This window comes from Carassius auratus, chromosome 21 (genome assembly GCF_003368295.1).
Source record: "Carassius auratus strain Wakin chromosome 21, ASM336829v1, whole genome shotgun sequence".
In the NCBI taxonomy this organism is placed as follows: domain Eukaryota; kingdom Metazoa; phylum Chordata; class Actinopteri; order Cypriniformes; family Cyprinidae; genus Carassius; species Carassius auratus.
Window position 1 is genome coordinate 22,819,213 of NC_039263.1, and position 70,958 is coordinate 22,890,170.

Sequence of the window (70,958 nt, forward strand, 5' to 3'; positions counted from 1 at the left end):
TTGTTTTAGCATAAAATGTGTCAGAACAACCTCATATGTGTGTATATGTCCATGCATGTGGACTTTAAGACCAGTCTCAAAAAGATTCACATTCAGAATTTTCAGAAGTTTTATTGTGAATCCTGATGCCAAACTCGGTGTGATTCTTTCCTCCAAGCAGCCAATATTTTACCCTGAACATCAGGCATAAATGACTGAACAATAGGTCACAGGTCCTCGTCCCAGCACTTCAGTCGCTCTTAAGTGTCTTTGTTAGAGCACAACAGATGCATTTGTAAACGCTTGTGGCAGTTTTAACCGCACAATTAATCAAGAGAGCTGCTTTCCTTTGTGTTTTTATTGTTTCTTGTTTTCTTTTGTTACAATATCTGCTGTCACGGAGCACATAGTTTATTTCAGCAGCTGAAATCCCCCAGGCCCATGTTAACAGACGCAAGGCTTTTACCGCCAGCTTTTCCAGCTCTTCTACTGAACTCCAGTCACTCCAGTTCAGTTTAATAACGCTGTGCTGTAAACTACTGGATGCCATTTACAAGACTAAGATGCATTAGGTTTTTTGACTTTACATGGTGTTGCACATAAAATTAAATATTCGACTTTTTTCTAAAAGTGATAGTTCACCCAAAAATTACAATTTTGTAATCTTTTACTTACCCTCATGTTACCCTCACACACACACAAAAATGCACTTTAAAGAACGCTTTCTCAAATGTCTTATTTTTAATAACTGAATAATGCATTAGAATCCTTACGTACTGTTTAAACTAATTCACCTAAAATGTTATTATTGTTATACTAAACATGTCGTGTCAAACCCAAATGACTTATTTTATTACGTCAAACACAAAAGGAGATATTTTGTAGAATGTTCATGCTGCCCTTTGTCAGGGTTATTATTAACTATAACCATAAAAAAGCAACATTTCGCCCCGTTTAGTTATTCTTAAACCACTCCAATAACTACAAATAAATAAAATAAAACTTAATTCATACAAATGAATAAAAACTATAGAGACATTTAAAAACAAAATAATTAACACACACAAACACACACAACAAAATTACAAAAAAACCTACAATTTAAATAGAAAATGTATGAAAAAAAATCAAAATATATAATAATTCACAAAACTATAATAGTATATTAATGACGCTAAAATAACACTGTACTGTCATTAAACCTAAAATTGTTTCCAGTTTTGAAAAGCATCATAAAAGTGCTTTATTTGCTATATTTTAACAATAAAACAATTTTATATGCTATATTATGTCTTATAATCATTATATCATATTGTATACATTTTAAAGCCAGGTACAGTTTTCTGAGTATAATAATATTAACAATAATAAAGAATAATAATAATTTTGAAATATGTATTACAAGGCCTGTAATGGATTATATATTCAGCTTTCTCACTCAAACAGTCAAGCAGTATTCATGTAGAAACGCATGACATCAGTCTGTGCTCGTATAACCTCACGGACGTGCAGAATGCTTTCAGTAAAGCCTGATAGGAATGAAGTGTAAAAATGTAGATGATAAAACAAGTGCAGGAATGGAGAGATGAAGCAGAGGGGAGAAGAGAAGAGAAAACGGCAGTTTTATCAGAGCATGTCAGCACATGTGTGTGTGTTTGTGACACTGTCAGCAGATCGGAGACACGCTTGATAAGATTCTGTCTAATAGGAGCTGCTCCCCACGGTCGGGTCAGACAGCCGCTTCCACACACACACACACACACACACACTCTGACAGACAGCATGAAAAGCTCAGATTAAGAAGCCCATCATGTTGCCCAGAGCTGCCCACCGAGAGACCATGAAATCAAGCTGTCAGAACAACAGAGAGAGAGACAAAGAGAGAACCACGAGTTTGTTCAAGTGTCTGAGTGAAAGTGTGGATGCTTTACATTGCATGCTCTCAGGAAAACGCTTGTCTCTGCAGTACAACTGTACAATGTTTTCATGGTAATAAAGAAGGCTGCAATTAAAAGTCAACTGAGAGAAAGTCATAATCAGTGTGTGACTGTGACTGTGTGTGTGTTCACACCTGTTGTCCTCTTTATTCAGAGCTTACCCATACTATGATAATCAGCTTCTTCCTAAATATAATTACTGATATTGTAAAAGCATTCTACATTAATAAGAGTTCTTTTAAAACAGTTCTTTCAAAATCTTTCTCAATTTATTATGACATTTTTAATGAGTTGCCACCAAAAAATTTTATTTTCACTCAGAAATTGCAAGTAAATTTCACATTTAACCCTTTGCAAAAACCCAGTACCCCTTTGTTACGGTCGCTATGTCCGATAGGCCACGTTGCTTTCAGTCCACAAATCATGTTCTCACATTTTTAACCCAAAAGTTGGGTTAGTCCATATTTGACCCAGCCTTGGTTTGAAACAACCCAGCATTTTGAATCACAAACATTGTTTAAAGTGCTGTTGACTTTGAATTTCCTGAGAACGGGAAATTTTTACTCACTGAGGGGAGTTTTTACCCATTGTTACCACAGCAACACACGTAAAAGCACGCCACCCGAGCAATCTGCAACATCTCCAGGTTTAATTGAAAGCGCAGTGTTTACATTGCCCTAATTGGAGTCGAATCACGTCGCAATGGAGTTTAAAAATAATTACAGAAGCACCAGACGAATGCCTTTAAATCCTCAGATCTGATCCATTTCTAACCTCAATAAATCTAGTTTAATTGAGGGAAAACGCGGCGTGCCATGCGTTTTGTGAGAATGCTGTGATGAACTCCGCATTTTGAACTAAAATTACAGCACTGTGTCAAAGTCCTGCTGTTCAACAGCTAACAGTAATCTGAGTGAAGCGCTTCCCATCTCACACACACTTGGCTTTATTCGAACAGCTTTAATTGTCTTTAATAATGGAGTTGCATGTTGCTGATGGACTGTAATTCTCTTGATTTTAATAACTAAACAGAGCAGGACTGCTGTTTACAGCACCGTTACACTCACAACACACTTATTCAAAACTACGATGCCCCAAATTACTTGATTTTGGATATCTGAAACATTATCATAAAAAGGTTCCAGTCCCGGCTGCTGATTGGTCAATGCACAATTACGGTACATAAAAAACAACAAAGCCAATTATTAGTAGGTAAATTAATTCAGTATGTCTGATACAAGTACTACTTTTTATGTTTTTATTTAATTTTAAGATTTCCTGTAACAGGATGGAATGTTGTGAGAGACAAACTGACTAATATCACAAAACATCACAGAATTCATCAAATCTTTTGCTAAATACACTGACAGCAAATATGATGTCTCTTCCTGGTGATGCCATATATATATATATATATATATATATAGAAAAAAGAAATGAGTCATAAATAATTGATCAAATTATTTATATACATTTAAAAGAAAGTAAGTCCTTGGGAATCAGGTTTAAGTAAATTTAAAACTAAAACAATAAAAACAGTAATAATTCATTACTTGAAATAAAACTTTATAATTTATTTTAATTATATATATAAAAAATTTAATTACATTTGTTTCCCCTGCTGTACTAAAATAACTGAAACTGATATAAAAATATAAATGTATATATTTTTTATTTTTATTAAAACAAATAAGACAAGAACACCCCCCAAAAATAAAAAGAAATAAAAAGAAAATGTAAAATACAGAAATTATATATATATAAAACACAAAACCAGTGTTAAGTCACTGGGGTATGTTTTTAGCAATAGCCAAAAAAACATTGTATGGGTCAAAATGATTGATTTTTAATTTATTGCAAATCAATAGGATATTAAGTAAAGATCATATTCCATGAAGACATTTTGTACATTTCCTACCATAAATATATCTAAACTTAGTTTTTGGTTAGTAATATTCATTACTAAGAACTTCATTTGGACGAATTTGAAGGCGATTTTCTCAGTTTTTCTTTTGCACCCTTAGATTCCAGATTTTCAAATTGTTGTATCTCTGCTCAATATTGTCCTATCCTAATAAACAACAATCAAGAGAAAGCTTATTTATTCAGCTTTGGGTTACTTTCACTTACACACACACACACACACACACACCCCCTAATGTGCTGAAGTGGCTGTATATACACAGTTTTCATCAACACCCTTTACCTATAATTACTTTTACAATACAGTGCAGCATCTTGTACCTTACTGGGTAATTATTACTTCATAGCTTAGTGATCATGATGCATTATATCGACAGCGTAATGATTATGCCATCATCATGATAATGCCAGAGATAAAAGCAGGCGGAGATGAAGCAGTTAAGCGCAGGCGAGGTGAGTGTATGATGAGTGTTTTCTCTTAACAGCCTCCAGTGATGGAAGGAGATGCCGCTGAATTCTCTCTCCCATAAAACTGTCTGTGTGCACATCATATCAGCTCTGTGTGATAAACAACAAGATCCATAATGCTCCATAAACATGTGGCTGGCTGCCTGACAGAGAAAAGCCTCATACTGGCCATAAACTACAATTTCTCTCTTAATGGGCAAATGTACTGCAAATCTCTCAAACACCCATACACACACATCAGCAAATATGATGCAAATGAGACAATCAAACTACTACTCAGATTCCACATATATATATATATATATATTTTTTTTTTAATCACTGTAATTTTAAGCAAATGTAACTTCTGTAAGGTACAATCATTTTAAGAAAGGCACTTCACATAGGATTGAAAGCAGCACATATCAGCATCATGGGGAGTGTATCAAAATCATAACCACAAATAAAAACTGTCAGCGTTGTGCTTGAAAAGCCTTTCTGAATACATTTAAATCTCACGGATTAGCAGAGAACATTGATGATCCGGTAACGAAAGCGGAGACTTATTTTTGGGGATAAAGGAGAACAGATATGAAGCCATCTTTCCGTCATCTTCTTAAAACGATACACATCCTCCCAAGTGTCAGTATAACCCAGAGCGAGCTCTATCTGAATACAGCATTTGTCCGTGCCTGAACATGTGAACAGGTGACAGTGGGATTGATGTCTTTCTAGGGGTCGCTGTTGGTCAGGGCTGTTTTCAGCTGTCGCAGGAGCATAGAGCCCATCACGGTTCTCTCAGTGTTGATGGTGATCACCGCGTCAGGATCCTTCAGGGCCACCGACACCAGGACCAGACATCCAGAACTCACCGTCTTACCTGCAAACCTGGAAATACACACACAAAGGGATTGCTTGGTTGGCTTTTTGACTCCATGTCAGCTATTTTCATCGTTCAAATAGTATAAAAGAGCTAGTTTAAAACATACAGTAAGGTTTTAAAGTTTGCTTCAGATAGAAGAAATATAGACATTAAAACAACACAATTATTTCAAAATGGACACAATTTACTTAACCAATACCCTTAATCTTATTGTGCGCAATTCATCAGTGTGTATTCTCCTGAAAAAGGCTCTTCAAAAGACAAAAAAAATGTAACCAATGATTTTGAATTTACGTACATTACATAAACTTTGAATGAGATTTTTATAAACTTAATTTGAGAATGAATGAATGAATGAATGAATATATTACCACAGTTAGTGGTAATATATTAAAGATTTACAGAATATCCTAGTATTTATCATTTTTTAATTATTGTCAAATAAAAAAACTGATGAGACATTGATGAAAGCAAACATTGATGAGACAGATTTTTGAAAAAAAAATACATACATAATAAAACACAGAGAGAGAGAGAGAGAGAGAGAGAGAGAGACTTAAATTGTGTAGATCAATTCCACTCCTTATGGAATAACTCATTTAATATAATATAGCAGAATGCATGCATAGGCTTACATTTTTCTGTAAAAAAATATAGGTTCATAAACATATACTGTACAATAATTCATAATTATTTGCGAAAATCCTATCCAAAACAAATACTGGGTTTCCAACTGTTAATAACAATGAATAAGCATGTAAAAAAAGTATGTGAATAATTATGTAAATAAATACATTAATAAATATATTTAATAAAGTGCATAATTATGTGCCATACCAATATGTGAGCACTGGAGAGTGAAGGGGGAGGTGTGTGTGTGTGTGTGTGTGGTGAACAGGCATGGCAGTCTATTATTTGGTCTGATTAAGAAGCCATTAGGGGCCAAGGGACACCCTCCTGTCACTCACAGACTCGACCTGGTAGCCTCTCACAGACAGAGAGCAAGGTGGGGGGTGTGCACTAAATAGAGTGCAGAGGACTAGACTTTTTACATGTGGTCATTATGGGGACATGTTTTCCAAAAAGACTATTTGCAGTACACAAGTTGCAACTGTAAGCTACAGTAGTACACAAGCAATGCAAACTTTCATTGGGATCTGAAAATGTAGCATACCTGAAAGCGAAAAAACCCACAATGCATTTCATGTACTTTCAACAATAAGCTAGAGATGTTGTGCTATATTTAAAATAAAAAGATGTTAGGGCACAATGGAGTTGCTATATGAGCAATAAAACACAAGCCTCTTCTGCTAGCAGATAAAGCCAATTATATTTTTAGTAGAAGTTGAGTGCTTAATGCAAATCAGATATTATCATTGCAAGAACAAGGTTAAATAAATCAATGAAAAAATCCCAAACTATATAAATTAAAACTAATAAAAAATAAAACAAAATCAAAAACTATAAACAAACAAACAAATAAAATGATAATTAAATTAAACCAAATAAATAATCTTTATGGTAAAATTAACCAAAATTAAACCAAACAAAAGGAAATACAAAACAAAATCTAAAATGAAAAAATAAAAATGAAAACAAATGAAATAAGAAACTAAAGAAAAAACACAAAAAAAGAAAGTAAATGAATGCTAATTAAACCAAACAAATATCAAAATCTTTAAAGTAAAAAAATAAAATAAATAAATAAATAAATAAAAGATAGAATAATAATAATAATAATAATAATAATAATAATTATATCAACCAAACAAATCCTCTTTAAAAAAACTTTTTTCTAAATGGCTTGCTAATGACACGTTCTCCAAACAACTATCCAAATAAAACTGTCCATGAGCGTTTCTAATGGAATGAAAAGTAGAACAGTTCTCAGTGATATGTGAACTAAGGATAATAGTTGACCTCTATGGGTGATGTGCAACAGGATGAGCAGGTTTATTTTCACACGACTGTAACACTTCTTGACCAAACATCTCGGAAAGGAACCGTTGATTTTAAAATGCAAAATAAACCCCAGTGCTAAAATGTAAATAGATGTATTACAACGGTATGATGCAAGTAAACCAGAGTGAGCTAGAGTTATAATAGAGATGAACTGCACTAATGAACCGTTCTATAGCGCTGTGGGAGGATTCCTGGTGTCCAGTAACCGAGGAAACGTCACAGACACGACCCTGTCCGACCTCTGCGCCCTTGTACCTCCTTCCTGTCTGTCTCTCGTTCCCTCTCTCACTGAGGAGGACCCACGTGCCTGATACACTGCCATCTGCCTCCCATTTACACAGCCTATTATACAACAATCAACCGTTTAGCACACACCCTCACACACGGGGACCCCATTTAGCACCGAGAAGCACACATACCCCCTGTCCCACCAGGAGGCCCCTCTTTTACTCCCAAACTCTGTCGCTCACACACAATGGCCACCATTTAGCCATGACAGCATCAGACTCAAGAGCCATCAGGGCCACTGCTAACCAACTGGAGTCACATCTGACACACACACACACACACACACACACACGTTACATTACACACAGAAAGATAGAACAACAGACAGAAAGATAGAACGACAGATAGAAAGATAAAACGATAGATAGAATGACAGAAAGATAAAACGACAGATAAGATAGATAGATAGAAGAAATAGAACGATAGATGATAGAACGACAGAACGATAGATAGATAGATAGAACAACAGGACGATAAATAGATAGAACGACAGAATGATAGACATACAGACAGACAGACAGACAGATAGAAAAAGAAATAGAACGATAGATGATAGATAGAACGATAAAACAACAGAACGATAGATAGAACGACAGAATGATAGATAGATAGATAGATAGATAGATAGATAGATAGATAGATAGATAGATAGAGAACGACAGAATGATAAATAGATATATAGATAGTACAAGTAAAAGAAGGATAGATGATAGACAGAACGATAGATAGAACGATAGATAGAACGATAGATAGAACGACAGAATGATAGAACGATAGATAGATAGAACGAACGAACGATAGATAGAAAGAACAATAGATAGATAAATAGAATGAACGATAGATAGATAGAACGATAGATAGTTAAATAGAAAGAACGATAAACAGATCAATAGAACGATAGACAGATATATAGATTGATAGATAGATAGAACGATAGATAGAACGATAGAAAGAACGAAAGATAGAACGAAAGATAGAACGATAGACAGACAGATGGATAGAACGATAGATAGATAGACAGACAGATATAACGATGGATAGATAGAACGATGGATAGATAGAACGATAGATAGATAGAATGATAGATAGATAGAACGATAGATAGATAGATAGATAGATAGATAGATAGATAGATAGATAGATAGATAGATAGATAGATAGATAGATAGATAGATAGAACGATAGACAGACAGACAGATAGACAGATGGATAGAACGATAGATAGATAGACAGACATATATAACGATGGATAGATAGAACGATAGATAGATAGAACGATAGAACGATAGATAGATAGATAGATAGATAGATAGATAGATAGATAGATAGATAGACAGACAGACAGACAGAAGCACAGACGGGCCGATATATGAACAGACATACAGTATATAGATAGTTCTATAGACAGACAGATATTATATATATATATATATACACACACAGAGAGATATATATCAGATCTAGTGTATTATATCTGTGCTGTCAGTGTGCTGCTGACACTCAGATCTCTCAGTCCCTGCGGCTCTACTAATGGAGTCAGTTTATAAAAGTCTTATTTACACACGCACTTAACACGGCCCTGAGGCACAACGGGTGTGTGTGTGTGTGTGTGATTTAACCCAAAGCCACTACATTCACATGATTTCAGTGGTCTCTAACATACATACACAAATACAGACAAACACACAGTACAATTACAGCTCCAGGTCCTGATACTGGACAGTTATTCGGTTTAACTCTTTCTATCTGTCGCTCATTCTCACATAAAACAAACACACACACACACACACACACACACACACAGAGAGCAGCTTTACTCAGTGTGTGTGTGTGTTGTAAACGGTGCAGTTCGGGCTCTAAATGGGTCATTGGTATTCTGGTCAGTCACCATTGGGCCTCTGAACTGGATTAATTGAGGCTGTGGGAAGAAAAGCAAAGCAGAAGCCCGGCGATGGCGAGCCGGACCGCTATCGATCCACACACACACACACACACACACACACACACTTGCTCCTAATCAGAGAGAGACAGAGAGAGAGACTAAATGACTGTCGCCTCTTTATTCAACCTTAAAGACTGGAGTAGTAAGATTCCGGTTCACATGCAACAGTTCTCATTCAGTCCACAGACAGACCTAAGAAACAGTTCTCAGACCAGTTTACTGGAGGATATTTGATTAATAACAGGCTCGATTAGTAGATTCACAAACGTGTTAATGTAAATCACAAAATAAACAACATAAACACAAAAAAAATTTAAATGTACATTTATAAAACATTTAAATATTAATTTTTTTTTTGAAAAAGTGACATTTCCGTATGTATGGACCATGGTAGTACCTACTGTATTACTTTAATAAAAATAATAAAAAATGACAGAAATTGTTTTGGTACACGCAGAAATGAAAATGTATACTAACACACACACACACACACACACACACACACACAATTATATAATAAATTGGCACTGAATAAGTATAAGAAAATATTACTTTTAAATATAAAACATTTCTAACATATACATTAATAAAAATAGCAATGTTTTATATATATATATATCTATCTAATGGTCCTAAAATGGACTTCATATTCTTTATGTAGAATATTTCATTTCTATTTTGGGGTGACATATTTCCTTCAGATTTAGAAGCAACTTAGTCCTATAAGATTGGTACTGATCATCACTGACCCATACTGGTTAACCACTATCACTAAATGTCCTCTTCACGTATCTGCAGAAGCCAGCATTCAGAAGTTAGTCATGAAAGCAAATGTTTCGCACTGGATGCACCATATGGTAAAGCCTTATTCTGCTATCTTGTTCCTCTGTGTCCTCAAATCTACAGAGAGGGCTTTAGTCATCAATTGCCAAATGTCTGTGCCAAGCATGTTTGTGTGTGAGCATGTGTGTCTGTTTTAAGAGTCCTCTGTACTAATAGAGGTTAATGTGAGTGACCAGATGACCAGCTGTCCCTCTCCAAAATGAAGGACAAGCTTCTCTCCTCTTCCCTGAAACAAATTCCACTCACACAGCTGCGAACTAACTAACAGACAGAGGAGAAAAGTGCACCTAAACTAAAAAAGCATGCATGAAACAGTGTAGGAGAGCGGAGAACTAGAGACGGATATCACAAGACACCTCAGAAGTTAAAGTGATGACTCAGTAAAGAACATAAACAACCCTTGAGGATTTTTAAAAGGAGGACAGATGTTGATGTTGTCCTGCTTTATATAGTTTGGCCCAAAAAAAATAAAAATAAAAAAAAATTAAAAGCAAGTTACAGTCACACAGTTACATACCTCTTATATGTTATTAATCAGCCACCAATAATTTTCTACTACTATCATGTTTAGATTTTTACATGTAAGATTATAAAATATATTTGTGAATATATATATATATATATATATATATATATATATATATATATATATATATATATATATATATATATAGGACCAGCAGTCCTTTTAAAGCAGCAATATTCCCATTCTCATAATCCTTACATCACTGTTTTTTTGTTAGCACTATAATGCTTCTGTGCAATAAAAAGCCAGATTAGATGACTAGTTGTTCAGTCAACTCACCAACTAACACAACACACACACACACACACACACACTCAAAAAGCTTCTTATATGTGTAATGTCCACTACTATAACTATTTATGACTGCTGTGGTTTGGCTTGCTAAAAAACAACAACAGTGAGAATAGCTGTGATTCATTCGGTCTCTGTTTAGTAACAGAGAGAACAGAATGCTTTCCTTCTGTGATCTAGAGAAGGACAAGAACAGAGGCTCTGTTTTTCAAGCTCATTTAGGAGCGGCTCCCCTGGATTCCTGGCATTCTCAGACAGAAGCAGTGCTGCCCCCTGCTGCCAAACAGAAGACCCCACAAACACCCAGATCCACTAAAGACCCGGGCCAATCAGCTCTACCGGACCAGCAGATAGTCTTAAATACTGAAAGTGCATGACTTTGTGCATAAATAGCTAATAATGGCTAGGAGAAGGCCTCTACAACAAAATAATACTACTAAAAGTTCTCCAACTTGGAAATAGAAACTATACATATTGAATCGTTGTCAGAGTTGCACATGAATGGAGTAATGAAGGGAAATACAGCCCTAAAAAGAGATTTCTGAGTACAAAGGACACCAGTTTGCACTGTGGGATCTGTGTTTTACAGTCCAACACTGAGAAGCCACTCAAATGAAATATGTACCTAATTATATTGATGTGTTATTTCCTGATCAAGACTACAAGAGGCAGTTAACATCTAAACGGCCTTACAAAAATTGTTATTTACCATAACAACTCACATAGGACATCTCAGTCATTTGTTTATGCGTGTACAAGTGCCTCAGGGTTTGTAGAGGAAGGATAAAGGAGAGTTTTTTCGGGACGTCTGTTAAGAAACAGCCGCGTGATTGATGACATGCTCTCATTTGCCCGATTGCGTATTCTAAATGAAATATAGGCCTTTTCCACAGACCTGCGGGCATTGATTTCCACTCAGCCCGTGTACGCCGTGTGTCCTTGTGAGGAAGATTTTAATGCTTCTCAAGGTGCTTTCATATTCGCTCATATTTTATAATTAAATTAGCCTGCATCAGACTGCCCCAAAGTCCAGACCAAACGTCACCTTGTTTGTGTGCATATATGAGACTGAAAGGTGTGTGTGTGTGTGCACGTATGAAAGTGTTGGCTGTTATAGTCCTTTACAAAGTCAAAAGTTGTCCTATTGTAATTTCTCCACATAATATATCTTTATAAATGTTCGAAGGATTCATACAAGCACATGCATCCCAAATGCCTAATTATACTCTATGCAAATAGCATTTTATGAATAAGAATTATGTTTTTTAATTTACTTAAGAACAATTTGTCATTTTGATGACATTCCAAAAAGTAGGTTTTGTTAGATTTCAGCACCTTGCAAGGACACCCTTTTTTTTAGGAACACAGACCCCAAAATTTACTAAAGAGGATAAACCTATGTTTCAAAAAGGTTTCAAATTAGGTGGAAAACAAAATACAAAAACTGAAAATGTAAACGTCCAAATTATTTCTAAGAAACAGGTCATTTTCTTTTACCTGTGTATGTTCTCCTGACTGGACGGGATCACACCTAGGTTGGCGACAGACACCACCTTTCTGTTCACTGATTGGCTGGAGACGTTCTCTGGCGTCATGGTAATTGTTGCCGATGACTCGTTCATGCCCAACAGTTTACCTGAACACAGAGATAAACATTAGCTTTACACTCGTAATAACCTAGCCTCTCCAGAGCTATTCAGGAAACTGTTCAAAAATCAGCAATTTGCACAATTTGTGTTTTGTCTCATTATTATTTTATGTAAATTGTTCGGGGAGCTCAAGTTGGATGCAAACTTAGGAGAGCCATTGGTAAGTTTTGAGCTTATACGGTTTCTGTTGTATAAAGCAGCAGGTGCTTTTTTATGAACTTGAAAGATGAAAAATGTTCAAAAGTGTAGATTTTTAAAGTTTCCAAAAGTCTTCTGCGCAGCAAAAACATTCTATTACTTACAGTGCACATTATTTTCAGTATTTACTCCAGTCACATGATTCTTCAGAAATCATTCTAACATGCTGGTTTGCTGCTCTAGAAACATTTATTATTAGCAATGTTTTTAAAAAGCTGCTTAATGTTTTTTAATTCAGAATTATTTAATGAAAAGAAAGTTCAAAAGAACAGCATCTAAAATATAAATATTTTGTAAAATTATAAATGTCTTTAATGTAATGTATCCTTATGGAATAAATTTATTAATTTCTACTGAGTCCCAAACTTTTGAATGACGATATGTATATAATAAAAAATGTCATGCTAGAAATAATGCCAAAAAAGTTAATTAAAAAAAAAGCAATATTTACGTAAAACGATTTGAGAGGTACTAAGGAGGGACCAAAATTTCTGTATGTCTTTTCAAATGATTTTTCAAAGTATCTTATGTGCTCCACTGGATGACTGAATTTTCATTTCTAAATGAATTATCTCTTTTACCTTAAAACCTTAAAACGTGAATAGATGTACTTAAACTAAAGGAAACACTGTTCTGCATAAACGGCTTAAAAATGAAAGTGTACCTCTGATTCGTAGCAAGACAAACCTAGCATGTATACGTGTGCATTCTTTCATATGTAACATCTGACGCGCACAGAACGAAAGATACTGAAGGTCAAAACAATCTCGGCCTTCGGTAAGAGCATGTGTTATTTGTGAGCTGTGTTGGACCACTAGACTTGATTAAGACTAAAACTAGCGGAGAAACGCTACGGCCGTGGAGGACATTAGCTGGAGACGTGAATAAGCCTCGTCGAACGGTAACAAGCACATAAAAGCAGCACGCCGCTGCTCCTTAACAAGCTTCTTCAGAGAAACACGCGCAGACAATATGGCTTAATGCGTCCAAACTGGACTAAATGAAAATGTTGTGTTGCACGGACTGGGTGCTTTTCTTTCTGAAAGGCACAACTGCGACCCACTTCAGCTTGGCTTTCAAACGGTGCGAATGAGAGAGTGCACAGTGATACGTGCAAACACACACACACACACACACACACATGCAAACGCTCTCTCGTTTAGGGGGCAAGGTTTCGAGAGTGCTCATTTAAAGTCTTAAATCTGTCCATTAGGCTCTATTGTAGAGAAAAAGTGGAGTAAATGAATATAGCGTGGCTTATGCTAAAAGCCTTTGCCACAGCAACCAATTAAGAATAAATGATTGGCTATAAAAAGAGCCTTACTTCCTGTTCCTCGTCTGTAAATAGTGAGGCGGGAAGCACTCTCTTCACTCATTAAAATGTGCGCGTACGCGTGTCGTCCCGAGTGAAAGTATAGGCGGCTCTCTAAAAAGACAAGGCAGGAATCCATTGAGCGTAAATGAAAAATCAAACCCGCCGTTTCTTTCGAAGAGCGTCTGCTTCATTATGTTGGCCTAATGTTGGGCCGTAAAGTGGAGAAAGGTATTCGAACGGGCCAGTTTGTGTGTGTGTGTGTGTGTATTCCCAAAAGGTATCCGAACAAGTCAGATGAACGCTAAACCAAGCCTTTTACTTCTTGGTTTCCATTTATTTGGTTTTCTCGTGCTTGTTTTTGCTTTTATCAGCTGAAACGGTTTGTTGCTTAAAAGGAAGAGGGAACGAATTTGACCAAAAAAAGTTTAAAGGTGAAGTGTGTATTTCTGCATTACTAACGTTGACATGAAAATGAACAAATGACTGTTTTCAAACAGGTTTCCATACCCAGTCTGTCACTGGTCAGAAAAATTGACAGCCCTACTCCAAATTGATAAAACATCGGCTGCATATATCAAAATCTGAAACACCCTAATACAAACACACATTTTTAATACATTTAATCTTTTTTGGTGTATTTAAGAATTCTCACTCAAAAACGGCATACTCCAATAACAAGAGGAAAGCATGGCTTTTTTTTATATGAAATATTTGTTATATTTTAATAAATGACTGTCATTGGTCAAACAAACAGATAGTCCACATGGGATTTCATTCAAAATACACTCTCAGGAAAAAAAAAGGTACAAAAGATCTCACTGGGGTGGTACCTTTTCAAAAAGGTACACTTTTGTACCTTATAGGTACTAATTTGTACATTTTAGTTTCTTTTCAGTCGGTCACTCTTGACGACCGATGAAATAATGATATCCCAATTTTGTCGGTATCCCAATTTTGTGAAATCTCCATTCCCTCCTTCAGGGAACGAGGGTTACCATACATAACCAAGACGGTACTTATATGTATCTTTAAGGTACCAATATGGACTCTTTAGGTACAAAGTTGTGCCTTTTGAAAAGGTAACACCCTTTTGTAACTACGTTTTATTTTGATATTTTCCATTTTTACTTTAATTTTAAAGTTGTAGTAATTTTGTTGTATACTTTTGTCATTTTTATAATTTTTTAATCGTCTAATAATTTTTTTTATAACATTTTATTCCAGTAAAAATTGTTATTGCAGTTTATCTAGTTACAATTTATTTAGTACATTATGGTAAATTATTTCAACATTCATTTATTTTCTTGCATCAAAAATGTTTAGCTTTTTTCCGTAAACTATAATAACCCTTATTTATACTACAGTATCTACAACATACTTTAACAGCAGCAAATTAATTACTTGTTCAAGAGAAATATGAAGGAATTTACACTTTCAGACTGCCATTGAAAGTGAACAGTAAAACGTATTTTAAGATTAATAAAATTTTAAATATGCTCTGGACAATGTTAAAAGCTAAGAGAGCAGATGTTTTTTTTAAAAAAGGTGTTCATATCAATCAGTTTCTCGCAAAATAATGCTTAAACCTCTAGGACCTCCGGGGTCCTGCGGAGAACAGGTCAGACACGTCAGTTCTAGTTCTCCTTGGACAACTTGTGTTGGTTGAACATGTGAAGTATACTGTGTGTCAGTTTTGCCTGTCTGAGCTTTCTGCATCAGCGGTTATATTCAGAGGGACAGTTCAAAGAGCAGTGACAGTATTTCATGAGATATTTTCTGTGCGTTTAAATAACCAGATTTAAATGTAAAGAGTTTTTTTTTCAAACGTTCACGCCTGTCACCAGCATTCAGCTTGTTCATCAACTAAACATCACAAACATAGTCATACAAGTGGTGAACATCTGAACTGATCATAAGCAGTTTTTCAAGGACGCACTGGTTAGTCTGGGCAATACATTGAATTTTAATGATACATTTGCAATAGCAGAAAATTATCATCACAATTTCAAAAATACTTTTTTTTTTCTTTTCCTCATCAAGTTTTCTAAAGACTGTCATTGAACTAGTTTCTTAACCATCCTTACTTCACAACTTGCATGATAATGTAAAGAACTAAATGTTTTAATACAGGCTATGACCATCTTTTGAGTTTGTAAGTTCAATACATTTCAGTGAATCAGTAAATCAGTTTAACATTTTTTTTGCAACATTTCACAACTTGGACACTTTTCAGTACACTGCTACATTCATAAAAAAAAGGTATCATTCTTCTATTTGAATCTAGATTAATCTATCTTCAAATGGCTTTTATTACAATCCTTATTTTTTGAGAGTGGTGTGTGCTGTAGATGTTTCTGAAGAAGTGTTATTTCTTGGTGTTTACAGCCTCAGTGTTGTGTTGTGGAAGTGCTAAGAGGTGTTTGTATTACCCTGCTCTTTGCTGAAGTCTGCTTCACTCACGGTGATGGGCAGCAGCAGCTCTCCTACCGCAGGCTGGATGGACACGCTGAATTCATCTTCTTTAGTACTGAGAGAAAAGAGAACAGCACCAGAAGGTCACCACACACCTGTCCATCTTTGTGTTTCCCTTCTAAATAATCGCTACTCGTCAAAAGTTTGTGCGCTTGGTAAGAGAGTTTAGGGGAAAAAAGTATTACTTTTATTAAGTAAGGATGCATTCAAATGATCAAGAGTGACCGAAAACACATCAACACGGCTGAAGTAAATTTAATTTACTTTTGAACTTTCTTTTATCAAAGGGTTCTTAATTACCATGTTTTCACACAAAAATACGAAGCAGCACAACCGTTTTCAACACCGACAATAATAAAACAGGTTTCTGGAGTGGCAATCATCAGTATATCAGAATGATTTCTGAAGGATCATGTGACACTGAAGACTGGAGTAATGACGCTGAAAATTCAGCTTTGTATAACAAAAATAACATACATTTTAAAATATATTAAACTAGAAAAAATTTATTTTAAACCGCAATAATATTTCACAATTTGTAATCAAATATAATTTTTTATAAAATAATTGTAAGAGACTTCTAAACATTTAAATATCTAACCACAAATTCTTGAACAGCAGTACATATATGGTATTTAATACAATACAAAGTATTATAGTATGTAAACTTTTATTTTATGGACATTTTATGTCTACTTAAGGAATGTCTTCTTCAGCTCAGTAATGTGATATATTTTTATATTTCTGAGTAAGGAAAAAAAGACCAGGAATATGTAAAAAGTAAGTAAACATGATAAATTCTGTTGTCACATGAACTAAAAAAAATTATATGATACAAAAAAAAATTTTCAGGGAAGTTGTAACAGTATTTGACAGTTTTTGAACAAGTCAAAACATTTTACATCCACGAGAGTGACTGAAACACAATCTATTTGGTTTTCGGACCCTCCTCTCATCCCAAAAGAGTAAAAGAATAAAGTTATTGATTGTCAGCTTTGCCAATTTACTTTGTAAGTAGCCAATTAGCTGAGAAACAGAACTGTTATTACCAACCTACTGGATCAATCATCACTGATCCGCACAGAGAAAGAAAGAACGAAAGAAAGAAAGACAGAAAGAAAGGAAAGAAAGACAGAAAGAAAGAAAGAAAGAAAAGAAAGAAAGAAAAAAGAAAGAAAGACAAAGAAAGAAAAAGGAAAAAAAATGGGAGATAGAAGGATGCAAGTCATTTCTATTTTCGTATTGATTAACATCATCAATGTTCGTGGCCTGCCATGGGAAAGATGACTGTCAGGTACTCTGACAAAAAAAGACTGAAATCGGACATTAAGTTGCCATCATGAATGCGGCAGGCTGAGCCAATAAGGAGAGCATCCAGGAGCGGGAGAACAGGGGCACCACGGAGATCAGGTGATGAGGGGAAACGGGTTTGAAAAAGATTCGGAGACCAAATAAGCATGCTAAGGATCAATGTGCAGAGTAAATCCAGGTATTACGGCATAATCTCATGACGTAGCTGTGATAGAGAGCGGCCAAATCCCTCCTTAAACTGACTCCTTGAGCTCGGCTTTGGTCCAGGGCCACAGACACGAGTGCAGGCCTGACCTGCGCCCACTCGTCTCCATGTCATTGAACTCACATTGGCTCCATTAGCACACATAATCTACCGGTGGCCCGCTCACTCCCTCCCTCTCTTCAGCTCGGCTGTTTATGGTGATGTTATTCACGCCTGGCTATTTCTCTGTATCGATCACAAAAGCCTCCGGCATAATCGAAAAGAGAAAAAACAATTACAAGCTTTGTGGAGAAGTGTAATCACTTTAAATTAGATTATTTTAAAAATGTAATGCATATTATTACCATTCACAAGATCCGGTAATAATTTATTTTTTAAAACGTATTGAAAGGGGGAACAATTAATTTTGTCTTATTTCGACCCTGTGTAAGGGATAATGAACAATACTAATTTAATCTGTATAATGACATGCTAGCGCCATCATAACGTGGACAGATTGGGAGTGTGTATTAATGTTTTTGCTGAACGTAGTTTTTAGAGGAAAGTAAACACAATCGTGCCTCGTGCTCAGATGTGTCAAAGTGGCCTGATATAAGGGTTTAAGCGCTACTGAAGCGTAATGACTCGAGGTAAGGATGGAAATTGCTAGATTTAAAGATTGTGGCTCCTCTTAATGTTGGTTGTATATGATATGTAGTGAACTGTTACCACAGCTGGAAGTTTGCAGCTTGTGTGGAGTCATTGAAGTCAACACCCATGGACACGGTTACTGACGCCTGCGGCTCCAAACGCTCTGAAGACAGAGAGAAAGATCTGTCAGCACACTGTCTGAACAATCAAAACCATAAGATCAATCTAATTCTGCAGAGAGAGAGAGAGAAAAAAAAAAAAAAAAAAAAAAAAAAAAATTATATATATATATATATATATATATATATATATATATATATATATATATATATATATATATATATATATATATATATATATATATATATAAATCAAAGCAAAGAAGAAAAGAGAGAAGAATGGATTGGAAGTATAAAAGATACACTAAAGTAAGTAAAGGAGGATGGATGGATGGAATGAAAAAAGGAACAAAACTAAGGAACAAAAGAGGGAAGATGGAAAAAAGGGATGGAGGATAAGCGGAAGGAAGAAAAGAAAAAACTTAAAAATGGAAAGAAGTAAATGAGGGGAAAGCAAGGTTGGAAGGATGGAAGTAAGAAAAAGAATGAAGAAAATAAAAAAGCAAGGACGGATAGAAAGGAAGAAAGATGAACTAAAGGAGGGGGAAAAAGAAGCAAGGGTGGATAGAAAAAAAGGATGCACAAAAGGAAGTAAAGAGAAGGATGGGAGAAAGGAAGGATGGAATGAAGGAAAAAACAAAGAAAGGAAGGGCAAAACACAAAGAAAGAAAGAAAGCAATATGAAAAAGTGAGGAAGAATGAGCAGAAGGAATGAAGAAAAGAGAAGGAATGAACTGAGGGGAAAAAACATGGAATATAAAATATGGGGATGCAAGGTCAGAAAAACGGAAGAAAGAAAATAGATGAATGAAGGAAAGAAAAAGAAGAAAGCGAGGATAGATAGGAAGATTGAAGGATGAACTAAGGGAAGTAAAGAAAGAAGGAAGGAAGAATAGATGGATGGAAGATGGAAAAAACGAGGAAGGATGAATGGAAGAAAGAAGAGAGAAGGTTGAAATGGATGAAAAAATTTAATAAAGAAGGGATGAAGCATGGAAGGAAGTAAAGAAGAAAAAGAAAAATCAGAGGGATGGGAGAAAGGTAAAACAGAAAGAAGGCATGAAGGAAAGAAAGGAAAATGGGCAAACAGAAAATGAGGAAGTAAAGATATAAAAAGGAAGACAGTATGGATGGCTGGAAGAAAAAAAACTAAGAAAGTCAAAATTAAGCAAGTAAAGATGGAAAGAAGCAAGAAAGGATGAAAAGCAAGAAGAAAGAAATTAAAGAAGGAATGCAGTAAAGAAAGCTAGGAGACTGGAAGGAAGAAATAATGAAATCCAGGAGGGAAGGAAGAAAAGACAAAAGAGAAGGAAGGGGGGGAAAAGGAACAAAGCAAAAAAGAATAGAAAGAAAGGCCAAAATGAAGAATGTTAAGAAGGTCAGAAGAAGTTAAAGAAAACCACAATGATGGAAGGAAATAACAGAATGAAGGAAGTAACTAAGCAAGAAAAAACAGAAGAAGGGAACAAAGGAGGAAGGAATAAAGGAAAAAGGGAGAAAGGACAGAAGGAAGAATGGAATGAAAAAGAGGGGAGTGAAATAGTTGGTGCAAAGTTGAACTGTGAAAGTGCAGCACTGTGTAAAGAAGCTTGATGTGTTCTTGATTCCTCCCAGCCATGAAATTCATCTTTGTGATGCTTTAACAACACAGGCATAGTGCAAATAAATGTTATAAACCCCAAACCTGTCCAGTGAATGACTCAAACTGCTTTGAGACAGAGAACGAGAGAAACACAGGGAATGTAAGTGTGTGTTTGTGTTGTGCACCACTGTGAGCCGTGTCTGATGAGAGGACCTCTGCTAATCGATACACTGTCTGAAATCATATCAGCTGCATTAATACAGGCTGAAGGTGTGTGTGTGCTGGACAAGTCTCAGCTGGACAGTCTGATTAATAACTAATATTTATCAATGTCTATTTTAATTGTTAATAGTTAATAAACACGTTAAAAATACATGGGTTGCCTTCTTGAATTCTACAAAATGTAAAGGTCTATGATTAAGATAAGACAAGAAAGACTCAACTAAAGATTGAAAATAGGACCACAAAATCCCTGACTGGAAGATAGAGAGAAAAAATAAAGACAAAATATAAACCAATGTAAAAATAAATAAATACCTAAAGCAAAAATTGTATTAAATAAATAAATAAAAATAGTATCAAAGCACAAAATAATAATAATAATAATAATAATAATAATAATAATAATAATAATAATAATAATAATAGTAATAATAATGCCTGTAAAACAGAATTCAAATAAAAAATAAACTAATTGTAAAAAACAACTGTTCTAAGTATAATGTTAAAAAACATCTATAATTTAAAATAAATAAAATAAAATGTAAATAAAAACTGTTAATAATCCATGAATCGTTAAATAAACAATTACTCAATAAATACACAAATTGTAAAAAAAAAAAAAAAAAAACCTTAAGTAATTAAAATCAACACTCAGTAAAAATTAAATACTCAATGTAAAAAAACTAATATATTAGAAAAAAATTGATGAATAAACAAATAAACACATAAATAAATACCCTAAGTAAAATAAACACCTAATGTAAAAAATATATATTTAATAAAAATAAATAAATAATAATAGGAATGCCTAATGCACAAAAAAATAAGAATACCCAACACAAAAGAGCATCTATGATTAAAATAAATAAATATTAAAGTAAATAAGCAGCAGTTGCCGAATAGGTGTTGATATTGATAAGCGTGACTGTTCATGTTGTACTGTTCTCATGTTTGTGCCAATTTCAGAATGATTTGTACTTCAGACTCTTCATTCAAAATCAAGAAAGAGCACAGCAATCCGGTTCTCCATGTTATGACCCCTGTGCATCACACATTCACAGCTAGTCCTGTTCATCTCCATTTATTCACGTGTAAAGCTCACCGATAGCATTAAAGCGGTGGATGTTTTGTCCAGTTGAACTCTTCTCAGAGATGTGGATGTTCTCCAGGGCTTGGTCACTACCGTTGCTTAGCGTCAGCTGCAGGGATACCATGCTGTTGCCATAGATACAGGGCTGCCGGGTGAAGTGGTACTGGGCGGACAAACCTTTACCCGTCATCCTGTGGAGCAGCTCATGGGAGGTTTCCGGCACAAACACGGGAGAACTCGCCTGCAGGGAGACACATACATGCCAAGAAATGGCGTCAAACTGACAAACGAGAAATGCATAAAGACAGAGAAGAGAACACCTGCAGTTGGCAACAAACTGATCAGCAGCAGTGCCTTCTGGATAATTTGTGGTGGTAAATAAGTCATATTCAAGACTATAGTTGGGTTGCATTGTTCCTGAATGTGTTTATTCGAAATCTTTTTTTCTTTTTTGTCTGACCAATGGAAAATGAGGAAACCTGTATGAAAACAATCATTATTTTGGCAATTAATCAACAATATTTATTTTTCTGTCTGACCCATGGAAAATTATTTTGCCAATTAATTGAAACTTTAAGACCTAGAACGTGTAGAATGTCAAAGTTCATATAAATCACACAAAAATACTTATTTGCAAACAGACAGACATGAAAGTAGAAAGAAAAAGGAAGTCCATAAAGAGCCACTATCAACCCATTTCCTCCTCTTAATAAAGCCACCTTTTAACTTTTTATCTTAATGCAAAATCTCTGAGACACAGATGAAGATGATAGAGAGGCATAAGGCCATTTTCATTATGAACACATTAGCAAAACATCTTGGGAAACCTTAGCAAAATGCCTATATAATGTTAGAGTAATGCTAGGATGCTTTTTATGCAGTCTTAGGTCATTTATAAAATAAGAAGTGGAAAAAGAGCTAGATTTTTTTTTCTGAAGAAAATAGTGGTTCCACAACGCATCTGTGCTAAAGTCACCAAAACAATGCTAATGTCAGTGCATTCTGGTTGCTAAGTTGTTCTGAATAATTGCTAGGTGGTTACACAAACAATGTCGGAGGAATTGTGTTGCAACATTAAATACTTCGGGTCAGGGTTTTGCATTAAGTGTTCTTTAAACTAAAATGCAACTCCATAACATCATGAACTCATAAACATATTTATATAAATGCTCATTACTTGTTTATGATTTCTAACCAATTCTAACAACTCTTTCCAAGACTATGAACCATATTTAAAGCTTTAATTACCAATATAAAACTAAGGTCGCACAACTATATTGGAATCGGTTATTAGCACATAAAGTGGATCCAAAATACAGCAAAATTACATATAATTTAAAATAACATTTCTATTTGAATATATTTTAAAATGTAATGCAAAGCTGGATTTTCAGCATAATTTCTCTAGACTTTAGCGTCATGCGATCCTTCAGAAATCATTCAAATATGCTGATTTGCTGCTCAAGACACATTTCTTATTATTATCAGTGTTAAAAAAGGTTGAAAATGTTGCGCCGGTTCATATTTTTGAGCAAACCATTTTTTGCAGTATATTTTGATTTATAGAAAGCTAAAAGAACAGCATTTATTTGAAACAGAAAGCTCTTCTATCATTATAAATGACTTTACTGTCATTTTTAAACAGTTCAATGAATCCTTGCTATATATTGCTGCATTTCTTTCATAAAGAATATCTCCAAACTTTTGAATGATAGTGTATAAAACTGACCATCATTTCAGCTCTCAGCCATAACAAAAATAATCTGCAATTGTATCAGGAAAAATATATCTTATGGCGCATCCCTGATTTACACTAGTTTGCTTCAAGAAAATCACTGTAAAGGCCAAGCGTCATGCCTGAAATAAGTCTTGTGACACTGGCTGCCATCAATATGACGAGTGTGGAAAGACCACTGACATCTCAATGCATTACTCCTGACTCCCTGGATTCTCTCTGGCTCGTGTGACAGCAGAACAGATCGGTGGCTGATGGCAGTTTTCTGGCTCTACACTGCACTCCTAAACACCTGGACAGGGATGACATTTCTGTTTGCAACTTATTTGTTGGCCACGGCTCAGTCTTCAACACCAGCAATCCCTCTGAGCTACGGATTCAATCTGCAATCCAACACTGGAGTATTTTCATAGAGTAATGAGAGGCATTATAAAAGCTAAAAACTGAAAAAGTGCAAAGAAAAATGGCATCCTTTCACATTCTAAATTCTGAAGTACCTCAAGGCTCTATTTGTGGACCGGTATTGTTTTCACTGCTCAGTTCTGAATGCTTTAAAAATTTTAAATGTTAAAACATTAAAATGTAACAACACCAGGTCAGAATCCTCCTTTCGATTTTGCAGTAAAAAAATCTGCAGAAATATAGGAAATTGGTTTAAATATGGTAAAAATTTGTTAAATGTAGCTGAAAATTCATATTAACATTAAGTATAACATTTTGTAATATAACTGATACTTTCATTATTAAACATATTAAAAATCAAAAATATAATAATTTCTAGCAACTATATTAAATTAATGTTAAGTTATTAAAGGGGGGCTACAATGATGTTTCATGTATTCAGAGTTGTTCACAGTGTAAAAGAGATGGATTCTCATGCTAAACATGGCCAAAGTTGAAAATAATAATTTGGATGAATGACGGAGAATTTGTGCCGAAAATCTTACTTCTAGGTTGGTACAAGTTTCAGCAGTTTTTTTTATATTGTGGATCTAATGACGTAGACGATGGTGGAACTCCTTACATGAGCATTTCTCTCTGAAATTATTTTTGGTATTTTTATTTTATAAATATGATAAAACTAAAGACTTTTTGGAGATATTAAGGATGCAATACTACTCTATAGGTACTCGAGATTAACATGAGATTAGGTGAAACTGTGTATGTTGTGTACCCTTTAAAATTATTATTATTAAATATAATTAAATATTAAATTATTCATATAACCATAATACATTATTTTAATATTAATATTATAAAACATTATATTTTGATAATTTATATTACAATACTAAATAATATGAAATAATATAATTCTTAAATCTTGATATATATAACATTAAATTATAAACAATTATATAACGGTTTAACAATGTTAATAATAATAATATGAAATATTCATTTTGATCGATGATATTGAATTATGATCATTACATTTATTTAGGAACTTATGCATTTATTATTAATACTATAATATTTATCAAAATATTTATTAAAAAAACTACATTAAATATTTAAAAGTTTTATTAATATAAATTCTAATATATTATTTTATATATAGTATTAACATTATACAACATTTTAATAAATTGCATATTAAAATAAATTTAAATACAGATAAATAAGATTACATTATTAATAAATAATATCAAATTATATATATGTGTGTGTGTGTGTGTGTGTGTGTGTGTGTGTGTTTCAATAAAAAACACTAACAAAGGAGGGGTATATGTACAAAAAGTGAATGATGGCCGTTCCAATTCTGTGGAAATTTGCAGAGCTTCTGTACGGGCCTGCACATCACCTACAATCACTATGGCAGATGGTGCAACCGAAACTAGACAAACCAAAATAAAATCGGTTTGAAAACCTGACAGTATGAATGAGTTGGTTAATCTGAAACAGCAGCGTTATACAAACCCAGCAGTTATGTGCAGCTGAAAGCACCTTTAGATGTGTCATATCCTTTTGTAAGCTTCCTACAAAAACACACGCATACACAGACACACCATGAATTTATAGCCGTGCTTTTGGAGGTGTCAAGCCGGTCTGTGTTGATAAAAGTAGCCGTAATGTTTACAGCATCAGATTTACCACACAGAAATGCACAGGTTGGATCCACTGTTTCATGATAACCGCTCCTGTCAGTGTCCTCATGGACTGGACGAGCCAATATACAACACATCGCTTATGATCACCAATATAACACACACACTTCACATCCTATAAAGTGGTCAACTCCGCTGGGCGGTGGAAGAGTAAATAACCGAAAGAAAAGGGTAACCTTGACCGCAGTGTCCCACACACACACTCGGACACGTCTCCCGTGTGATTGAGGGGCTCTATTATGGATGAGCTTAAAGGAAACCTCAGTGATGGATGACAACTCGCTCTAGTCACCTTCACATATCCCAGCATCCTCTCTGTCCACCTGCTGCCCAATTCTGCTGACAGATGCAAAACACATCCACTGGCTGGGACAAAGAGGGAGAGAGAGAAAGAAACCAGAGGAGGGAAAAGAAGGATAAACGGAGGACGGGAGGACATAAAGCAGAGAGAATTAAAAAATCTATTTTCTATTGCTGTTTGAAATCTAATTCATTTGTTTATGAGACCGTCTGTAAGAGAAAAATGTCATTTGGCGAGGTGTGTGCACGCATTGATCCTGTCAGATGTTAAAAGTCACCGTGATTAATATTGAAGGCTGTGCAAATAAATGTAAAGAGATAGGAGTTAGTTTCTTTGGTATAGCCAAATATGTAATGTACAAAAAGCAAATGTCTAATGTTGTGTCTTGTGGCATTTTCTGGGTAACGGATCAGTCAAAAGAACTAAAATCGAAATCACATTATGGCTCAGTACACTTATCAAATCTCTTTTGATACTTTTTACTCAAAGTATATATTGCGTGTATATATATTGCGTTTCAGAACAAAGAGTATCACGGTGTTCATTTACACATGAGCAGCTCATGATCGGGTGTTTTCAGCATCTTAAAGCGACTCAGTTAATGCTGCAAACTCAATGTGCTTAACATCCATTTGGGAATGCTACTTGTGCCAGATTCATTTTAACATTAGCATAATTTTATTTTACATTTTTGTGAACAGATGATTACAGAATTTCACCAGATTTGTAATGAAAAGCTAAGAAAACTTGCTGTCAGCTAAACACAGAAGCGTAAAGCTTGAGGGTAAACTCTTCAGTAAAGAAATTAATACATAATGAAACTGTACTACTGTAAACTAAAATAAGATACATTATTTGCTCTGTTACAGTGCAGATGTATTACAATTATGTATACAATAATGCATAAAGATAAAATAATGTATTACAATATTACAATTATTATTATTATTAATTGTGAAACACTATCACAACTGATTCTGTATGATTTCAGCAGTTTTATTAATTTTGAACATTGAAATTTGAGGTATTTTGAGATATTTAGAAACTTGCCTTTTTTGCCTCCAGTAAAATTTTTAGTCATTTTGTCATTTTAATTATTTTATTTGTATTTATTTTTGTATTTTATTTAATTTTTTAATATTAAGTAAATTAATTAATTACATTATTAATATTCATTTCATATTACGGTTTAGTTTATACATTCTTATCTCAGTTTTAGTTTCAGTTATTTTAATACATCACGTCAGATGAAAAAAAAGAAAAAAAAATAGAGAGAAATGTTGCTTTGGCAACTAGCTGAAATAATTATATATATATATATATATATATATATATATATATATATATATATTGTAGTATATATTATGTTTATAATTTAAGTAACCATAATAACCCTTTTTGAGTCCACTTTAAAGTCTAGGTCAACGTCAATGCACAAAGAGATTTCTTTTGGTCACTGCAAAGGAGTTGATGCCTTTAATTTTACTCCTAAAGTTTACCATATTGATACATCTAACTTGAAAGTACATTTTAAAAATGTATACTCCAGGACCTCCCACTGTTCACCCACCCACAGTCTCACAAAATCCTGTGGGAAACACTGATACTTGCACACAATCAAATCAAAGTGTCTTCTAGTGCTCAAAATGCCATGCTAAACGTGTCCAGTGTAAAGCACATGTGATTGACAGCGCGACTCGCCGTCTCCACGTGCATTTCTACCTTGCTGCTGAGTCATAATGAGGACGGCACTGAGCGTGCTCCGAGAAGAACGGGGTCACCGTGGCAACGCTGGCCGGCTGATGGGCACCAAATGAACAAATTATGACGCGCCCCAGGTTTGTGATGGGGTCAAACGCCCCCCACCCCGCGCTGAGCCGGCGCTCACCCTCGTTCACCCCCCGCTCGCCCTACACTGACAGTTCAATTTCCCTCCAACGCCCTGCGTTCGGCCCCCATTCGCCCTGCGCTAATTATGAATGAAAAGTTATCAGCCGGCTCCCCCGGCGCACGCTTAAACAGTATTTCAGAGCAGATCCGCACGTCAAAATGTTATTAGAAACGGGAGGAGCCCAGGCAGATAGTTTGCACGCTGACCCTGGATCGGCTAAATACCACCGCTAACCGTCCCAGAATGCATCAGAGTGTCTCTCTATTTCACACACCGTTATTTCATCTGTACCCGCGCCGGCCAAAGTCACACACTCGCAGCAGTGTCGTATGAATATATTTTCATACATCTGCATGCACACGGCTAAGAAAGACCAGCTGTGTGACGTGACACGCCATAATGAATGCATGTATGTGCGAGCGAGAGAGATGAGGTTTATCCACCGTGACTAAGATTATAGCAGCCTATAATGTATTTATGCATAGCATTGACTTTAAATAAGCCCTTTCTCTTTCTCTCAATCTCACCCTTTATTTCAGCTCTGATTAGCCTGCCCGCCGAGGCTCGTGGGTAGTATTCTAATGACCTGTGCCTAACAGCTTCTAGCTGCGCAGCGGCCCGGGCCTGACGAGCCTGTCAATCAAAGCAGCGGCACTGACACCCGCCCAACGCACCGATACAGGTCACAGGGGCAACCCTGCAGTGATGGACAGGAGGAGAATAGGAATTCTGACAGATGGAGGTTGGGAAGTTTAAAAGTTTTCTCCGACTCTGGGATCTCAAGGATTGTGTGTTATCAGAAATCATAGTTCAACCACAGCGCTGTCAGCAAGATGTCTGGAGTTTAACAGCATGCTCGTATACTCAAAGTAATAAATTAGTATGACCTTTGTATGCTTTTTGGTGCATTTTTACATTTTATTGAAAAAAAAAAAAAAACACATTTTCTAATGATATATGAATATCAGTGATATGGAGAATATGATGGAATTGATCGGGAAATTTAAATATATGACAAAGTTAGAAAATTTAACGTACACAAAATAAAAACTGTTTAAAATTAAAAAATATTTTTCACAATACTCTATGTAATCAATAAGACTTTATTAGCCCTGCTTTACATTTATTACTGAGCAAATATACAAATAATTAACAAAAAAATGCCTCAAAATTATTTCCAGAAAAAGTAATAATAATAATAATAATTAAAGCTGCAAGCAGCCTTTCTGGGGCCAAGCCCTTATTGCTCTTTGGCTTTTAAGGTTTTTTCAAGCAACTTTTTCAGCACTTTTTACAGAACAGATAGATTCAGAATTACAGATAAGGTGAAATCAGAAGGTCTGATGAGAACGAACGCAGAATGAAGTTACAAAAACACACTTAATTTTTGATCCCATTTTAAGAAACTTTAGTACAGCTCTTAACCATGTAATAAAGGAATTGAAATGACAACTTTATACCCAATTTTAAATTTTTCCCATACAGGTTTCGAACCCACAACCTCACAGGTTCAGAACCAACGCCTTAGCTAAGTGCGCCACATTAGTTGACACACAATTTACATGGCACAGAAGAGAGGTCAAGGTGTGAGAATGATCTCTCACAAGCCCGAAATAGCATTTTAGCCAGATTAGCATGCTACGCTAAAAAATGCTAACATTGTCAAAGTTAACCAGATTGCTCAAGAGACCCATTAGAGTGAATAGAAAAGTGTTAGCATTTTAGTTAATTAGCATGCTAAGCTAATTAGCATAAATCAACAAACACAGGCACGGTCAACTTCGGAGCTGTACATCTCTGGAACGGGAACGAATATCAAAAATCCGTTCTGTCATTTCTGTCAGGCCCATTCTGAAGTTCATCTGATAAAACTTTTAACAAAATTGAACAAGATTTCAGGGAGGAGTAGTGAAAAAACTGTATTTCATTCCATTCAATATGGCGGACAGACGCCATGTTGGAAAATGACAATTGAGACATCCTCAGAATCGGCATAACCAAAGGAATAAAATGACATAAAAATAACAAAAATCGATCAACATTTACAGTAGTTATAAGGGGTTTTGCAAGAATCGTTATATCTCTTGAACACTAGGTGGCGCTGTCTTCCAACTTCCGGGGTACTTCCGGCACATGGTGTTGATGATGCCTATCGATTTTTGTGAAGATTTGTACAGTAGTTCAAAAGTTAGAGCAATTTTTGACAAATTTCAAAATGGCGGACGGGTGGTCCAGGTGGTCTTGACAAAATTGAAATCCACAGATTCGAAATGATCTACAGAAACCATAGACATCAAGATCATAATTTTCTGATGAATTGTTCAGAAGTTATAAGCAAAAAAGTGCATTTTTGGTATCTCAACACCCATAGGTGGCGCTGTTCCCAAATTTGGCGTGGACCCCCAGATCATGGTGTAGATGAAGTGAACCAAGTTTGGTATCGATTGATCAATGTTTGGCCGAGATACAGCATCTCAACCCATTTGAGGTCAACCTCAGTAAGTTCACAGCATCATAACTTTTTTTTTCACTAGTGTTCAAAAAATTCTGTTCAGTCATTTCTGTGCGGCTCAGTCCAAAGAAACTCTGAGCCAAATTTCAGAAGAATTGGACCAATTTTGAAGGAGGAGTAGTGTTTAGACTGAATACTGTACTTTTCAAAATGGCCGCTACTGTAATGGGAGGAGTCTTAATGTAAGATATGGAATGGAATCTCCATGAAGAGACAAAACAGATGTACTAAGTTTTATTTTCATAGAATTAGTGGTTCAAGAGTTATTAACGTTTGAATGTTGAATTTTTGAGCTGGTGGTGGCGCTATAGAGTTTGGCCTAGAGACCCCAAAGTTGGTCAGATCACTTATAATGACCAGTTATACAAGTGTGCCAAATTTCATCATTTTCCCATGTTTCCTTCATAGGGCTGCCATAGACTCCCATTAGACGAGAAGAAGAAGAAGAAGAAGAAGAAGAATAATAATAATAATAATTAAAGCTGCAAGCAGCCTTTCTGGGGCCAAGCCCTTATTGCTCTTTGGCTTTTAAGGGTTTTTCAAGCAACTTTTTCAGCACTTTTTACAGAACAGATAGATTCAGAATTACAGATAAGGTGAAATCAGAAGGTCTGATGAGAACGAACGCAGAATGAAGTTACAAAAACACACTTATTTTTGATCCCATTTTAAGAAACTTTAGTACAGCTCTTAACCATGTAATAAAGGAATTGAAATGACAACTTTATACCCAATTTTAAACTTTTCCCATACAGGTTTCGAACCCACAACCTCACAGGTTCAGAACCAACGCCTTAGCTAAGTGCGCCACATTAGTTGACACACAATTTACATGGCACAGAAGAGAAGTTAAGGTGTGAGAATGATCTCTCTCACAAGCCCGAATTAGCATTTTAGCCAGATTAGCATGCTACGCTAAAAAATGCTAACATTGTCAAAGTTAACCAGATTGCTCAAGAGACCCATTACAGTGAATAGAAAAGTTTTAGCATTTTAGCTAATTAGCATGCTAAGCTAATTAGCATAAATAAACAAGCACAGGCACGGTCAACTTCGGAGCCGTACATCTCTGGAACGGGAGTGAATATCAAAAATCTGTTAAGTCATTTCTGTCAGGCCCGGTCTGAAGTTCATCTGATAAAATTTTGAACAAAATTGAACAAGATTTCAGGGAGGAGTTGCGAAAAAACTGTATTTAATTCCTTTCAATATGGCGGACAGACGCCATGTTGGAAAATGACAATTGAGACATCCTCAGAATCGGCATAACCAAAGAAATAAAATGACATAAAAATAACAAAAATTTATCAACATTTACAGTAGTTATAAGGGGTTTTGCAAGAATCGTTATATCTCTTGAACACTAGGTGGCGCTGTCTTCCAACTTCCGGGGTACCTCCAGCACATGGTGTTGATGATGCCTATCAATTTTTGTGAAGATTTGTACAGTAGTTCAAAAGTTATAGCAATTTTTGACAAATTTCAAAATGGCGGACGGGTGGTCCAGGTGGTCTTGACAAAATTGACATCCACAGATTCGAAATGATCTACAGAAACCATAGACATCAAGATCATAATTTTCTGATGAATTGTTCAGAAGTTATAAGCCAAAAAGTGCATTTTTGGTATCTCAACACCCATAGGTGGCGCTGTTCCCAAATTTGGCATGGACCCCCAGATTATGGTATAGAAGAAGTGTACCAAGTTTGGTTTCGATTGATCAAAGTTTGGCTGAGATACAGCATCTCAACCGATTTGAGGTCAACCTCAGTAAGTTCACAGCATCATAACTTTTTTTTCACTAGTGTTCCAAAAATTCTGTTAAGTCAATTCTGTGCAGCTCAGTCCAAAGATTTTATGTGCCAAATTTCAGAAGAATTGGACCAATTTTGAAGGAGGAGTATTGTTTAGACTGATTACTGTACTTTTCAAAATGGCTGCTACTGTAATGGGCGGAGTCTTAATGTAAGGTGTGGAATGGAATCTCCATAAAGAGACAAAATAGATGTACTAAGTTTTATTTTAATAGAATTAGCGGTTCAACAGTTATTAACGTTTGAATGTTGAATTTTTGGACTGCTGGTGGCGCTATAGAGTTTGGCCTAGAGACCCCAAAGTTGGTCAGATCACTTATAATGACCAGTTATACAAGTGTGCCAAATTTCATCATTTTCCCATGTTCCCTTCATAGGGCTGCCATAGACTCCCATTAGACGAGAAGAAGAAGAAGAAGAAGAAGAAGAAGAATAATAATAATAATAATAAAACATACAGATACAATAGGGGCTACAGCCCTCTGGGCTTGGCCCCTAATAATAATAAAACATACAGATACAATAGGGGCTACAGCCCTCTGGGCTTGGCCCCTAATAATATCAAATCAATTTTAAGCTCTTTAAGGACAAACATTGGTCAATCTGATAATAGCCAGTTCTTGAAATCTCAGTCTAAATGTTTTGAACTAGTTTAGTGCTATTTTACACAATGATTCCTTCTGGTCTAATAATACGATCATTAGACGAGCTACTAGTTTAATTAAAACTGAAATGAATAATACATAAATACATAATAATAAATAGACAGTGCACTACCTTTTAATTGTAATTGTTTTTAAAGAAATTAATACTTTATTCAGCAAGGATACATTCAATTCCTCAAAAGTGACAGTCAAAAATAAATGACAAAAGGTTTCTATTTCAGATAAATGCTGTTCTTTTCAATTTTTCAATTCATCAAAAAACCTGGGGGAAAAATGCTTTGAATGGTAGTGCTGCTAGCTCTAATGTAGCTATGTTGTATACTGACTTTAGCTTGTGTTTACTATGCAAAAATATCTTTATGGATTCAATGTCTTTACAAATATATGCTAAAATAACCACAAAATATTACAAACAATAAGATCAAGGTCCAGATCCCGCTAAGAATCTTTAGGTTGAAATATGACAGCTGGGCAGGTCTATAAACACACCTATAGTGTGTGTGTGTGTGTGTGTGTGTTATTGACGGGGGGTGTCTGTGGGCCGCTGGGATATTACAGTTCATGTGTCAATCCTAAAAGAGAAAGACACAGATAGTTTTTGAGAAGAAATGACCACACATGCTTCATTCATCTCTTACTGACATCTCTCCCTCCCTCTCGCTCGCTCTCTTGACATCCCTCTCTCCCTGACACAGGACTCTCACGGGAGAGGAAGGAGCCGTCATACTGCAAAAGGTCAACAATCACATACGCTGACAACACACACACAGGAGGAGAAGAAAGAGGGAAGGCAATGAAAAACCAATCTATAACACAGCAGAACAAAAAGAAATCTAGAACACATAGAAGACGTTTAGATGGACACAAACAAAAGACTGGAAGGGAAATGATAAAAAGCAAGAGGTATAATGTACAGCCCAAAATAAAACCCAAACAGGATGAATATAGAGTAGAAATCATTTTATGTATACAAACCAACTCCAAGTATTCAAGAGAGACTTATTAAACATCAACACAGAGTCAGACGGACACACACCTGTAAGGCCGATTGGGTGGGTGAGATCGAGAGCCCTTGCAGGTCAGACAGCAGACTGGGAGACAGGATGGAGCTCTTGGGTGAGGGGACCGCCGCGGGAGAGACTGTCAAACAAAACAATAACAACAGCATTAAAACCAATGTATGTATCAATACATTAACTGGTCCTGTTCCAAAAGAAAGCGAGCTGCCTAACTAAACAGCATATTGAGGTTTCTGTTATGACTCTATTTAAAGGGTTAGTACAGCCAAAAATGAAAATTACAGTATTTTTCGGACTATAAGTCACACCTGAGTATAAGTCGCATCAGTCCAACAATACGTCATGAAGAGGGAAAAAACATATAAGTCGCACTGGACAATAAGTCGCATTTATTTCGAACCAAGAGAAAGCCCTCTCGCGGCTGGAGACGGTAATGTTTTCTTTTGGTTCATTTCTCTCGGTTCATGTCAAATTAATTTTGATAAATAAGTCGTACCTGACTATAAGTCGCTAGACCAGCCAAACTATGAAAAAAAGTGCGACTAATAGTCCCGAAAATATGGTAAGCCAAAAATGACTCACCCTGAAGTCATCCTAGGTGTATATGACTTTCTTCTTACGGACGAATTCAGGTGTAGTTATTTAAAAAAATGTCTTTTTTTTTTTTCTTTCAAGCTGTTTGATGCAACTCAGCAGGTGTTGCACTGCATTGGTCCATGAGAAGTTTCATAAAAAGAGCATCCATTTAAAAAGATAAATAAATAAAGTGTCTCACACGGCTCCAGGGGGTGAACAAAGTCCTCTTGTAGTGAATCGATGTGTTTTTTTAAGAAAAATATCCATATTCAAAACATAATAATAGCTTGCGCTCACAGTTGTAAACGAAGCTGTTCCGGGGGAATGATGTATGAGGTCAGCTTTGTAATGTGGTTTTTTTAATAAAGAATTGCGTGGCTTAGTGCAGGCTGATGGCTTCAACAGAAGCATATTAACAAGCTCGTAGTTTAAAGGGGGGGTGAAATGCTATTTCATGCATACTGAGTTTTTTACACTGTTAAAGAGTTGGATTCAATTCATTCAATTCAATTCAAGTTTATTTGTATAGCGCTTTTTACAAAACAAATCGTTACAAAGCAACTTTACAGAAAATTATGTTTCTACAATATTTAGTAGTAGCTAGTAGTTTGTGCACATTTGACAGGATTTTAGAAAAACTAAAAATAATAATAATAATACAAGACGTAGTCAGCTAGACGATGAACTATCAATATTATTAATTAAGTTATTATATGATTCAGTCACACATTTAGCAATAATTGTTAGTTCTGTTTGTTGATTCAGGGTTATGAATCAACAAACTGTTTGCTTGGACTTCTCACCTTTGTGACTAGTGTAGACTGCACAGGTTTAGACCCTAGTGTTTTTCTTCTGGTCCGTCCCCGAGTCGGAGTCTGAATCTGAATCTAACTCCGATCCAGATTCAGATGAACTCTCAGACGAGGAACTCTCAGAGGCTGATTCACTTTCCCATGCTAAACATGGACAAAGTTTCAAAAATTAAGTTGTACGTTTGAAGGAGTATTTTTGTTCCCTCAAGGTAATGTCACAGCTTCCAGACGCTCTCAACGCAAAAGCCTAGTGGCGCTCGTGATTCTTTAGCTCCGCCCACACGTCACGCCTCCAGTCGGTCGTGTTTTTCCGGGAAAAATCGGTACAGACTATCTTTCTCTTATGAATATAATAAAACTAAAGACTTTTTGGAGTTATGAAGGATGCAGTACTACTCTATAGGTACTCAAGATTAACAGGATATTGAGTGAAAACTAGCATTTCACCCCCCCTTTAAAGAAGGTCTGTCTTTAAAGTTAAACAAGTTATTATTCAAAATCAATTCCCCTATGAGGAAAATGAATGGGATTTTCACTTTAAAAACCATTATGTAGACCAGAGACAGATCACTGGGGTTTGGAAAACAGCCATCAATTCACAAAATTACAAAACCAAAATTTTAACAAAATGTAAACTGTAAAATTTAAAGAAACTCGGAAAGCAACTCACAGTCATCCAGATCAAGTAGAGACACTTCCTTTTTCTCAACCTGCTGAAAAGAAACATGGATGCCAGATGTTACACATGCAGATTAATATACAGCACCACTTCATACTCACAATTTAGGATGTTTGCTTGGACTTCTCACCTTTGTGACTAGTGTAGACTGCACAGGTTTAGACCTAGTGTTTTTCTTCTGGTCCGTCCCCGAGTCTGAGTCTGAATCTGAATCTAATTCCGATCCAGATTCAGATGAACTCTCAGACGAGGAACTCTCAGAGGCTGATTCACTTTCGGATCTGGATTGACCCTTTACAGCGTTCCCATTCTTCTGCTTCCTATTCCAGTTAAACACACAGAAACAGAAACAACTGAACTATTTGTTTGAGTTCACCAGACAAATTAATAACTACAAAACATCCTGTAAACACACTTCACTCCTAAACTTCATCTATTTCTTATGCACTTAACACTACAATTAATGATGTAAAAAAACATGTTTGAATATTTATTCACTGGGTCATTTTTGACAACCTAAAAAAAAAAAAAAAAAGAACAATATTTCAATATTCAAGCATAAAAAAGGGAGACTGTCTGATACAGAGAGAGAGCACAAGAGAAAAGGTTGGCTAAATCAGCAGAGGGAACAATGTCTGTTTAATTGTAAAATGATTAGATGGATTAATCTGGCTTTTGGATTTCATCTGCTCAGAACAAGTGACACGCACACACACACACACACACACACAGAAAGCATCTAACTGAAGTGTGCAAAGTTCAACGGCAGCATTAAAGCAGGTTGTGAGTGTGTATTACTGAGAGCATTTCACGGTAGTTAAAGATGCAGGCATGAGCCTTAAATTATGCTCAATAATGACAGAACAGCAAACAAAACAGGAAAAGAGTGTATAGTGTGTGTGTGTGTGTTAGGGGTTTAATTACCACCGCTAATAAAGGCAGCAGGGTCAACTACAGGAGCGTTACATCACAACAATTAACAGTAACTCGGAGTGTGGACAGAATAGAAAAAGTCATCATGTTTGTGTGTTTTATGCCTTGCAAATGTCAACATTTGGGTTTTGAATGAATTAACATTCTGCTGCTTTCAAACTTGTTACTAATGTTAGCAAAATTGCAAAAGTGACTTTTGAGAGTTTCAGAAGCATTAGTTGAAATGGGTTTCTATTCAAAAACTGATTCGCATTGTATGCCATTACTTTTAAAAACAAAATGTGCATTTAGGAACTTACTGAGTTGCATTCCAGCTCCTCAATTAAAAGATATTTATGCGTTTTAAACTTAAGCTAACTAAATATTCAATGAAAAACAAATGTTTCTTTTTGCACACAGAAATGCACTGCTAAAAATAAAATGCATAGTTGTGGTGGGACCAGCGAAAACGTTAAATTACTGAGAAAACATCCTTAGTGTTGAGGCCTGGCATGTGTGTGAAGGGAGAGAAAGAGAGAGAGTGTGTGTGTGCGTATGAACAGATGGAGGGGGAGATTATTGGTGCCACATTTTATTAGTCACGTTTTATGCTGCTGCATACACAATCACACAAACACACACACACATTATTTACCTCCTGCACTTATATAAAACCCAAGTTGTACATTGTGCATCCACTTGTGAACACACTTGAGCAAAACACACCGATATATGCGATTAAAATTACCAAAGTCAATCTTGCATACCATCTGTCTATACATTTATGCACAGAAACACTTGAAAATAGGCAATAGCATGAAGTATAAGTATAACGCGCTGGAATTCATAGCACTTATTTTGTCGGTAGCGTTCAGTGGGTGTTTAGTAAACAAGCTTAACTTCTGATGAAGGTTTAGGCATACCTGTTTTGAGTTAGTGTACATATGCTATTCATCTTGGGTTAAATTGAAAAACCGCCAGGAATTGATTTAGAAAGAATTCATGTGATTGGTCAAGACTGGTCAATTTAAATGAGGTCTTTTACACTGAGTGAGACCAGTACCTGTCTTTGCCGTCCGGTTTCTGCTGTTGTAGTTTTTTGTTTTTTAGAGTTTTCTTCTTCTTTTCTGAGTCTGATTGACTGGAGCTGCTCTTATTCGAATCATCGCTGTTCTCCTCACTCTCAGATTCGCTTTCTGATTCTACATGTGCACAAAAACAGGTTAAGACAAACCTCAGATTTGCTTAAGCATCCTTTTACACTAAACAACCAAAGCTCAAGTTTTGCCTTCACTGCTGCTGCTGCTGTCCTCACTACTGCTTCCCTCTTCCTCCTCTTCCTCCTCCTCCTCAGAATCAGAGTAAAACTTCTCACTGGATTTGCCAGGTTTGGATTTACCATGCACTGGTGCTCCGGTCTCTTTCACCTGCCCCAGTCAAAAAATGAACAGGAAATGAGGTCATAATCATTTGAGACTTGGTAACATCACTGCCCTCTGAATGATCTGCATGCTACAGCACTTTTATTACATAAGACATTTTAACATTATATGAGGATTATCTTTTAAAAATAAGAGAGAGTCTTACCGGTTCTACTACCTCAACAATTCTCACTGATTGGTCAGGAGCGACAGCCGGCCAATCAGAAAGCTCCAGGTATCCAATGGCCTGGGAATTAAGCGTATGAGAGAGCGTGCCAAGCTGAAACCGGTCTCGATCTGAAAAAATGACAAGAGATAGATCAGTAAATATATGTTGATACCATTAAATATTATGCAGTGGCCAAAAACATTTAACGTTTTAATTTCAAAGCAACAGCCGATAATTTGGCCATCCACTAACACGAACATCAATTCAAATGGTAAAACTTTTCAGTGAAGGTTATTCAAAAATTAAAGTAAAAGTACAAATAAATGAATAAAATAGAACTGTATAAATATAAAAGAAAAAAATTAAACATTAAAATTTCCTGAAAAGCCATTTGATTCTGCTTTCTAAACACTGGTAACATGAGATTAATCACAAATTATTATATTTTATTAATATTAAGCAAGTATTTTCCAGATAATATATATTTTTTTATTTTTCACTTAAAATAGATTATTAATATAACAATATTATAATACTTCATACTAATTATTGATATAATCATGAATATAATTATAATTGTTATATCATAGTAGATTCGATTATATACTGTATAGTCGATCAGAATCAATCATGTATATAATTTCACAATAAAGTTGAATCTGCTGTAATCTACTGCAATATAACCTAATAAATATTCAGATCCTTTATAGTTTCATCACGTATCAATGTGGCATAAAAAAGTTGGAAAACAAACTGTACTGTTCTGAACAAGCAGACCGTCAAAAGTTTTGCTATGCAAGACTCATATCTTCTAGTCATAATAAACAAAAAAGCAATAAGTGTCCACACAGGCCATCGGAAGACCTGCTGGGTAATTGACATTAAACTGGCAGAAATGCCACGGCATTCAGGTCTGCCCGTGTGCCCTTCTCACAATACGCCAGGAACGTCCCGTAATAACCAAGGTATATGAACGCATAATCACTGCAGCACTGCAGAATATAAACGAGCGCATCCAAACCACCAATATTAAAAATGACAGCAACATTTAAATGTCTCGCAAATGTTATAAGCTATATTTATACCACAGTAATGAAATAAAGACTAATGGCTGTATGTTTCAGTATTCTGATTTATATGACGCTATAGTAACCATGGGGACAATTATGAAATCATTGTATTAAAACAAATTAGAGCCAGAAACAGCAGCACAGATTTGAAATCAGTAGATTATCAATTCACACTATTGATGATTCGCCTTCGTTGTGCAGATCATATGTCACAACACGTGTCTTCAGGTGACTTAAAAACACACAAAAAGACGCGTCGCTTCGAGTTTCACCACAGCGAAGCATAATCAGCCCTTACAAACTTTATTACCTCCTATTAAGAGCAGGACACGCTTTACCAAGCACCGAGAACGATACTCAGCACAACTAAAATGACCCCCAGCGACAACCGGCATCAATCACACAGAGCGCATCCTTCACACTAAACCCAAATGCATCCATCCGTCCATCCGTGTATCTACAGGAGCAAATGAGTAACACCCTTTTCCTGCTGGGGAGCGTAATTACTCTCGTTTGATTGCAGGTGAAGTGCGTGAACGTACAGGAGGTAGTAGTAAAGCGATGTGTGGGCGTGTGCAGGGCGGATGGGACGCCCCATTATCAAATTACGCAGAATCCAACAATTCAATTCTGTGCAAAAGGAACAGAAGGCGTAGCCTACAAATCCACACAGCTAATCTGGAGAGAAAGAAAAAGCCCAGTTCAGAGGCGGGAAAAAAATAAGTGTGGCATTTGATAGAATCGGTTGCAGAGTATTTCTGCGTGCTGTATTGATGTTTACGGGATAGAGCTGCTGTCATGGCCTGCGGGGATGAATTCCCATGGCAGTATTGTGTGTTTCAGTTCTGAAGCCCTGCTGGAATGGAATGATGTGATGAAATGAGAGAAATCGATGTCAGCAGAACTCTTGAGTTCTTATAGAGGTGGTCGTGTCATTTAGAATCAGAGCGTGATGGTAAACTGACACCTTTGGATTTTATTAACTGCTCCAGCTGTTTTATCATGCTACAACGCTTTAAAAGGTGAGCGATATAGGATATAGATTACAGATCTGTGTTGGTAACTGGAAAGGTTGCAGGTTCGAATCTTGCACAGAATGTTTTCAGGCATCCCTTAGCGTATGAACTGAATTTCCATCACTTGTGAAATTATGTTTATTCATATAATATATCATATTATAAATTATGTTCACTACAGAATTATATTTTACGACTTTTCCAGACTTGAAACACTACACTTTCTTTTGCAGTTTCAATCATTCAAAAAAATAAAAATAAATAAAATAAAATTTGCAGTGATTGCAAATACAAAAAGTCATTTCTAGCTGATAAAATGTTTTACTACTTAACTTGCAAAATAATAAATAAATAAAAATTCTGAAGCTTAAAATTATTTTATATATTTTTAAATAAATATAATATATTTTATAAAAAAATACAATATAAATATATTTTTTAAACCAACACAGAAATTTAAATGACCGTATATATATATATATATATATATATATATATATATATATATATATACACACACACACACACACACACACACACACACACACACACATATATATCTAAAATGTTTTAATACCTAATTACAAATATTTTTAAATATTGAATTTAATGTAAATACTCAGACATTTAAACAATTCTTTAATACTTTTCAAGACCTGAAAACCTGCATACTTTGCATTTTCATTCATTTTTAAAATTATTTTACAAAGACTGCAATATATATATATATATATATATATATATATATATATATATATATATATATATATATATATATATATATATATATATTCACTAAAGAAATATAAATGACTATGTGACTTTTCAAGGTTCTCACCTTTGAAGGCAGACTGCAGGACAGGAGCCGGTTTGGGCGCCATCAGGATGCGGCGAGCGTATTTGCTCAGGGCTCCGCTCTTCTCGTTTGGGACGATCAGCTGGCGAATAAACCGTGTTCGGTCTCTGATGTCATAGTTCTGATCATACTTGCCCAAGTTCAAAATGTATTGAGTCAGCAGTTTAGTCTGTATGAGATAAAGTAAGTAAGATAAAACATAGCCAAAACACCCACCCGCCCAAAGTGTGATTTGATTTGACCTGTTTGGAATTGGTCAAGTAGAGTTTGGCAGCAAGGTTGACCGTCTGAAGTTTGACAATGTCCTCCTCGCTGGTGAAGGTCTTGGCCATCTTTCGTAGAACGTCGGGGGCGATTTTAGGCACATGCTCACAGTATTCACCCATCAGCCACAGGATGCTGGCCCTCGCCATCGAGACCTAAAGAGGAAATAGACACAAAAATACAGTCTTATAAATACAGTCATAAAGGGTTAAACTTATAAGAATCAGACTGTGGTTGCACACTATAACACTACAGTTGTCTCACAGTGATGTTGTCGAAGAGTTTGGCCATGTGTTTGATGATGTCACTGTGCTGTGACGGCTGTGTTTGCAGAAGTTTCTTGATGACTACGACGCTCTCTGCGACAACAGTCTCTATGAAGAGAAGAAACACAGGAATACACTGTTTTTACTGTAGTAAGCTAACAATAACTAACAAGTGTTGAGGAGTAACTAAGCAGCAACTTAACTACATTTGTGAGATGAGGAATTAATACGCACGCTCCTATATATAAATGTCCTCTCTTTTATGCACAGTAGAGTTATTTCAAGTCAGATAAATCAAGTCCTTGTGATCCGTTTTGTAGGTAAATGCTGCAGTTTACCATATTTTGCACTTAAATATTTATAAACATTTAAGAAACTATATTTTAAAAGTGTTTTCTACTTTTACCAGTTGTACAGTGTGTGCCATTTGTGTTAAATATTATTTATATTCAAATATATGTTTATCAAAATCAACAAATCAATTAATAAAAAAAATATGATTACAATATAATTTCAAAACATTGTTTTAAACTTATTTAAAAAACGTGGCCTTTAAAAAAATTCAAAAATATAAACATACCTAAAATATTAATACAAATAGTAATAATAACAACTATTTAGAATATTTTAATGTAATGTATGGCAAAAATGATACAATTATTCAAGGAGAAATCCTTTAAAATGTCCATTATTAAATTTCTGAATAAAAACGTTTAAAAAAAAATACTTTTTATTACAGTGATTTAAATTTAAGAAATTATTCCATGAATCAATAATTGTTTGCACTTTTCAATAAATACGAAGAAGATATTATATATACATAGTTTAACACATGTATATATAATTTTATAAGACTATGACATGGATTTATTTGTCAGAAGTATATTCAGGTTTTTATCTCTGGAGATAATGGCTCTGTCTTTATCCTCAGTTTTGTCTTTACACTGCAAATCATTGAACTTCATCATACTGCCATCTGAAGGCAACCAGAAGCACCACTGATAACTAAGCAATAACTTCAAAATCAAAAGGCTCCAGCGAGGTGAGTGTGTGATTACCGTCTCTGTTGGACAGCAGCAGGACCAGGCCGTTGAGGCAGGTGTCGGTCACTTCAGAGATGTCAGTGGCACAACGGCCGATGGCCTGGATGGTGGCTGCCGCAAACGCCTTATCCTGACTCTTCACATACGTCTGGAACACACAAATAGCTGCTTAAACCTGCTATCCCTCAGCTGTGTTTCTAAATCTTAGTATTTTCTCCCCTTCAGAATCAATTTAATTTATTAAAATGTACCTGGAATTCTCTGAGTATGGTGGAGATGTTTGCTTCATTAGCCAGGTTAGTCAAAATCTCCAGCTAAAGGATTTAAACACAAGCCACAAAGAGAAGACACAACACATCAGCAGTAGGTAACGACCGTTTCATGGCTACTGTACATTAACACAAACACAAAGACTGAATGAAGGTAAGTCTATGTTTACCTTGAGTATTTTGATGTGCGTGGCATCTGTAGACCTCACATAGAAGCTCTTCATGAAGGGCTCAAACATTCCCTAAAAACAGCACAGCCATTACCTCAGGGCTTTAGATTTAGTGATTACCTAAAGACTTTACCTCAGATTTTAGTGTTTGTCATTTTCCCTTTTAAGTAAGGTAAGTAAATACATCAGATAAAATTACATCAGTTTATCTGTGGCTTAAATTAGGCCTATTCCTCAAATTTAAACTAAGCATTTGCCTCAGATGATGTGTGATAAAATCAATGTAAGATACTACCCTTAGTCTGCTTGGGACATAACTGAAGCCAAACTCAGTGTTTACCCCATATCTTACCCTACAATTAAATTCATTTTTCACCAAAGATTTACTTAGGGGGCCGTTGTGGCCTAATGGTTAGAGTCTGACTTGTAACAGAAAGGTTGTGGGTTCGAGTCTCAGTACCAGCAGGGATTGTAGGTGGGGGGAGTGAATGACCAGCGCTCTCTTCCACCCACAATATCAAAACTGAGGTGAGACCCTTGAGCAAGACACCGAACCCCCAACTGTGTGTGTTCACGGTGTGTGTGTGTGTGTGTGTGTGTGTGTGTGTGTGTTCAATACTCACTACTGTGTGTGTGCACTTGGATGGGTGAAATGAAGAGCACAAATTCTGGGTATTGGAAACCTTCTTGGCCACACATTTATTACTTTTTATTAATCATTTTTCACCTCATGATTTCCCACAGAAATGAGGCCTACCCTTTGATTTTACCCCAGTGTTTAAGCCAAATCTTACCTTATGATTAATTTTACTTCATGATTTCTCACAGAATTGATCCTTACCTCTGATTTTACCTGTTTTTACCTCAGATCTTACATTATGATCGATTACATATTTAACTTCATGAAATCCCTCAAAATTAAAGCCAGCCTCTGATTTTACCTCAATGTCAATCTAACCTTGCAATTTACTTAATGTTTTACCTTATGATTTCTCACATAATTTATCCCTACCTCTGATCTTACCTATTTTTACCTCAGATCTTACATTATGATTACATATTTAACTTCATGAAGTCCCTCAAAATTAAGGCCACCCTCTGATTTTACCTCAATGTTTACCTCAAATCTAACCTTGCAATTGAATTAATGTTTTACCTCATGATTTTCTCACAGAATTTATCCATACCTCTGATTTTACCTCAGATCTTACATTATGATTTATTACATATTTTACATCATTATATCCCCCAAAATTAAGGCCCACCCTCTGATTTTACCTCAATATTTACATCAAATGTGATTTACTTCATATTTTACCTCATGACTTCCTTCAGAATTGAGGCCTACTTCTAATATCACCACAGTGTTTACCAAATGGACTAATACATTTAGGCCTAACTGATTTTACATCATTAACACTGTTCATAATATATTGGGGTTTCATAAGACAAGCAGGATGAATGTTTCAGTGAGTCTGAAGTACCTTCCTCTGAATGGACATGGTGGCGATGTTCTGCAACACAATGAACTGAACTTCCCTAAAAGAGCCAAGAGTGAAACCAAAGCCAGGGATTAAGATTGACAGATTTGATCTTGATATCATCTCCATCTCATTTCTCTCACAGTGTGCATGTTACCTGTGGCTCCTCAAAAGCCTCACCAGAGACTTGGTGATGATGTTAAGTTCATGTTTAGGAGCCAAATGCCAGTAGAGCTGAGATACTGCCATCACAACCTGACAAAGAGAGATGATTAATGCTATAAATGAAGAGCTATGCCTTTAAATGGGTACTTAAAGGGGTACCAAGAAACTAAAACACAATATTATCATGCCTTTTCCATGGTATGTTTTTTATAAGTTGAGAAAAAGAGAAGTGTACATAAAAAGTAGCTCATGAAAGGAAGACAGATTAATGGAAGACGTGGTGGAGAGTCACAGAGATATGAGAAGTGAGAGAAAGAGGAAGGTTTGAGCGAGGTTGAAAAAGAGATAGATGGTGATAGATTAGGAAGCCTTCAATGTATGTAATGATTTTGTCTTCCCCAAATTACTTTGACCCCAATATACGAACAGGACAGCAGACTTCAACACATCAGAGAGAGAGAGCTGATAAAGACAGAGTGCAGACTGAGTGTAGAACAAAGCAGGACAAGTTTTAATCAAAACATATCACACACACACTACAAAAAACACACATACACAGACCTTGAGCTTCCAGGTTGATGGAGGACTCGAGTCACTCTGTGTGTGTGATGTAGGGGGGAATAACATTTTCTGAGCACATTTCTAAGGCTGAGTGTGTGTTGCATGATAGAGTTGTGTCTGATACAGCCTTGGTCCCGCTAATATTCTGATGTTCAAACACACTCACACTCAAACACGAAGCACACACTCAGGTGCATCCTGAAGGCCTTCGCTATTGCTCAGTTGAACAAGAATGAGCATAAGAGAGGGAGAATGAGAAAACTGGAGAGCACAGGTGTGTGTATAAATGAGAGTATGTGAGTGTCTTAAAGAAATATTACAGATCAAATATGAAATAAGAAAGAAGAAAGATATAATTATCAGTTGCAATGGAGCAAACCTTATCTAAAGGAATTAAATCAGCAATGATTGGCTAAAATTTAGCTATCTTGTCAGAAGCGAAAAAGGAGAAATAATGGGCCTAAATAATAAAACAACTGCTTATATATAATTTCTCAATTGCACTGTACAATATGTAGAATTTTTACATTAATTCTTCTTATTATTATTATCAACTAATACTGAAGTAATATTAAACATAATTATGATTAATACTGTTGCATAAATATTCCAAATGGCAAAATGTTTATATTTATGCTGCTTTAATAATATTTACTATACTAATATTTATTATATAAATGTTTAAACTATACTAAATGCAATGAATAACGGGTGTTTCACTAACAATAATAATAACAATGTAAAACATTTAAAACAATAATTTAAATAATAAATTGTAATTATTAATAAATAATAAACATTATTTATTACAATATTAATTACAATATATATTACAAAATTAATATAGCTGTATCAATATTTAATATGGCAGAATTTACTTAATCATGACAGATTTGGTCCAAGAATATTCCTTTAAACAGAAACAGAGGTCACTGTGTGTGTGTGTGTGTGTGTGTGTGTGTGTGTGTGTGTGTGTGTGTGTGTGTGTGTGTGTGTGTGTGTACTCACTGCAGTGTTTCTGCTCTGGAACAGTGGTTTAGTGTTTCTGAGCAGGAGTCTGTGGTCTGGATCCATAATGTACGGTTTGACCTGCTCCACTTTCCTCTCCTCCTCTGAATCATAAAACGCTTTCTCACTGTTCTCGTCAAACACAGCGTCCTACAATAATAAACACAATTAATGAATACATTTTTTTTTTTTTATCCAAAAGGTCATTAAACCAACTCTAAAAATGATCAAAGGAACACCAGCAACTTTCTCTCCTGAGACCATCACTACAGTCCACATAAAATCAGTCAGAGTTACAATAGAAAGTCCTCTCAATCCCTCCTTCCTACCTGAAACCCTCAACGCTAGCATTGAAAAAGAAAACAAAATGTTTAAAAATATTTAAAATAATAAGGAAATACTACTTGTGCGCAAACACACAGACAGTAGCTGACCTCTCTCCACGGGCTGACAAACTGCGTCCTGGCGTATCGGGTCAGCATGTGTATGATGACCACCTGACCCCACTCCTCCACGTCCACCAGCAGGTTACACAGCTTGCGATAGTTCTTATGGATCAGGTCGATCCGCTCCGGACAGACCTCCTCAAACGCCATCACCACGCTGCCAGCAACCAGCTACAACAAAAAAAACCCACACAGGATAAACAGCACGATTAGAAGACTTTCATCTAAAGTAGACAAGATTTGAAGTGGATCAAAAAATAGTTCAAAATTGTCCTAAGACCAGAACGCGTTTTGGTTTTAGGGCAACTCTGATGAAAGGTTCTGATCCACTTCAAATGCTGACTATTGTTTTATTCACCAGTTTGAACTGTTTTTACACTATTTGGTAAAATAGTAGAGCAAAGTTTAAAATTCTTGATTTTGATTGGTTGTCACACATTCCAGACAGACATACACATGCAAACATACACAAATATAAAAAAAAAAAAAAAATATATATATATATATATATATATATATATATATATATATATATATATATATATATATATATATTTATGCTTTTGTCACATTAGTTTTATGCTTTGGTACTCGTGGAAAGTGTTGGTTTGAGAAAATCGGGTATTATTGTAATACCACCTAACTGAACCTCGCTATAAATATACATTACATTTGCACACATGAAATGAAGAAAAAGCAACTGTACACATTTGCTCTTACACTGTCTGAAGTTATAAAACTGTGCAGAGACACACAAACACATGATGTGCACACACACACACACACACACACACACCAAAGCTTCTGTGCAATTATCACTCACCCGCTTCTCCTGCAGCAACCCTAAAGTTGTGCTGGAGGTTTATAATTGCAAATTAAGCTGATTAGGTTATATATGCGTCGTAATTATAAACCTCAGTGTGGTCTCAAAACAAACAGATGCTTGGAAGATGACAACCTGTTCTGCTTCCCACCAAGCTAATATAACCCACCACTCTCACTTTATACTAATGAACTACAGTATATGAGAGTGTGTGTGTGTGTGTGAACAACACACACACGCATAGACAGAGAGAGTTTGAGCAGGTCAGGTGCTTCATTCATCATCATATGACTTCAATTCCAGCTCTGAGGAACGAAATGACATGTAACTGATCACTTAGACCTTTACAGAAAGGGTAAAGGTTTAAAAATAAAATTATCCTTTTGCCACATCAGCCGGTGGCAGGTGAATTGAGAAAATTAGCAGCCTATAAATATTACACAACAGCCATGAATGAACTCTTTCCACTGACAAGACACAACATTTTCCGGGGGTCCTATTACACATCTCTTGAATTGAGTCTAGAATGCCCCGATCAAATACACACTCGAGGAAGACGCAGAAATGAGCGATCTCATATGTACGCGTATGCATATATAAAATAATGCAATGATCAACAATAAACCACATATAAATGAAACCTGCTTATGTTACAGAGTGAAATGTAGATCCAGGAAACGGTAAAGGACTGTGCAACCTTTGGGAGTACTGATGGAAGCCATCTACTGCATCTTGGTTTTGATAATATTACAGAATATGATCTAGATGTAGTATTTTATAAAAAAAAAAAAAAGTGATTTTATCAGCTTTTTGCTCGAAATGTTGTTTTTTTGTGATACTTGCCTATATTCAAGTGTTGATTAGAAAAGGAATACTTAAAGCTAGAATGAATCTTTTTAATTGTTTAAAAGTAGAGGCTTTTGTTCTTTGTTTTGATTCATTGCATGTTCACATATTTATACAATATAACATTGAAATTTTAGTGAAAGTCATCAAAAATGCTGGCAGTGGCTGGCTACTTTTTTCAAAATCACTGGCAGGGAAAGAGTTAATATTTTGCAACATTTAGCCTATTATTTACAACACCAGAGATGAGAGTTTTTGGCTTGAGTTATTCTGATAAGAAAAATGTGTCTGTGTGTGTGTGTTAACTATTGTAAACATATCTAAATGATATACTTTTAATTCTGATAAACAATTTACAAATAAATTCATGTTTATCAATTTATTTTATTTAACAAATACAATATCATATACCTATACAACTAAATCTAACTAATTATATAAATGTTTCTTGTTATTTGTAATCTATTTAAATTTTTGATTCTTATACAATACAATTTTAATTATATGAATATAAAAGTTTTCTGATAAATAATTTAATTTTATAAATATTTGTATATCGTATTATACGTTGAATTTAATTTAAAATAGTACTTTGTTTTATATACATACGTTTATATCGATTCATTTTATATAAAATCTTAATCTAACTGATATACTTTTTTCATATTTTATTTGTAATATATATATATATATATATATATATATATATATATATATATATATATATATATATATATATATATATATATATATATATATATATAATTTTTATTTTTATTTCTCGTTCCCATAACTATAAAATGTTAATACATATTAACTGTGTACTATAGATTTGGCACACAATCACATTCCGGTCAATATGATAAACAAGTTAGGTCAAAAATAATCTAAAAGTAGTCAGACTACATTACCAAATAAGTGTAATCCAAATTATGCATAACAGTTTATGTTATGTTAAACAATCTTAATTTCTTTCATTTACTCTATCTATCTTTCTATTTCCCGTTCATCTTTAGCTATCATCTCTCCATCTTTCAGTTCCCATATTTCCCAACAGGAGCTCCAAGGTAAACTCCATCCACCATCAACAAAGCTCTTCCTTACACACACCTCTGCTGTCTCTGCTGCTTGACAAGACCTTAATGGAAAAATTCACACTAAGCAAATGGTTCCTCTAATAACAATAAATTTCCTGTAAAATTATGAAGGGTACAGGACGTTTCCCTGCATCATTTTGTCATGAATTCTAATTAAGGCCGGGATGCACTGATGGGAGAAGGAACAGGGAATGCTGGGTCATCAGCGAGCGAGGAGAGATAGAGAGAGACGCTGGAAACGCCGCGGCTGTGATTGATGCTGTGCTTGCCATCAGATTGAAGACACACACACACGCTCATATTTCATCAACGGGAACACATCCCCACGAGCTGCCTTTAGCAGCATACAGGGGAAGCTCGTAGAGATGTCTATTATGTCGCAATAAACATTTCCAGCGCATATTCGGGAAGCTCTACAGGTGAAATACAACCCTGTGCTAAAAGCCTATGAGGACAATGTGAGCTGAAACCCCTCACACATAACTCAGATTTGAGTTTGAAGATAATGTGTTGCTGAGACTTTGTCCAAGGCCTCTGCGGGAATGTGTTGAGTTCAGGAAGTGTTTATGTTACTGCCAGACGCGTTTCAGATAGAGGGAAGTCAGACAGAAATGAATGTGGTGTTGTTACACCATCTGGTGGCTGTACGCTGTAAATTAAAGTTAATGGAAAATGATGCATTAAACTTGATAAGCTTATTTCAGTTCAGCTCCTTTGTATATTTATAACAGCTTTTTTTAAAATACAGCTGGTCAGATTGTAAATCCAGTCAATTTCAATCTGATAAAAGCTAAAGAAAAGTTTTTCAATATTGTACAGGCAGATAAAAAATATATAATTTATTTTAATCCCATGTATTTATTATTTAAATTTCCCACCTGTGTTTAGAAGCAGAATTAAATGATTTTATTTATAATTTAGTCTAATTTAATTTAATACTTTTATTGTATTAGCTTTATTTAACTTTATTACTTTTAATTTATTAATGTATTGGATTACTTTTATTTTACCTTGTTACTTTTATTTTAATTTATATTACTGGTTCCTTTTTTTTTTAGCTAACTATAATAACCTGTTCCAAACAAACTTAAAAAAAAAAAAAAAAAATAACAGAATAATTTTTTTTATCATTATTCATTAAAAAAAACTATTTTGTATTTTTGAATTATATTTTTCAAGTTTACACAATTCAGTGCACATTTTGCTATAAAAAAAAGGTTTAAAGGTTTAAAGGAAAACCAATTTCATAAAGTAAACAATTTCAAAAGACCATTTAATTGATAGGTAAAACTTTATAGCCTGAATGCACTATAAGTCGCTTTGGATAAAAGTGTCTGCTAAATGCATACATTTAATTTAATTTAATTTAATCCTATTAAATCTTAATTTGTTTTACATTTTCATCACTAATAAAATTCTGATGATAATAATACACATATAGTAAAAAAAAAACTGGTCATGTGTGTGTATGTGTTTGGAGATTTTACCGTGCTTTTGTCTTTCAGGAGTTTCTCAATCACTTCGATCAGATGCTCTTTCTGATCTGGGTCCAGACTGGAAGAGAAAATCAGAGACCTCTGTAAAACACTCGCTCGTTAACATTCAGTGAGCACATCTGTGTGAATGCGTGAATAACCTGTAGAGCTTCTGAATGGCATGAGCGGCGGTTTTCCGCACGTAAGGTGAAAGGTCAGTGGATGCTTCTTTGATGGACAGCATCATGATGGGGACGATGATGGGAACTCTGATGCTGGACAGGACCCTGAGAGCGCTTGCTCGGATCAGCTGATTGGGATCCTACACATCAACGATGAAGACGTGTGTTAAGTGCTGATCCAAAATACAGGCAAAACTTTCATTCTGAGCGGCTGAGCCTAATGAGAGCAGACTAGTGCTGCGTTATTTGTGGAAAAATTTAATTGCATTTTTTCTGAAAAAAAATTTGCTGTCCTTGTTTGTAAGGCAGCACACATTTTGGCCAAATTTTTTGGAGTATATATTAAAATGGCAATGAAATAATAATAATAATAATAATAGCAGTAATTACAACATTCCATTATTATTATTAATAACTAAAAATAAAATAAATATAGAACAACAAATAACATTATTACTGCTATTTTATACATTACTAAATACTTAATCAAATAAATGATTTACTATATATTATATTACTAAAATAAAAAAATAAATAAAAATCAAGCATTTAAGAAAAATAAGAGAATAAAAATTATTTTATTTTACATTACAACTACAAATTACAGAACTAATATTTATGGCTGCCTTTATTTCTTCCTTTCACATGTTAAATCATCAAACTTTCATTCTGATGGAAAACCACCATTTATTTTTATTTATTTAAAACGCAGCCTTTGCAATATGTTAGGCATGGAATATTGGTAAAACAGGTTATTACATTAAATTCAAATACTATAAATTTATATTACTTAAAATAACTAAAAATAAAAATGTAAGAAAAATAAAAACAAAACAAAAAAAATTTTATTTTACAGCAAAATTATAAAATTACAAAACGAATATTCAGTTCATTCAATTATAGCCTTTGTGATTTGAAAATTGTTTAAAGCCATATCATAATTTCAGTTTAATTCTGATTAATCATGACGGCCTAGTGAGGGGCGGGGCATCGTGTAAACCGTAAAAGAGAGCATCATGGGAGAGGAAAGGGGCGGGGCTTACCTTGAGCGCCCGCTGAAAGGTGCTGATTGACAGGAGGGCGAGATCCTGCTGTTCCTCTGCGTACCGGACGAGGTACACATACACCAGCTTCTTCAGCTAAAACACACACATTCAATGTCTTCATTACTATTCTGGGTTCATTTGCTTCTGTTTCAGTTTCCTACAGAAATACATCAGGAAAGAAACAAAGCTTTAAGAAGCACACAAAGAAGAATCATCTCCCAATCCCTGCTTTAACAAACTCATTTTCCATCTTAATAACTGTGCGTCTGTCATGAAACAGTCTGATCAGCTTGTGCTGATCAAAGGTGAAGGGTCAAAGGTGGGCTCTCCGAATAATTGCGTCCAGCTCTCGGGGTGATGAGAGGTCGTTAGCGATCAGGGAGTCATGACGACGCATTCCATCATCATCACCACGGCGATTACCAGCCAAATGGAAAAACATCACTCACTTCATAAAGAGAGACATTACCCATCTGCCCCTCTGTTTAATCACATTTACATACTGCGGCCTGCTGATCAGGGATTGGAGCAGCCGTGCGCATAATAATTAGACAGCGACTAAATAAACCGCTGGCATTTATGAAGCAGAATTATAGGAGGAACAGAAAAACAAACCTGATGGAGAGAGAGATTGTTTTATCCACGTAAGATAGTTGTTACCGGGTCAGTTATTGTTATAGTTATAGTTAGAGTACATTCTGTGAATTAAACCAGAATTTTAAACCAAAACCTCAAAAGCATCCACCTGAAAGTGAAAAAATTCATTACTTTATTTATTAATTTATAAAATCTAAATAAAAGTTGATTAAAATGGACTAAAATAAACTACTGTAAAATAATAAAATTACAAATAAATTTAAATAAAGACATTATTTCATTATTAATAGTGAGAAATAATATATATGGGATTAAATAAAATTGCAATTAACGTATTGACTGATGATATACAAAAAGACCTCTAACTAATAGCAAGAAACACATAGTAATATTTTGCAAACTATATTTGATAAATATTAATAATACTACTTAATAAATTAAAAGTAAAACCATTGCAAAATAATAATAAAAAAACCTTCAAGTAAATGTTAAATTAAATATTGAAAAGAAAATGTAAACTTATTTTAAGGTAGTTGTCAACATTTTCATTTAGTTTAACGTGATGTAATTAAATACCTACATTTTGTTTTACTGAAATACATTTTTTTTTTTAAATCAATAAAAACAATATAGACGTTTTTAATAAATAAATACAAATTGTGAGTCTGTGAGTGTCGGTGACATCAAGTTTACATTTTACTTAATTTAAAAATAAAAAACTGCAAAATGGTTTTAAAAAGTAAACAAAGTAATTAATAAAAAATAATAATATCAAAATATTTTTTACCATTAAATAAACATTTTACTGAAAATCATGCGGTTCACAGAAATCTCCAGCTCATTCCTACAGGATGTTATTTAAAGCTTGTCTAAGTTAGCAACAGTAACCAAGGATGGGAGGAGTTTAGTGAAGGATCAAATACATGAGTGTGAGTGTGTGTGTGTGTGTGTGTGTGTGTGTGTAACCCTGCAGTGAATGGATCAATGCTCACACCTGTGGTCTCGTGTGTGTGTGTGTGTGTGTGTGGATCGATGCCAGCGTCCCCATGTCTCTGAGCTCCAGAGAGCGACAGCGTTCTGCACACAGCTGCCCAGCACTGAGCATCAGACGTGGGGGAGACAGAGAGGACGTGACTGGGCCCCTGGACCACCAAATTACACACCAGCCCCTCAAAACAGCAGCCGTCTTCTTCAGCCAACCACCGCTCGCGTCTTTCCATCGTTCTGTCCAGACAATCTTCCTTCCATCTAAACATTCATTCTTCATCAACAAGGGCTTCCCTGTGAGAAGCCCGATCAAAAATAACCACTATCTACAGGGGTCCTCACAGCTGCCGAACACTTGTGTTCAGCAGTCGATTTTCACTCTCAAGTCAAAGCAAAAAGCGCAGTGAGGAAAACTGATTTGAGCATGTTTTGGTGCGTTTTATATATTTTCTTACCTCAATGTTTTTGCTTGCAACATTCTTCACCACCGCTGGGAAGAGTTCAGATGCATTCTTTCCCTTGGCAATCAACTAGACAGAAAGAAAGAAACATCTGACGAGACAGAATGAAGCAGCACACTGATGCTGAGTGATGAATGCAGACATTAAATCAGAGACTGGATCTTAAAGGGACAGTTCAGCCAAAAATGAATATGCTGTCATCTTTTACTTACCCTCAAGTGGTTCCAAACCTGTGTGAGCTTCTTTCTTTAGATTCTATTTTTGAAGAATGCTGGTAACCAAACAGTTGCTGGTTCACATTGACTTCTGTAGTATGGAAAAATACTATGGAAGTCAATGGGGACCAGTTTTTTTGGGGGGTGGTGAACTATCCCTTTAATACCAGCTCTCTGTCTGTTAGGATGACTTACCCCCACAATCCTCTTCATTGCCTCCAGTTTCTGAGAATCTTTGTTGCTTTCCAGCATCTCCTTCAGATCCTCATTCCTGCAGAGAAAACAATGATTCAGCATTTCAGTAATTCATATTTAAACACAGTGAAAGAAGGATTTGGTTCATTCAGATATGTACTCTTATAAAAATGCACCAGTGAAAGTTATAAAGTGTAAGCAGGGCTGTCATATTGGTGCCAGTGCTTTACCATTATTCCACAGCTTCTGTTCTTTTATTGTAAATTAAATAAAAATAAATAGTATCTGTATTATCAAGAAATAGCAGAACCACAAAAGAATATATATAAAAAATAATCTTATATACACATTTTTATGTTATTTTATTTATTTTTTACCTGAATAACATGTTATCAATTAACAGACAACAAAGACCGCGAACATACAAATGTTTTATTATATTAAATCTCTGGATAATTCAAGTAAATACTTTAGGTTGGGTTGGTTGACAAAAACTATAATAATTCCAGGCCTTCATTACCAAAAACCCAGTAAAAACCATCTCAATCCCAGCTAATGGAAACTGCTGGTCATTCCTCCATCCACACAGTGCTGTCATTTACATACGCACCACATGAGAGCCACATTCTTCAGACAATGTGACGACAGTCTGCCATTATTCAACCAAAGGAACTGAAACATAAAACCGGACTATAAGGATGCTCATACCATCATGTGAGTGTTTGAATAATTCAACCAATGAATAAGAAGACAAACTGATAGACAGAAATATTTAGAATGAGACAACAAAACAACTAATGAAGGAAATAACAAAACACACAAACCCAAGATCCCGGTCTGATTTTAACATCTTTTTCAACCACCAAAGTGGTTGAAAAAGCAGGCTTTCTTGGCTTTACTTGAGCATTTCTCCTACCCTTTGCTTGGTTTCTCCTCGTCACTGCTTTTGTGCTTGTTGGTCAGAGCCTGTTCCTCCGAGCCGAAGTCTGATTTCAGTGTGAGCTGAAGGTTCTCAGCCGAGACCAGAGCGTTTCGCATCACTCCGACGGCATCCAAGCGCAAGCTGCCCAATCCTCCGTTCATCTTGTACATGAACAGAATTACTAAAAATCACAAACCACAGCAGTGGAAACAATCGAGAAGATCCATACAAAGCCCTGGAAGAGCCATCCACTGCAAAAAGCTCCTCAAGCCTTGCTTATCTTCATAAATCCATTTAGAAAACATCCAAATGCGATTATGAGATCGTCCATTTCTCCAAACCAGCCCAGAAGACCAGATCTAAGAAGCTGAAGCTAAAGCTAAGAGAAAGTTTGACGGCCAATGTCTACTGGTTTCTATGAAGAAGTCCAGAGAGGGACAAGACGGCGCTATCCTCCAGCCTGACTCAATCATCTGGTTAATGACCACGTGCAGCAGTCGCACAACCATCCAGTGTGACCATCACACACCAATTAGATCCATGAGCGCGAGGGTACAATGTTTCACTCATGAATTCTCCTACTTTCCTTCAAAGATCTCCTGAGATCTGGTCAGTTGTCCGAAGAAGCTTTTTACTTTTGGTTCTCCATTAGAGGACAATGAAGCCTCAGGAACAGACTGGTTTGAGAGAAAATCAACCTCAGAAGTTTGCAAAGCTGCATCCATTTAAGCACCAGTTGTGACTTGTATCCAATAAAGGAAGTGGGTGAAATGGAAAGAAAGTCCATTTAGGTCAAAACGGCACCATCTAAAGTGCTAAAGCGACTCATATGCAATCCGGTCGTGGTTGTGGTCGCCTCCCTTTAGAGGAAGCGTACAGCCTCTTATCTTCAGACCGAGGTTTTCATCACCTCTTCGCTTGTGTTCGTCGTTCACGGCAGTTCTGCTCATCCCGATAACGTGAAACTTTAAATATAACAAGTCTGAAACAAGAATAGTGAGACGGAGGAAGGAGCAGGAAAAATATTTTGTGAACCTGTTTCTCAAGAACAACAAGGCTCATTGAAAACAGTGGAATTAATCAGTCAGACTGAACAAGAATCACTCAGCTGATCAAGATGCATAAAATGCAGTCCATACAACTCATGCAATATATTCAGTCTTTTCAAGGCGTTTGATAGCTTCCAAAGAGAAACAGACTGAAATAAAGCTGATAAACCTCCCTTCTAAGCTGTTGACTGCTGCAACAGAATCAATGAGTTTAACCTGCAAACCGGAGCAGAAAACACATAATTATTATATGATTTTATCAAACAAAACAGATTAACCTAGTTTATAATTTAGACTGAATTATTCGTTCATGAATTCAACAACAGGTTTTTGAATGAAAACAGTCCACACGACTGCTATATTTATACAAGTCTTCTGAAATCATATGACAGCTTTCAGAGAGAAACTGACTGAAATTTAAGTTATTATTTGTTCATAATCTTCCCCTTCACTTGGGAATCGATTCAAATGACTCATCGAGTTGAAACAGAACGGAAGCAGTGAACAAATCTTTATTTTTAGCCAGTTTTGACTTAACAGCTGACTGAAGAGTAAGATTGTTAGCGAATAATAGCTTACATTTTGATTTGTTAATCACACAATTCTATCATACAACTTGAAATACAGTGCAAGAGTTCATTAAGCATTTCAAGCCAAGATTACAATGTTTGTTTTTTATCTAATATGTCCAGTGGTTGCTTCCACAGATAAAGGAAAGGCATACAGGATTGGCACAATATATAAAGGGGAGAAAATTTCCATTAATCAACCAAAATTAACCATTTTCTGGTGAACTCCCCCTGCAGTGCTGTTCTCCTTGCGTCTATGCACTCATGAGTTCAGTCTCCTGCTTGCAGTCATGTGAGAGTGCCAATTCAGTTAGGCCTAAATAACATTAACCATTCGTCCGTTATAACCCTCAACACACCAATAACACACACACAAACCATCCCACCATCAGCTACAACTGAAAACCAGCATCTTGTAATCAGGAGGTGGATTTAAACAGTATCCTCTTAACAGCAGAAAGGAATCCATACGATCTAGTACCAGTGAATGAATAAATAATGACACGATTCTCTTACGTCCCATTAGATTAGAAACAATTACCAGGCTCATTAATGTAGGAAGCAGCAACAGACTTCCTGTCTAAGGATGGGACTTTGTCATTCAGTACTATAATTGTTGGAACAGATCCCTTAGAGCTAAATGGAGTTGAGATCCCATAGGACGTGGACATGAGGGTTTGACGTCGTCAACCACAAAGAGTCTGGAGAAGACAAACACAACACTAGATAAACACTAGAGACAATACAGTGTGTAGATCAGTCCAGTCCCGTGAGCTCCAGGCAGCACCTTATGAAACGCATTAGCGGGAACAATAGTGTCACGTAGAAGCCAGAGTGAGCCAGGTTTAGTTTCACTAATACTGATGTGATATCGGCATCAAAAGTTAAAATAGTGCTCTGATACTACGACATACTGACTCCTAGAGGAGGAGGAGGACATGAGATTACAAGACAACACAAGATTAAAAATGTTGAAACACCACCAGAGAATTATGGGATTGTTTTTTAGCAACACACACACACACAATATATATATATATATTAGGGCCGGGACTCGATTAAAAAAATTAATCTAATTAATTAGAGGCTTTGTAATTAATTAATCGAAATTAATCGCATTTTAATCGCATATAAATATTTGACCTGAGAACAATGAGAAGTTTTTTTTTTCACATGGATTTATAGTATACCATTGAATAATGACTAAATACATAAGCTTAAGCAACAAAATATTGTTTATTTTTGTTCAACCAAGTCTAGCAGACCAGTGCAATTTTTGCCATTAAGTGTAGCAATAGCATATTTAGAAACAATTTAGAAATAGTACATTTCAGAATTTCAGGAAGCTTATAGGTGCTGGAACCTTCTGTAAAGTGTTTTTTTAAGTAAAACACAAGACTGTCAATTACATTCAGAACATTGGAAACACTGACTATTAGAAAACATCTCTCTGTTGCTTCAGAGGCCATTACATACTAAGTCCAACTCTCAATAACCTTGGCCAAAACAATAAAGAGTTCAACATAAACTGCCAGTTGCACCAACAAAATAATACATAGTTCAACATAAAGTGTAAAGTCCACGCTAGCTGCTATATGTTTTGAGTTGAGGTGATACTTGAGGCTCGATGTGCTGCGGTGATATGCGAAGCGAACGCTAGTTGGTGCTTCAGTATAATCGGTCCCGCCGAGACTCATCCAGTGAGAAACGTTCCGCGGTGTTATTAAAAATGCGGGAATTTTTTTTCTGTAATTAATTAATCTTAGTTAACGCGTTATTTTTTTGTGTAATTAATTAATCTCAATTAACGCGTTAAAGTCCCGGCCCTAATATATATATATATATATATATATATATATATATATATATATATATATATATATATATATATATTAGGGCCGGGACTTTAACGCGTTAATTGAGATTAATTAATTATTATATATACACACACACACACACACACACAGATTTAATAAGTTTGGTTACAGTTTTTTTCTTCAATTTTTTTTTTTTCATTTAAAACTATTTGCTTATATACAGTACACATTTGTTTATGTATCTGTATATAAATATTATACATCAAATTAATTTAATAAATATTACTAGCCAATATATGTCCAGTCTTGCTAGAAATATTTCATATTTAATTAAAATAACAGGCCAATGTGTGTATCTATTTATCCATCTATACCCTTATTTATCCTCTGATACGTGCAGATGTGCTATATATTAATAATGTAATTTCATTAATTTATAAACATACTTTTGCTGTAATTGTAATTTAACTCAATAATAGACACTTTTGCTATGAAGTAGTTTATTACATTCTTAAACAAAACTCTCACACAAGGAATGTTCGCAAAATTAACAAAACTCTATAATGTCAGCCAGGTACATAATATCTTTGTGATGATTTTGACAGAAAAAAGACAGAAAAGCAAATGAAGAGCTGTCTGAAATGTTCTTCTAAAATCAGTATTTTTTTCTCATGCTTCTATGTTTGTGTTCAGTTTTTTCACTTTAATGGCAATGAAAATAAACTATTTCATGTCATTAAAGTGAAATTCCAAACGTACACATAGGAGCCTGATAAAAATGCTGTATTGTAAAGTGACAAAACTGTGAACTGACCCAAAACTCTCTCACACTGGCATTTAAGTAATAACTCTTTTAGGCTGCTTAACCTGCTCTCCATGCAGATATAACACAGGCAGCTGATCTCTCAAATGAAGCAGAATAGTTCCAACCTTACAATATGTTTAAGTAACGTTACCCAAATGAGCAGTTCACAAAAAGAAGGCGTGTCCACAGGACACCCAAACATACGCAAAAACATTCTTCCTCACATGCTCTGACTACAGTTCTCACACAGGAGCCACTGTGGAAGTGAACAGCACATTAATGCAGATCATGTGAGTGTGTGTTCCGGGGCTCTTACTTCTTGTAGTCGGCGCTGAAGAGTCCTCCGCTGACGCTCGCGGGGATGCTGCTGTTCTCGTGCGCAGCGTCCACCCCGGACTCCAGCGAGCCCTGCTCGTTATACGACACATTGTTGGTTGACATCCCGAACATTCACACCGATCACTACAGCACCGCGACCTTCTTTATGCTCCGATAAACGCAGATGAGATTTAACGATGCTGCGTTTCTAGTTTTCAAGGAATTAATCGAAAGATAAAACTTTTTTCACTCCCGAGGGGCAACTTTTCCTCTCTTCCTCTCTTCAGTCCGGAAGTGAGCTGGAGTTAAGTCACGTGACTGTCACATGACAGCAGCGTGACGAACACCGAACGTTCTAAACTGTTACCAGTGTTCTAAATTCTCTATAATAGATCAGTGAGTGTTACTAATATTTTATACATCGTTATATGTTATCGTTTCCACCTCCATATAAATATGTGACTGAATCATTTTAAATGGTCATATTAATGTAAGTAATTACATGTAATTTAATCTTATTAATTTTTTTTTTAACATTAGACTAAAAACACATCATTCTTCTCTCTTGTTATACAATTTGGATATTTTTCGTATTTGTATTCATAAATTAAAAATTAATTTATTTTTTGTATTTTTTATTATTATTCTCATTAATTATTCATTAGGTTATGGCCCCCAAACTTTACAATTATAAGAGAACTATATCTGTTTTTATTTATTAATAATCTTTTCTTTAAGATCCTAATTAATTATTAAATAAAGCCCCCAAACGTCCCCTCTCACTCTTTGTATTTTTATTATTTTCTTTATTATTAATTATTGGAGCATTAAACATTCCTAACTTGGGGATGTAACATTTTCTCAGCCCTTTACAAAAAATTATGTGATGGTTATTATGATATAAAGATGTATCAGATGGTAATACCGTGCTACCTTTGATAGAATTTAATATAAATAAATTATATATTAATAAATTATGTATAATGTGTTAGTGTTACAGTAATACGTTCTTTTTTTCCCATTTGAAGTGCTTGAAAACCCATAGCGATTCCCATAATAACCAGCAGATGGCGACAAATCCTGATTAAAAGTATTATTAAGATACGTCCTGTTTTTGTCACGTGCTGCTGCTGCTGCTCTGAAAGACCATATTTGTTTTACTACATCTAGCCATTTCACATTTATATATATTTTATATACTATTTGAATAAAAACATGATTTTTCTAGATCTCTATTTAAAAAAACAAAACCCACACAAGCTCAGTAACTTCTTAACCTCACCACTTTCTTTTCTCCAGACTTCCACATGTCTGACCCTCTCTTTTCTCCTCACCTCCATAAATGGCCCTAAAGTCGCCCTCACATTGTAAAGCTAATGGAGAGGTGAAGAGCTACTCTCAGATGATTGTTGACCAGAGCTGTCGTGTCTCATTGTCAAGGCTCTGAAGATCTGGAATCTGAATCTGCTTTGAGGATGGTTTTATCTTGTAATGTCTCTAGAGCAGAAGGCCAGGGGTTTGCCGGCCTCAGGGTCAGTTAACAGACGCGTTCATGGTGTTTAAAGGAAGACAGCACTGTGACTTAGACTGTTTTTGATCTGGAAACATTCCCTCCACAGGGTAACACAGATATGTTTTTCATCACAGATAGAGAAACACAAGAGATAGAGAGGGATGGATTGAGGCTTTCTCTGGAAGAAACAGGAAACTGAGATGCCATTTCCTGATATTCCCGCTCATGTCTGGCAGTCTGGGGCACAGTGATCTGATCATCTGACTTCAGCCGAGCTGGAAATATAAACATGTTGAACATGTTTTTGTCCTTTTGTCTTTCCCTTCATATTGTTCCTTTCCCGAAAGTAGGTTATTTTTTTCTAGAAAACAAGTGAAAGATGATTTCCTGTTGTCAAGGACAAAAATGAAACAAATTCTAAGAAAATTCTAAAACGTCAATGTTTGAGAGATATTTCAGATTTGATGTGAGGAAGTTGAAAGGTTAAAAGTCTTATTTTTCTGCAGAACAGGTCTTGGATTGATACGTGAGGACCAGATCAATGTGTGTGTGTGTGTGTGTGTGTGTGTGCGCGCTGAAGTGTGTTTAAACAGTGATTAGCAGCTGAATGTTCATGAATCGCTGCTCAGAGAGGTGAAGCAGAGAGAGCGAGCGCTCAGCTTTAACCCTTTCTCTGTCCCTCTGACCTCTGACCTCTTTCATCTGTCCTCCCCTCTTCCTCTGTGAAGTCTCAGGATTGTCCCGTCAGTTCATTCATCCTCCACCAGTCAAGCTCTAGTGTTAAAAACACCAAATGAGCACTAAACACTTCATATACACACCATTACTGACCACACAAATCAACTGCATACTTCACTTTACAAAATCATAGAAATCACAATATTTGCAGCACACTTCACATTAGTAGAAATACTATAATAAACAATACTGTTGCGCACTTGCTCTACACACACACTTATGTAAACCACTATACCCATATGGGATAAAAATGTAATTTTCTAAATTTTAATAAATGCACCAAACAATTAAAATTATTTAAAATGATTAAAACGTTATTTTTAAGTTATATAACATTTATTTATTTATTTAGCCCTTTCTAGCAAATATTGCTGTATATTTTGGCATTTGAAGGTTAAGCAATGTAAATGTTTCATTAGGAAAACATATTTCCTACACAGTGTTGTTTGTAACATACATTTAGCATATGAAATATTTAGGACAGATTTTTTGTTTATATATTTCTTCTATGTATGCGTGTCTAAAGTATCTAGATCTAGCCTGTATACATATATTGTTTCTCTTTTGATGTCTGTTCAAAAATGGTAGTTTATTTTAAATTTGCAAGCAAAAATATAAAGTGTAAATATTTAATGTTATATAGGAGGTTGGTGACCAGAGCCAGTTTATTCATTTATTTATGTTTATTATTATTTATGTACTGTGTGCGGCAATTTTCTTCCAATAGGGGGAGTAGTTAATTTATCTTTATAGATCATCATATTTATTTTAAAATTTAAATATTTATTTTGTTTATTTAAACATTTTAATAAAAATAAAAAAAGATTCAAATAGTTCCACACAGGTTTAAAAACACAGGTGTCACTGAATTATGTGCATTAACTTTATTTATTTATTCATTTTTTTGCATCAAGAAATTAAGAAGCTGATCTTTTGATCTTAAACCTGCTCCTTTGGGAACAGATTTTCATTGGCTGCACCTGTCCTCCCTCACACACACACACACACACACACACACACACACACACACACACTCGCAGACAGTGATTTATTGGGGGTCGACTGCTGTGTTTGTAAACAGACTGTGGGTCACGTAACCTCAGAGAGCCTGACTTCTTATCTGCACCACACACGCACGCACGCACACACACACACACACACACACACACACATGAAGAAGGAGTGAGAGAAACTCAATTATTTTACCATCTCAAAGTGGAACAATATTCACAGCAGAGAAACACATGAATCAGTGTGTCCTGATGATAAATGAAGTGTAGATGGTTGGAAGTGGACATTGGCTACAGATAAACGTACACACCTGTTACACACACGCACAGAAACACACGACTGTCAAACAACATCATGAAGATCCACCCTGAAGAGACAGAGAAGCTGAAAACCAGACAAAAGTATAAAAAAAAATGAATTTGAAAACACCAAAACATAAATGACCTTTAAGAAACATTTAAACAAACAAACAATGAATGAGAATGTATTATTTATATTATATTTATTTCAATAAAAATTACATAAAATAATATGATAATATTTAACATGCTAAGACGTTCTTTTAAATATGTTTTTCATAAATATCATGAAAATATCTCTCAGTTATCTGTGGAAACTGCAAATGCTGGCATGCAGCCGTTCATGACTGAAGGGGCAATTTTGAAATGATGATGTGACAGGAAGGTGTCACACTTCCGCTGACAGCATCCACTGTTGCCATGGAAAAATAAAAACCATGCGCATAAAAAAGTCACTCATAAAACACGTCCCAGAATGCAGCGGGGAAATGATGTATGGTGGACAGGATGCAGCGAGGATGTGAGTAAGTGTGCAGAGAAACTCCTGAGGAAAGCTAGAGGAAACTTTAGGGAGTGGGAGAGAAATGCCAACCAATAACTAACATCATCAACAGCCACCGGCTAAATTTACACCTCAGCAGGAAGTGACCTCATGGCCTACATCCTGTCCTGTCTCGCGGCTCTTTTACCCTGGACAGGAAAGAACCACCCAGTGCACATGACCTTTGCGTGACCTCCAGCACCCGACACTTTCTCTCGGTAGACGTCGTGCTCATCCAGGCCTTGTGAGTGAGTGTGTGTGTGTGTGTGTGTGTGTGTGTGTGATTAGTTTTATATCCTGAGGGCCATCAGACAGGATTTCACAGCCCTGTAACTCTTAAGAGTCTCTCTTTCTCGTGATATCTCTTCTCTTCTTCCATATGAAAGTCGGTGTAGATATTGAATGACAGGCTGATATTAAAAACCACACTCAGTTACGTGATGTTGACCCTGCAGGCTTAGAAGAAGAAGATGGATGTGACAACGTGTAGAAAGAAACTCCATAAAGCAGCAACGAGAATCTACGGGGGATCAGACAGAAAGAATAAAGCAACTTAGTTACATTTTTAATAATATTGCAATCTGGTAAACATTAAAACATGGATCATTCTGGTCCAGATCTTTTTTTATGTTTTACTAAACATGAACATGCACACAACAGGAGTTGAAAGTGCTTGCATTTTATGAACATATACTACATAAATTATAATTTATTATATATGTTTATATTACTTTTATTATTATTATATATTTATATATACATATACATACATATTTATTAAGTATTATAAAATATAAATATTGTTAAAAAAGAAAGAAATGTATAAATAAATCTAGAATATAGATTAAAAATATATATAAAATTGTATATATATATATATATATATATATATATATATATATATACACACACACACACACACACACACACAATTGTAAATAAAATATGCATAAATAATCTAGAAATGTATAAAAAATACATAATGCACTACTTACACATAGCTTTATATATATGTACCTATATATAGCTGTATTATTTAGAATGTGAAGTAATATTGTATAAAATATATATTAATTTCTAGCAATATGTATTTATACTCAAAGTCAAGCTACAAAGAAAGAAAGATGGGTATAATAATAAAAAATATAAAATCCATATATATATATATATATATATATATATATATATATATATATATATATATATATATATATATATATATATATATGGTGATTTGACTTCATATTTATTAGGTATTATAAAATATAAATATTGATAAAAAATATAAAATTATTTATACATAAATCTAAACAAAAATGTATAAAAGTAATGTACTATATATACACACATACATAATTTTACATTAAGTTTTTTTATTTTACATTTATATTTATATCATGTTTTGAAAGATATTCATATTTATTTTTAATGAAATATTCTTATAGTATATATATACTTATAGTATATAGTATATATATATATATATATAATATTATAGAAATTAAATCTTTCAAAATAAAATCCTTTGCAGTACAACATAATAACATAAGTAGATAAATCACTCCACAGTTGCTATACAGTATATCGTGATTTCATGATGACTGACATTAGTTCAATATGAGTCCCATATGATAAGTTAATAAAGCCCATGGATCGGGTTCAGAGGCAGCGCTAGAGTGTGTATCTGTGGGAATATGTCTGTTTTAAGGTCTTTGCCATCTGGGTCCACATGCTGAGAGCAGGAACAAAAGGCCAAGAGAAGGAAGTTACGAAGAGAGGCGACCCAGAATAACGAGTGAAAAGAAAAACAGCAGGAGGGAGAGAAAGAAAAATAAATAAATCACAGGTGGAGCTGAGACGAGACGCTACGACATACACCTGACAACACAGAGTCACAGAACAACACCAGCACACACTCCTGTAAGTCCAGAGCTGTTTCTGTGCTACTGTTAACACAGAGTAAATCAACCCACTCCCACACAAACACAAACACAAGCCCACTGGACGGGAACAGAGGTCCTTCACCGCAGACCAAGCACGAGGGGTGGATGTGATTGTGTACAGCGGGCCCCAAGAATAATTCGGACACTTAAAGGAGTAGTTCTCCCAAACATAAAAGTGTGCTGAAAATACTAATCCTCAGGCCATCCAAGATGAATATGAGCTTGTTTCTCAAGTAATCCACACCACTGCAGTCCATTAATTGTGAAGTGAAAACGTGCATGACTGTGGGAAACAAATCCATCATTAAGACATTTAACTTCAAACAAGTCTTCTGTTCATGATATTGTTTTTCCCGGGGGGTGGTGGGGGGGGGGGGTTCTTGTCTGAATCAGGAGAGAAATATGCACAAGCACCGATTACAAGCAAAAATAGTTTTATACAAATATGTGGGTGGGTTTTGATGTGAAAGAACAACAGGGGATGGACTTTTCCACTAAAAGAAACGTTATTATCAATTACGGACAAAAGTAATATTTAAAAGCTTTAACAACGGATTTGTTTCTTACAAACACACAGATTTCCATTCACAGGATGTTAACTAATGGCCTGGAGATGTGTGGATTACTTATGGATTATTGAGATGTTATTTATCAGCTGTTTGGACTCTCATTCTGACGGCACCCATTCACTGCAGAGGATCCATTGGTGAACAAATGATGTCATGCTATATCTCTCCAAATCTGTTCTGATGAAGAAACAAACTCTTCTGCATCTTGGATGGCCTGAGAGTGAGTAAGGTTTCAACGTTTTTGAGGTCAGTGGATGTTTATGCAATTTAACAGATTACAGTCTCTTTGTGCAATCTCAAATTGATGATCGAATAATAAAACATCCAATTTGATTCACTTTCTCCATGATGTCACCATCATTTTGTATGTCTGTCTGCGGTGTACCACAGCTGTTTGCTTTTTGTGTAACATTAGTTTTGCCATTCTGAGTGAAATGCAATCCTCTGCACGCTCTCTGCATTACATTTCTTCAAATAAACTGCCTTCAGCTTCTTCCTCTCTGCTGATTTTAGTATTACTGATAAACTATTTTAGTTGTTGTTAACTTGTTAATGTTTTTTCAATAAGATTTTCTTTTCAGATTTGGTTTTCATTTTAATTTTAAGTTTAGTTTTTGTAATTTTGTTGTTTTTGTCACTTCTATTACTTGTGTGTTTGTTTTTAAACGTCTTCATTTATTTTATCAAGCTTCAGCTTTTCGTTTTATTTTATTAAGTTTGAGTTATTTTAGTACTTTATCTTGAACTAAACAAAAATCTGAAAGTTGGCTTAACAAATATAGCTAAAATGAAATAAGTTTATTATATATATTTTTTTATATTTTATTGTTTTTTTTTCAATATTTTTAGTTTTAGCTTTTGATAATAAACCTAATTCCATCTTTTCACAATTCAACCAAAAATACAAACTCAAACGGTTGACGGTAGCCATTCACTTCCATGGGGAAAAAAAAATAAATCTATGGAAGTCAATGGCTACCGTCAACTGTTTGGTTACCAGCATTCTTCAAAATATCTTCTTTTGTGTTCATCAGAAGAAAGAAGCTCATTCAGGTTTGGAACAACTTTAGGTTGAGTAAATGATGACAGAATTTTAATTTTCGGCTGAACTATCCCTCTAAACTGCAGATACTACTGAACTAATGAAATAGAAAGTCAGTGGCAGCATATTTTTGGTGGGTGTGTTTCAGGATTCAGTACTGTTGGCCACACAGGAGGGCAGCCATGCTGACATCACTTCCTGTCTTTGTTCCTGACTTTATTTCCAGGCTTTGCAATATAATTCCTCAGAGACGTGAATGGAAAGACCCAGAAGTCTATCAACATCTTGTTTCATTCTTGTCTAGCTCACTCAATGCATACAGTTGTCACGTAAACATGAAATGTGGTGTTTGAGTCAACATGACTCTGTATTTTCAGTATTCACAGTCTGTGTGTGAGACGTGCTTCTTTCTCTGTAGGAAACGTCTGTCAGCACTGAAGTGATTTGAGGGTTACTGCACATTTTCCACCCAACATTAATATCACTGTGTGTGTGTGTGTGTGTGTGTCTGTGTGTGAGAAAGAGAGAGAGAGAAACATAATTCTTTCTGTTGAACAACCCAATTCAGATCAGCACGCAATGTTTTTCTATTGTGCAATTTAACGTACATTTATGTCTATGCTTGCAGGCTATATTTCTGAAACCCAATTTGTTAAAAATGTCCTTGAAAATATAGAACATCACATATGAAAATAAAAAAAAAATCAACACAAAATAGTAATACCTTGATAACACTATATAATAAATAATAACACTTTACAATAATGTCCTATTACTTAACGTTAGTCAATGCATTTCCTGCATTTGGCAATGCATCTGTTCCAGAATTAATCTTTGTTGACATTAGTTAATAATATACTGTTCATTGTTAGTTCAATTAATGTTAGTTAAATAATATTATCAGGTACATCTTTAGATTTTGAATAGTGCATTAGAAATGTTGAAAAAAATACTAAGATTATTAAATTCTTTAGAAGGATTTTTCATCATTTTAACCAATGCTAAAAAAAATAAAACTTCATTCACACAAAAACAAATCACCAGAAGAATCATTTAAAAATGTCAAATAAGTAAATGTAAACAGTGCTATTTTATTATCATTGAATCATAATTAGATTTTTATTTTTATATTTAGATATTTTTATTTTATTTTTTAGCTTAATAATTTTTCTGTTTATTTATCTTATTACATCAGGTTAAACTAAATGAAAAAAAAAAAAATCTTGGCAACTAGCTGAAATACAATACGTTTTTGTATATTTCATTTTATTTAATTTCATTTAACGTTACAAAAATGCTTTTTTATGGTTTCAGTAATAAACCTGGTACATTCTCCCTAGCATGAGGTAAAAAGAGTCAATACAACATGTTATTTGCTTTGTTATTTTTTCATATAGTAAGAGTGATATCATAAACTCAACACTGACAGCTTAAACTGAAAGCACCCTGAGACCATCAATCCTAAAATCACCCTAAAACACACTCACACACTGTGCACCTCATGAAGTCACACATCCAGGGCGCGAGGTTCATTAAAAACGTGTCAGAACTGTCACTATCTGTGACTTTCTGTCAGCAGAACTATTAACTAAAATAACACACATGCACAAACACACACACCTGGGGGAATTATGGTAATGCATAACATACATTATAAACACAAATACACAGATCAGTTGTTTAACTGAATTAAAATGCATGACATTACAAGTCTGGTCAAGCAGATATATGCATATGAATTTTAATGAACCTCTGATTGGTTCCTTATGGAACTCATAACAGTGCAGAAAGCCAATCATCTGTGAGAATTAGCACTGAGATGAAAAGCATGACCTCTGATTCGCTGTGTCAGCACCTGAGCTGCAATAACATGCGTGAATGAAAACTGAGCGGCTAAACTCCAAACACATGTCTGGAAGGACACACTAACTATTATATATGAAAGAAGTAAGTATGTGCACTACCACTGAAAAGTAGGACTTAGTTTTTTGTCTCCTGTGCTCACCAAGGCTGCATTTATTTGATTAAAATACAGTAAAAACCTTTACAATTATTAAATATTCTTGCAATTTAAAATAACTGTTTTCTATTGAATATACTTTAAAATGTAATTTATTCCTGTGATGTAAAGCTGTATTTTCAGTCTTCAGTGTCACATGATCCTTCAGAAATCATCCTTAATTGCTATTATTATTATAACTGTTGAAAACAGCTGTGCTGCTTCATATTTGAAATGTGTGGAATATGTGGAAACTGTGATACATTTAAAAAAAAATCAATTCTTTTCTTGCTGACACCGGCTGTGTATACTATGCATACACATAACCTTATATTTCAAGTGCGATGCATAATTGGTATTTAATATGATTTGTAACTTTTGATTTACTTATTTTCCAGACTCCCAGGAGTAAAGACATTTTCACATACACTGAATTCAAATGATCAAATAGAAAAGATGTGAGATCATGTGACAGCAATTCAGAATACTACTGCCTACACACTTCCATGCTGAGTAGGGTTATATTTAACAGTAGTTTTATTTATACTGTTTTTCACACTCTAGGCACTAAAGTGTATTTAGTGGGCACTATGTAGTATAAACTGTGCAGTAACTTAACATGTTAAATAAGTGAAAGAAACAATGGGAGAGAGAGTTTAAAAAACACATACTATCCACTGCATGTGTGTTACTGAAGGGATTCAGTGTCTAAACACTGTGAAGTCCAGGAGTCAATGTGAGTTCAGGAACAACAGACACATGTTCTGTCTTTCACTCAGTTTATTTCTCTTTTCTTCTCTCTTTTACTCTCATTTTCTAATGTTCTCTCCCAGAGGAACATTACTCAGAAACCACT

At 35.1% G+C, this 70,958-nt stretch overlaps 1 protein-coding gene across 2 annotated transcripts; it reads right to left on the minus strand.

Moving 5' to 3' along the window:
• Positions 1 to 4,182: 4,182 nt before the first annotated feature.
• LOC113038986 (AP-3 complex subunit beta-1-like) lies at positions 4,183 to 60,734 on the minus strand. Of its 2 annotated transcripts, none has more exons than XM_026196823.1 (27): positions 60,446 to 60,734; positions 54,968 to 55,043; positions 54,552 to 54,626; positions 52,510 to 52,605; positions 51,446 to 51,606; positions 51,297 to 51,363; positions 47,032 to 47,214; positions 46,598 to 46,747; positions 45,021 to 45,118; positions 44,867 to 44,921; positions 43,383 to 43,454; positions 43,195 to 43,257; positions 42,959 to 43,091; positions 41,899 to 42,008; positions 41,613 to 41,789; positions 41,353 to 41,539; positions 38,426 to 38,556; positions 38,127 to 38,265; positions 37,902 to 38,040; positions 36,057 to 36,246; positions 35,918 to 35,960; positions 33,877 to 33,980; positions 21,827 to 22,055; positions 18,880 to 18,964; positions 16,613 to 16,710; positions 12,519 to 12,657; positions 4,183 to 5,174 (listed from the first exon to the last, which is right to left on the minus strand). In XM_026196823.1, the coding sequence occupies exons 1-27, from the start codon at positions 60,577 to 60,579 to the stop codon at positions 5,018 to 5,020; spliced, it is 3,291 nt and encodes a 1,096-aa protein (XP_026052608.1). In that variant the 5' UTR covers positions 60,580 to 60,734; the 3' UTR covers positions 4,183 to 5,017. The 2 variants fall into 2 exon arrangements, with proteins under 2 accessions (XP_026052608.1, XP_026052609.1); XM_026196824.1 differs by having other exon boundaries at positions 4,977 to 5,174; positions 35,918 to 35,957.
• Between the last annotated feature and the right edge of the window lie 10,224 nt (positions 60,735 to 70,958).

What these genes read in the sequence shown, in the direction of transcription:
- LOC113038986 (XM_026196823.1), bottom strand. Translation starts at nt 60,579, where the DNA reads ATGTTCGGGATGTCAACCAACAATGTGTCGTATAACGAGCAGGGCTCG. An exon ending in TTGTTGAGGTAGTAGAACCG is followed by an intron (nt 38,266 to 38,425) that starts GTAAGACTCTCT and finishes TGACTGGGGCAG; the next exon opens with GTGAAAGAGACCGGAGCACC. An exon ending in AGTCAGGAGAACATACACAG is followed by an intron (nt 5,175 to 12,518) that starts GTAAAAGAAAAT and finishes GTGTATTTCCAG; the next exon opens with GTTTGCAGGTAAGACGGTGA.